The sequence below is a fragment of the Homarus americanus genome, unplaced genomic scaffold (assembly GCF_018991925.1).
Source record: "Homarus americanus isolate GMGI-L3 unplaced genomic scaffold, GMGI_Hamer_2.0 scaffold6317, whole genome shotgun sequence".
Taxonomy (NCBI): domain Eukaryota; kingdom Metazoa; phylum Arthropoda; class Malacostraca; order Decapoda; family Nephropidae; genus Homarus; species Homarus americanus.
Window position 1 is genome coordinate 18,723,019 of NW_024730668.1, and position 60,842 is coordinate 18,783,860.

Consider the following 60,842-nt stretch of genomic DNA (forward strand, 5'->3'; position numbering starts at 1 on the left):
AGATGTGATAGAAGTATTTAAGTGGGTGAAAGGAATCAATGACGGAGATATAGATAAAGTTCTTATAATATCCGCGCAGGATAGGACTCGTAGCAACGGATTTAAGTTGGGTATGTTTAGGTTTAGGTGGGAGATAGGAAGAAACTGGTTCACAAATAGGGTGGTGGACGAGTGGAACAAGCTTTGCAACATTGTAGTTAGTGCAGGAAGGCTGGAAATTTTTAAAAGGAGGCTAGATAGATTCATGGATGATAGTGGTAGTAACTCTCGACAGGAGCGGCACAGGCCAACCGGCCTATTGCAGACTCTTTATTTTCTAACGTTCTTATCCGCGTGACTGAAGCCGGGTGTTATGTCTCACGCCAAGCGCTATAACCTATGAACAACCTCTACCCTCTACAGTACAGGTCATTTAATAATGAATGTTAATAATTATATATCCATGGTTATAAGTTTTTAATTACTTACTCTAAATTATACAGTATGTAAATTATACTGGTTACAGTGACGTAAGGAATAATAACAGGTGGAGGAAGTAAAGCTACTATATCCATATTGGTGAACAACGGATTGGTTAGTAACGGATAATAATGAACTTATGAGAGGCTGTGAAAAGACATGTGAACAGAAAGAATAATAATTATAATAATAAAAATAAATGAGCATAATAATAATAAATGATGATGATGGTTACGTTAAGTATTATACTAAATCACGTTTTCATTTTATTCATATATTATTACAGAAAATGTAATAATTTTTATCAACGGCGGGAATGAAAATTACCTGGTTTCAGGATTTTCCTACAGCAATCAACACAGCGATGATGCTGCCATCTGGGCCCCCTGGGTTTTTTCCAGGAATAGGTGTTGTACCCTTCGTCGTATCGTCTTATACGGAAGGTTTTCCTGAATCTTCCAAGCTCCCACCATTGTGTGGAGATACAAGAGTGTTTGCACACTTGGCGCTCTGCATAATCAACATCAAAACGCATTTGTGTTGGAACCTTTTCGTCGGGGTTGTAGTCGGGCCCACCAGGTTACCGGAGGTATTCAACTTTCAGGTACCGACGAGAATTTTTATAAAGTCCGCTTTCACCGACTGGGTCTCCATCGAGGTTGAGGGCTTCTTCTCTGTAAATTTTGTTCCAGTACCTAGCGATGGCTGTACCACGGTGTAGACCTGGTGGTCACGGGGCATGTAGAAATGAACCAGACCTCCGTAAGTACCAAAGAGAGATCGCATCTTCTGGTCGGTCACCTCTGGGGGAATATTTTTTTTATAAAATGACCATATTTGTCAAATTTGTGATAATCGTCCTGCTCTGTGGAGGGGAGGGGTTTTACTGTGCTGTAAGGGGTGGACTGGTTGTTGAAGGATTCACGCTCACTACACCCTGGAGAGTGTGTATCACAGACTGGATAAGTGACGGGAGTCCTGTTTTTCGTTTCCTCTGGCTGTGGCTTCACACCGTACTCGATCTGGATATTCTTAATATCGGCAAATTCCTGATTGGAAATTATTTTCAAAATTATATATGACTATCCAACACGTACAAGTGTTCTAGTGAAATTGTGGGAGTGAACATGTGGTAGAGAACATCTAGTAATGTTATAGTGAACATGTGGTATTGTTATAGTGAGCATGCAGGAGTGTTATAGTGAACATGTGGTGGTGTAATAGTGAACATAGTGTTATATTGAAATTGTTCTAGTGTTATAGTGAACATGAGGTAGTGTTAAAGTGAACATGTTGTACTGATATAGTGAACATGCAGCAGTGTTAAGGTGAACATGTGGTAGTGTTATAGTGAAATTGTACTAGTGTTAGAGTGAACATGAGGTAGTGTTATAAAGAACACGAGGTAGTGTTATAGTAAACATGTGGTAGTGTTATACTGAACATGTACTAGTATTATAGAGAACATGTACTAGTGATATAGTGAACATATGGTAGTGTTATAGTGAACATGTGGTAGTGTTATATTGAACTTATACAAGTGTTATAGTGAACATATACTAGTGTTATAGAGAACATGTACTAGTGATATGGTGAACATGTGGTAGAGTTGTAGTGAACATGTGGTAGAGTTATAGTGAACTTATACAAGTGTTATAGTGAACATATACTAGTGTTATAGAGAACATGTACTAGTGATATAGTGAACATATACTAGTGTCATAGAGAACATGTACTAGTGATATAGTGAACATGTGGTAGTGTTGTAGTGGACATGTGGTAGAGTTATAGTGAACATGTACTAGTGTTATAGAGAACATATACTTGTGTTATAGTGAACATGTGGGATCAGCAGTTTTACTGGGATCAGCAGTGACATAAGCACGTTTGCGGATGACACCAAACTAGTGCGGCAAATTAATTCAGGGCAGGATGCAAATGCATTACAGGAGGATCTAAATAAACTGCAGGGGTAGTCTGAAAAATGGCAAATGAAATTCAACACCAGCAAGTGCAGCGTACTTAATATTGGAAGAACAAATATTTATAATGTATACAGCCTTCACAACATCAACCTAGAGAAGTCGACTTGTGAAAGAGACCTAGGGGTACTTGTAAGCCCAGACCTACGGCCTAGAAAACAGTGCTTTAATGTTCGAAATAAGGCAAACAGAGTCCTGGGTTTTATATCTAGAAGTGTTAGTAACAAGAGTGCAGAGGTCTTATTGCAACTATATCTTGCACTAGTCAGGCCACACCTCGATTATGCGGTTCAGTTCTGGTGCCCCTATTATAGAATGGATATAAATTCACTAGAGTTGGTGCAGCGAAGAATGGCAAAAATGATTCCGGGACTTAGAAACCTTCCATATCAGGATAGGCTAAAGAAACTTAACTTGCATTCCCTAGAAAGACGAAGAGTGCGGGGAAATATGATAGAAGTATTTAAGTGGGTGAAAGGAATCAATAAAGGGTATATAGATAAAGTTCTTATAATATCCGAGCAGGATAGGACTCTGAGCAACGGATTCAAGTTGGATAAGTTTAGGTTTAGGAGGGAGATAGGAAGAAACTGGTTCACAAATAGGGTGGTGGACGAGTGGAACAAGCTTAGCAACTTTGTAGTAAGTGCGGGAACTCTGGAAAGTTTCAAAAGGAGGCTAGATAGATTCATGGATGATAGAGAGTGGTAGTAACTCTCGACAGGAGCTGCCATGCACAGGCCAACCGGCCTATTGCAGACTCCTTATTTTCTTATGTTCTTATGTGTTAAAATGAACGTGTGGTAGTGTTATAATGAACAATTGGTTGTGTTAAAGCGAGCATATACAAGTATTATAGTGAACATGTACTACTTGTACTAGTGTTATAGAGAACATGTGGTAGTGTTATAATGAACATTTGGTTGTGTTAAAGCGAGCATATACAAGTGTTATAGTGAACATGTACTCGTGTTATAGAGAACATGTGGTAGTGTTATAGTGAACATACGGTAGTGTTATAGTGAACATGTACTAGTGTTATAGAGAACATGTGGTAGTGTTATAGAGAACATGTGGTAGTGTTATAGTGAACATGTGGTAGTGTTATAGAGAACATGTGGTAGTGTTATAGTGAACATGTGGCAGTGTTAGAGTGAACATGTAAGAACATAAGGATGGAGGAAACTGCAACGGGCCTATTGGCCCATACCGGGCAGTCCCATTTACACCCAACCCCTATTGCTCATATAGCCATTCAACCTATATTTGAAACTATCCAGCGTGTTCAAGTTAATGATGATGTTTGGTAACTTGTTCCATTCATCAACTACTCTATTTCCAAACCAGTGTTTACCGATTTCGCGCCTAAATCTAAATTTGTCTAATTTAAAACCATTGTTATGAGTTCGCTCCTGGTCGGATAGTTGAGTACCTTTGTAATGTCCCCTTTGTTTACCCCTAACCTCCATTTAAACACCTCAATTATATCGCCTCTCACTCTATGTTTCTCAAGGGAGTGCAAATTAAGATGCTTTAACCTGTCTCTGTACTCAAGGTTCCTAATGCCCGGGATTAGTCTTGTCATTCTCCTCCGAATTCTTTCTAGGGATTCTATATCCATTCTGTAATACAGTGACCAGAATATTGAACTGCGTAATCCAAGTGAGATCTCACAAGCCCAAGATATAGTTCTAGGATGACCTCGCTAGTCTTGTTACTAACACTCCTTTGTATGAACCCAAGTACTTTATTAGCTTTTTTTCGAGCAAATACACATTGTTTACTTGACTTAAGATTCCTACTTATCACTACTCCTAAATCTTTCTCGCAGTCTGATTTATCTATAACATCGTTGTTCATCTGGATCTGGTTTCTCTGTTTACATCTCCTAGACTAAGTACTTTCCAATTGTCCACATTGAATTTCATCTGCCATTTTTCAGACCAGTCTATTTTTTTTTTTTAGATCTTCCTATAGTTTTGCGGAGTCCTCGTCAGATTTGATTACACGCCCTATTTTAGTGGCATCAGCAAATTTGATTATGTTGCTGTCTACGCCGATATCTATGTCGTTTATGTATATAATAAATAATAATGGTCCATAATAAATAATAATGGTCCAAGTACTGAGCCTTGGGGTACTCCACTAGTGACGTTACTCCAATCATCCGTTAGTGCGCACTCTCTGTTTTCTGTCCTGTAACCACGCCGTAATCCATTTTAGAATATCTCCTCCAATGCCATTAGCCTCCACTTTTCGTATTAGTCTTTCGTGGGGGACTCTGTCGAAGGCTTTGCTAAAGTCGAGATATGCCACATCATAATTGTGCCCGTCGTCCACTGACTCGAAAACAACTAAAAAGAATGTTAATACATTAGTTAGACATAAACGCCCGCTTGTGAAGCCACGTTGGGAATCATTGATCAAATTGTGTTTCTTCAGGTGATTTCGAATAGAGTTTGAAATTATTGCTTCCAGTAACTCTCCTACAATTTATGCTAAACTGATTGGACGGTAGTTAGAGATAGTGAGCTATCTCCCTTCTTCATTATCTGTAATACATTCGCTATCCTCCAGGATTTTGGTACGACACCTAAATTTAAGGACATGTTAACCCTTTCACCACGTGTCACGCACTTGCCATTTTATTCCGGCTACCGCCAGACGATCTTATTCAGCCTAGGGCAACCTCCCTCCGTGATGAATCGGCTGCTTGTGCAATTAACCAGTCCGTTCACATATTTATATTTGGGTTTTAAGTAACGAAACCCAAACGGTAGTTCCTTTGTTTTATTATAAAAGGTTGTATATATATTTCCTGAGTGTAGATCAACCGTAAGTCTCACTGTCTAGGAGTGAATGAGAAGGGGACGGCGTTTATGTATTATAAACGTTAGGTCACGTCCTTACGATATGAGTTGAGGTGAGATACTGACTGTGAGGACCTCGCAGTGCGGGTTTACAGAAATGCTGAGCTATGGGTCTCGCCCTCTTGGGAGAGTTGCCCGCTCACGTGTCCAACTCATGTCTTACTCATAGACAGTGGAAAGTTACAGGGTGGTGAATCTGAGTATAATATCAGATGTATTGACCCATTTAAATAATATGTTCTGTTGATGAGACAGGGGCCTATTACAGTGAAAGGGTTAAACAACTTTGCCAACGGCATGCCAAGCTCTTCCATTCATGCCATTTTCTTCCGGCTACCGCCAGACGACCTTATTCAGCCTAGGGTAGCCTCCCACCATGAAAGCGTTAAACAACTTTGCCAGCGGCATACCAAGCCAATTTATTCTGGCTACCGCCAGACGATTTTAGTCAGCCTAGGGTAGCCTCCTGCCGTGAAAGGGTTAAACAACTTTGCCAGCGGCATACCAAGCCATTTTATTCTGGCTACCGCCAGATGATTTTACTCAGCCTAGGGTAGACGCCCGCCGTGAAAGGGTTAAACAACTTTGCTAGCGGCATGTATCAGTTATTTTATTTGCCAATGCCGCCAGATGATTTACTCAGCCCAGGGGGTAGCCTCCCTGCCGTGAAAGCGGGTTAACAACTTTTGCCAGCGGCACAAATTATTTTATTTCGGCCACGCCAGATGATTTTACTCAGCCTAGGGTAGCCTCCTGCCGTGAAAGGTTAAACAACTTTGCCAGCGGCATACTGGGTTATTTTATTCTGGCTACCGCCAGATATCTACCTGCCTTAGCAGCCTCCCTGCCGTGAAAGGGTTAAACAACTTTGCCAGCGGCATACCAAACCATTTTATTCTGGCTACCGCCAGATGATTTTATCAGCCTAGGGTAGCCTCCCTGCCGTGAAAGGGTTAAACAACTTTGCCAGCGGCATACTGCCATTTTATTCTGGCTACCGCCAGATGATTTTACTCAGCCTAGGTAGCCTCCTGCCGCAGAAAGGTTAAACAACTTTGCCAGCGGCATACCAAGCCATTTTCTTCCGGCTACCGCCAGACGACCTTATTCAGCCTAGGGTAGCCTCCCACCATGAAAGCGTTAAACAACTTTGCCAGCGGCATACCAAGCCAATTTATTCTGGCTACCGCCAGACGATTTTAGTCAGCCTAGGGTAGCCTCCTGCCGTGAAAGGGTTAAACAACTTTGCCAGCGGCATACCAAGCCATTTTATTCTGGCTACCGCCAGATGATTTTACTCAGCCTAGGGTAGACGCCCGCCGTGAAAGGGTTAAACAACTTTGCTAGCTAAATCGAGTATATTAATACCCCGGGTGGGTTCGGTTATATGTTGACTTAGGAAACAGTCCTGGATTGTTTCAAGAAAATCCTCTGATTCTGAGTTATCCATAAGGTCGATCCAATCTATTTGGATAAAGTTAAAGTCGCCAGACTTTGCAATGTATGGAAGCCTTGTGCATTTCATCCCAAATAAGTCGCTCATTAACTCTATCAAGATAAGGAGGTTTTTTTATTACTCTTTTGATTATTTTTTCCCTACCATCGGTTAAGTCTATCCAAATTGGTCTGTATTCACTTCATTTTTTATTTTTATTTCAGATTATCCCTGACATAGATTGCTACTCCGCCTCCTTTCCTAAACTGCCTATCGGTATGGAATTATTTGTAACATGCAATTTGGTATTCGACAAGTAACTCACGTGAGTAAGTTTTCCATGTTTCGGTGAATGCTACTATATCGATTTGTTCGGTACATACCAACACCCTGATTTCATCCATTTTGTTTTTCATACTCCTACTGTTTGCGTAGTAGACATTTAAATTCGTCGTGTTCTGAGTCCTCTCTTTGACGCGTTTAGGTTTTAACTCCCTGCTTAATTTTGTTTTGTCATCATTCCTAGCACTATTTCTCTGTAACCTTTCACTTTGTTTACCCGCTCCCACTGCAGTCTCCTCCACCCCTGCGCTCATATGTTCCCCTCACAGTTTAAAGACTTAAGAACATAAGAACATAAGAATGGAGGAAACTGCAGCGGGCCTATTGGCCCATACTGGGCAGTCCCGTTTACACCCAACCCCTATTGCTCATATAAGCATCCAACCTATGTTTGAAGCTATTCAGCGTATTCGAGTTAATGATGATACTTGGTAACTTGTTCCATTCATCCACTACTCTGTTTCCAAACCAGTGTTTACCTATTTCGCGCCTAAATCTAAATTTGTCTAACTTAAAACCATTGCTACGAGTTCACTCCTGGTTGGATAGGTTGAGTACCTTTGTAATGCCCCCTTTGTTTAGCCCTGACTTCCATTTATACACGTCTATCAGGTCGCCCCTCGCTCTACGTCTCTCGAGGGAGTGCAAATTAAGATGTTTTAACCTGTCTCTATACTCAAGGTTCCTAATGCCCGGGATTAGTCTTGTCATTCTCCTCTGAATTCTTTCCAAGGATTCTGTATCCATTCTGTAATTCGGTGACCAGAACTGAACTGCGTAATCCAGGTGTGGTCTCACAAGCGCAAGATACAGTTTTAGGATGACCTCGCTAGTCTTGTAACTAACACTCCTTTGTATGAACCCAAGTACTTTATTAGCCTTGTTACGAGCAAAAACACATTGTTTACTTGGCTTAAGGTTCCTACTTATCATTACTCCTAAATCTCTCTCTCAGTCTGATTTCTCTATGGCATCGTTGTTCATGTGGTATCTGGTTTCCCTGTTTACATCTCCTATACTGAGTACTTTACATTTGTCCACGTTGAATTTCATCTGCCATTTTTCAGACCATTCGAAATTTTTTTTTAGATCTTCCTGTAGTTTTGCGGAGTCCTCGTCAGATTTAATAACACGTCCTATTTTAGTGTCATCAGCAAATTTACTTATGTTGCTGTCTATGCCGATATCTATATCGTTTATGTATATAATAAATAATAATGGTCCAAGTAATAAGCCTTGGGGAACTCCACTAGTGACGTTGCTCCGAAAAATTCAAAAATCCGAAATGTCTCTGGCCCCAAGGATTTCGGATAAGGGATTGCCAACTTCGACAGCTTTTGAACTGCCCTCTCGAGAAAGCCATCCAAGGTTGCCATCCCAGTCCTAAACAGAAGTACCCTATCCCTAGCATAAAGGTCCCTTCTGTCGTAAAAGTTGTCCCAGTTGTCAACGAATGGGACTGGTATTAACTTGAAATAAATGTCAAGATGGCCGTTGACACCAACTGCCCTTGACAACCATTCATTGCCAACTCTCCTTCTAGGCAGGACACCACATATGATAGGGAAGCCTCCCTTCATCAGAATACGTTTTATAGCTGTCTTGAACTTGTCAAGGAGCTCCTCACTCCTACACCGGCCAATATCATTGCCTCCTGCACTGAGGCAGATAATAAGTTTGTTCCCAATACCACACAAGATGTTGTCCACCCTGTCAACTATATCCCCCACCCCAGCTCCTGGCAAACAAACCCTCATGCTATTTTTATTTTTACCACAAAAAGCTCTATCCAGGTACCGTACCTGGGAATCGCCAGCAATTAAGGTTTTCGTACCTTCCTTGTCAGCCTTGTCCCTGACTATGCTAACGTCCATTTCGTCTATCAAATGACTGAGAGGGTTGGTACACTTAGCTGTTGTTGTCGTATCCTTGGTGTGTTTTTCACTACCAGTTTGGTCGTCCCTCTCCTCACAATCTTCCATTCGCCTGAGTTTTCGTCAGACATGGACTTTCCTTGTCTCGTTTCTTCCTTCATCCGCGCTATCACTTCAAATTTTCTTCTTTGGCCTTCTCTAACTCGGCCAGAAGCTCGGCCCTCAGAAGGGCACAGCCCTGTTCACAAGTAGCACTAGCCATTACTGACAATTAATCCCCGGGAGCTAAACCTGCCCTGACCTTTCCTCTAGTGAGGTCAGATGGTGGTGTTATACTGAACATGCAACAGTGTTAAGGTGAACATGTGGTAGTTTTATAGTGAACATATACAAGTGTTATTGTGAAATTGTGCTAGTGTTATAATGAACATGTACTAGTGTTACAGTGAACATGAGGTAGTGTTACAGTTTACATATGGTAATGTTATAGTGAACATGTGGTAGTGTTATAGTGAACATATACAAGTGTTATTGTGAACATATACAGGTGTCAGTAAACATGTACTAGTGTTATACTGAACATGTGGTAGTTATAGTGAACATATACAAGTGTTATAGTGAACATGTGGTAGTGTCATAGTGAAAATGTACAAGTGTAATAGTGAACATGTGGTAGTGATATAGTGAACATATACAAGTGTTTTAGTGAACATTTACTAGTGTTATAGTGAACATGTACTAGTGTAATAGTGAACAAGTGGTAGTGTTATAGTGAACATATACAAGTGTTATAGTAAACACGTGATATTGTTATAGTGAACATGTGGTAGTGCTATAGTGAATATGTGGGATTGTTATAGTGAAGATATGGTAGTGTTATAGTGAAGACGTGGGATTGTTATAGTGAAGATGTGGTAGTGTTATAGTGAATATATGGGATTGTTATAGTAAACATCTAGAAGTGTTATACTGAACATGTAATAGTGTTATAGTGAATATGTACTTGTGTTACAGTGAACATGTGGTGGTGCTATACTGAACATGTACTTGTATTATACTGAACATGTACTTGTATTATACTGAACATGTACTTGCGTTATAGTGAACATGTGGGAGTGTTATAATGAGCATGTAGTAGTGTTATATTGAAAGTGTAGCAGTGTAATAGTGAACATGTGGTTATGTAATGGTGAATATGTGGTAGTGTTAGTGTGAACAATGTGGTACTATTATACTGAACATGTGGTAGAGTTATAATGAACATGTGGTAGTGTTGTAAGAACATAAGAACATAAGAAAATAAGGAGTCTGCAATAGGCCGGTTGGCCTGTGCATGGCAACTCCTGTCGAGAGCTACCTACCGCTCTCTATCGTCCATGAATCTATCTAGCATTCGTTTAAAATTTTCCAGCGTTCCAGCACTTACGTCAAAGTTGCTAAGCTTGTTTCACTCATCTACCACCCTATTTGTGAACCAGTTTCTTCCTATCTCCCTCCTAAACCTAAACTTATCCAACTTAAATCCGTTGCTACGAGTCCTATCCTGCTCGGATATTATAAGAACTTTATCTATATCTCTTTTATTGATTCCTTTCACCTACTTAAATACTTCTATCATACCTCCCCGCACTCTTCATCTTTCAAGGGAATGCAAGTTTAGTTTATTTAATCGATCGGGATAGGGAAGGTTTCTAAGTCCCGGAATCATTTTCGTCATTCTTCGCTGCACCGACTCTAGTGAATTGATATCAATTCTATAATAAGGGCACCAGAACTGAACAGCAAGTTATAATTGTAATATGACCTCCGCAATCTTATTACTTAAACTTGTGGATAGAAAACCTAATACTCTGTTTGCCTTATTTCGAACATTAACGCACAAGTCGATTTCTCAAGTTTGATGTTGTTAAGGCTGTATGCATTGACAGTATTTGTTCTTCCAATATTAATTACGCTGCACTTGCTGGTGTTGAATTTCATTTGCCATTTTCCTGACCACTCCTGCAGTTTATTTAAATCCTCCTGTAATGCATTTGCATCCTGCCCTGCATTAATCTTCCGCCCTATATTGGTGTCATCAGCAAACTTGCTTATGTCACTGCTAATCCCAGTATCCAGCTCGTTTATGTACATTATGAACAAGAGTGGGCCCAGTACTGACCCCTGGGGAACCCCACTGGTTACACAGCCCTACTCAGATTTAATACCATCTTCTCTGACCCTCTGTGTTCTATCGGTGAACCATGATTTTATCCAATTTAAAACTTTCCCCTCGATACCATGAGCCTTAACTTTTCTCAGAAGCCTCTGATACGGTACTGTCAAATGCTTTGCGAAAGTCTGAGTAGATAACATCGTAATTTTCGTCATTATCTACTACCTCATAGAATTTCCTAAAAAAACGTCAGCATATTTGTTAGACAAGATTTTCCATTTGTAAATCCAAGTTGAGAGACGTAGATTAATTTGTTTTTCTATAATTGCGATCGGATGCTATTCAAGAAATTTCCTCACTACCGACGTCAAACTAATCAGCAGGTAATTTGACGCTGATGCTCTATCACCTTTTTTGAATATAGGTTCTACATTTGCCTGTCTCCACAAGTCTGGCACAACTCCCGTGTGGTAGTGTTATGGTGAACACGTGGTAGTGTTATAGTGAATATGTGGTAGTGTTATAGTGAACACGTGGTAGTGTTATAGTGAACATGTGGTAGTGATATAGTGAACATGTGGTAGTGTTATAGTGAATATGTGGTAGTGTTATAGTGAACATGTGGTTGTGTTATTGTGAACATGATCTAGTGTTATAGTGACCATGTGGTAGTGTTATAGTGAACATGTGGTAGTGTTATAATGAACATGTGGTAGTGTTATAGTGAATATGTGGTAGTGTTATAGTGAACATGTGGTAGTGTTAAAGTGAACATGATCTAGTGTTATAGTGACCATGTGGTAGTGTTATAGTGAACATGTGGTAGTGTTATAGTGAACATGTGGTAGTGTTACAGTGAACATGTGGTGCTGTTATACTGAACATGTAATTGTGTTACAGTGAACATATACAAGTGTGATAATGAACATGTGCTAGTATTATAATGGACATTTGGTATTGTTATAGAGAACATATACAAGTGTTATAGTGAACATGTACTAGTGTTATAGTGAACATGTACTAGTGTTATAGTAAAAATATAGTAGTGTTATAATGAACATGTGGGAGTGTTAACTGCACACACACACACACACACACACACACTACAACTACTACTACTACTACTTTGCTGTCTCTCGGAATCGAATATGACGATCATTCGGCTATGATACAATGATATGAGTTAATACGGATGTCACCTTCGTTGGTGAGTTTTGAGGTGACTAAAGTGGCCGATACGGGACCGGCAGAGTTCCTCACTGATGTTGCGCATGTGGAGGGCTACATCAAGTGCGGGAGGGGCGATGGCAGGGTCTTTCCAGCATTGGCGCTTGTCTGCCTCAGTTTGCAATCGGGATAACTCGAAAGTATTGACACCTTCTCGTGTCGTGCTCCTCCAAGCGTTACGATGTGGAGTGATTGACTCCCAAGTGAGGAAGTCGATTTGGCACTTTATCAGGTTTGTCTTGATACTATCCTTATAACTTTTCAATTGTCTGTCGGCGTTACGTTTACTAATCATTAGGCGACTGTAAAGTAGCTGCTGTGGCGGTCTACTCTCGTCCATACGGGTAACATGGCCAGTCCAGCGTAATTGTTCGTGGATAATGGTAGCCTCGATGCTTCTCCAGTTGGTGTCAGCAAAGATACTGGCATTTGTTCTCTTGTCTCCATCGAACTCGGAGGATGGAACGTAGACTACGTTGGTGAAAGTTTTCAAGTGCCTTGAGGTGCCTCCTGTATATAACCTATGTCTCGCTGCCATATAGCAGGGTGGGGAGGACCACTGCTCGATATACGTGTAACTTTGTAGATAATTTCAGCTTCCTACAGCTGAAGACACGGTTTCGGAGTCTGCCAAAAGCTTGAGATGCACATCTAACCCAATGTTGAATTCTTCATCGATGTCCGCGATGTTGGGCAGGTGGGAGATGACATACCGAAAATGGGTAACAGTAACATTAGAGAGGGTAGTACCGTTAAGAAGGATGGTGTGACTGAACCAGGGGCAGGCTGAAAGAGAATCTGAGTCTTACGTACATTCACCTGAAGGCCGAAGTGTGCATACGCGTCTGCGTAGGTGTTCAGGATCTCATGTAGGTCGCGTTCAGTGTGAGCAACAAACTGAAGTTCAGTAATGGAAGCTGCCGACACCTTTGTTCTGTCTGGAGTCGTATTTTGTTGAAAAAAAAACCTTCACCCGGTACTCGATGTTCACCCCGCTGGCTAAATTGGCACACACACACACACACACACACACACACACACACACATATATATATATATATATATATATATATATATATATATATATATATATATATATATATATATATATATATATATATATATATATATATATATATATTATTCTCACTTCACCTGCGCCATTAGAGGTAAGAAAGGTGTACACTATAGTATTGATGGACGTAGGGTACAGGACCGTTGATACCTCACACCTCCCTCCCATCCCTCTCTCTCCTTACCTTCCCTCCTCCCACCTCCATACCTCAGGATTTAGGTCACTACTTATCCCTCCCTTCCCTCCTCTGAATTCCCCCAACCACCTCCGCTGCCTCCCTCCTTCAATAGTTCTTCTTTCCCTTGCTCTCCCCTCCTTCCCCCACCCTATCATCCTCCTCTCCCTACCACCCTCACCTCCTTCCCAAGTTCCCTCCCATCCCCTCCTCTCCTCTCCCCCAACCACCCTTCTACAATAGCCCTTCCTTTTCCCTTCCTCCCCCTTCACCATCTCCAGCTCCCCCTATGGTAAAGTGTCTTCCTATTTATTGACTCACCTTCATGTTACCTTTGGAATTATATTACCTATGGACGAGGTTTATTCTACACATAGTGAAGAATTCTATTACCCTTAGACCCGACTTGTTACCTATGAGTCAATTTTATGTTACATATCTAACGACCTTCCTGTGGCTACCTGGAGACCAATCTAACGACCCCTTCGTGTCCACTCAAACGACCACACTCAACAAGCCACACACCCACTCAACAAGCCACACACCCACTCAACAAGCCACACACCCACTCAACAAGCCACACACCCACTCAACAAGCCACGCACCCACGCAACAAGCCACACACCCACAAGCCACACACCCACTCAACAAGCCACGCACCCACTCAACAAGCCACACCCACTCAACAAGCCACACACCCACTCAACAAGCCACACACCCAAATCCACAAGCCACACACCCAACCACAAGCCACACACCCACTCAACAAGCCACACACCCACTCAACAACACACAAACCACAACCACACACCAAGCCACACACCCACTCAACAAGCCACACACCCACTCAACAAGCCACACACCCACTCAACAAGCTACACACCCACTCAACAAGCTACACACCCACTAACAACACACACCACTCAACAAGCCACACACCCACTCAACAAGCACACCCACCAACAACACACACCCACTCAACAAACACCCAGCCACAAGCCACACACCCACTCAACAAGCCACACACCACTCAACAAGCCACACACCCACCAACAAGCCACACACCCACTCAACAAGCCACACACCCACCAACAAGCCACGCACCCACTCAACAAGCCACACACCCACTCAACAAGCACACACACCCACCAACAATCACAACCACACACCCAAATCCACAAGCCACACACCCACTCAACAAGCCACACACCCACTCAACAAGCCACACACCCAATCCACAAGCCACACACACCCAAACCACAAGCCACACACCCACCAACAAGCCACACACCCACTCAACAAGCAACACACACCCACTCAACAAGCCACACACCCACTCAACAAGCTACACACCACTCAACAAGCCACACACCCACTCAACAACAAGCCACACACCCACTCAACAAGCCACACACCCACCAACAAGCCACACACCCACTCAAATCCACAAGCCACACACCCACTCAACAAGCCACACACCCACCAACAAGCCACACACCCACTCAACAAGCCACACACCCACTCAACAAGCCACACACCCACTCAACAAGCCACGCACCCACGCAACAAGCCACACACCCACTCAACAAGCCACACACCCACTCAACAAGCCACGCACCCACTCAACAAGCCACACACCCACTCAACAAGCCACACACCCACTCAACAAGCCACACACCCACTCACCAAGACTCTGTGTGTGTGTGTGCGGGCGCACACACACACACACACACACACACACACACACACACTCCACAGGGTGGTGAAATGCATATAGTCTGGCAGCATTATGTTAGTGTTAAGGTGCAAGCACTGCTTGCTCCCTCTCGCTTTCAACTGCCGCCGCTGGCTTGCCCTCGTGGAGAACAGGGAACCAACTTACATAAGTCTTCCCCGGCCAGTACACAGCCTCCTCACCATCAAGCCTACTGCTGTGCTTCCTTGTGGCAACACACGGTAACTGGGTGCCTCGTGGGCCCAAGCTAGATCAGCAGGGGATCTCGGAGTAGCAGTGGGCCCCAGAGGGATGGCGCATAGGCTCACTGGCATGTGGACACGTACTGGCGCCTACCAACCACCGTCCCACTGCCTTGCGGATTAACCTTGGCAGGTATAAGGCTACGGGAGTAAACCCCAAACGAAAAATCTGCTGTGGAGCCCCGCATCAAGCAGACATGCTTACAGAGCTCCAACAAGACCCCAACGGCGGTGTAGGCGGAATAGGTGACCACCATGGAAACCCAACGACTACACCGGCGGACGAAGGCAATACCTGATGGACAAGCTAACAAGGCGAAACCCAACGTACTGGGCTATCGGAAGTCCATTACAACTCTCCCTCTCCCCAGTCGTTGCAACACTTGCACCACTGGATCAGGAAAAGGAAGAGCCAAGATGTGTGGTTGCAGCCTGCGCTCCTGCCTCACCACATAAATCAATTCATGCGCAGCCATACCTCTCATCATCAAAACCCCCCAAAAGTCCTATGGCGACGGATGAGTGGCGACGGGGACAGGCAGAGATGACTGCCGGGAGTCTCTAGTCACAACTCTGCACATGGGCGGCACAGATAAGATGGTCGTTTATGCACTGGGATCTAGGCAACAGTGCAATCCGTTCTTGTCTGTGTGACTGAGTAGCCCTTACGAAGAGCCACTCTGCTCACCCCACACGGGGAGGGGGCTAGAAAAGGTGCCCTAAACATAGTCTGCCTAAAACCTAACCTGACTGGGCAAATGCACCTAGTAAGGCCATCCTTATGCGGTCGAAAACACAATCAAAATCACAGACCTAAACTAAAAAAAACCATACAACCTCTTATGGTCGCTGCATGGAATGGCAGGACCCTTCTGGATACTGGCACAAATACACGTCCTGAAAGAAGAACTGCCCTTGTGGCAAAAGAGCTGGCTAGGTATAACATCGACATAGCAGCCATCAGTGAGTCCCGGCTCCCAGATGAGGGCCAACTCACAGAATGGGGGTCTGGCTCCACCTTCTGGAAGGGTAAGCCTGCTGCGAAAAGAAACCGCATTTATAGAGTTGGCTTTGCCACCCACCAATGCATCCTACACAGGCTAACTGAAATGCCTATTGGGATCAACGAGCGCCTCATGACGCTTCGAGTCCCACTGAATCACTCACGTCATGCCTTTTTCATCAGTGCATACGCCCCAACATTGGATGCAGAGGATGACATCAAGGAGGCCTTTTGTGCCGACCTTGACAGAGTGCTAACCTCTATCCCCAGAGAGGACAAGGTTGTGCTCCTTGGCGACTTCACTGCCAGAGTTGGCAGAGATGTTAAATTTGGCAGGGAACCATAGGGAGAAATGGACTAGGCAAGTGTAATCGCAACGGCCTACTCCTTCTCAGCAAGTGTGCTGCTCATAACGTCACTATCACCGATACCTTGTTTAGGCAGGCCGACAAATTCAAGGGATCGTGGCAACACCCACGACCCAAACACTGGCATCTCATTGACTACATCATTGTCAAAGAAAGAAATCGCCGATATGTCCTCATCACTCGTGCCATGTTGTGGCTCGGACCACTGTGACACTGATCATCGACTTGTCAGATCCAAGCTCTCGCTTCACGTTACCCCAAAACAGCAAAGGCAGCAAGCCTCCAGAAGAGGTTTTAATACTAACCGCCTGGAGGATCCAGCGGGAGCACATGCTCACAGAGAGCAGCTCGAACATGGGCTTATAAACAACCCAACAGTAAACAACGTGAATCCCAGTGCCGAATGGAATACTCTTAATACTGTTATGACAAAGACCTGCAGAGAACCCTCGGCCAGACCAAAAGAATACCTCAGCAATCAGCAATCAAAGTACTCATCGATGATAAACGTGCTGCTTTTACTGGCTGGCAGAACAACCCTCAGTCTCGGACCAAAGTTGATACCTTCCGCAAGAAGAAAGCGGCAGCCCAACGGGAACTTTGCAATCTAAAGAACGACTGGCTTAAAAATAAAGCATGTGAAGCACAAAATCTTGCATATCAGCACAAGATGTGCGAATTTTCCATTTCCACTAAAACATTTTTTTGGCCAGTCACTCATGGACTCATGGTGCAGCCCACCTTCTCTCATCTGATGGTAACCACATAATTAAAGACGACGAAGGCCTCCTTCAGCGCTGGAAAGAGCACTACCATTCATTGCTCAACGAAACACCGATGTGGATGTCCTGACTACCCAGCAGGTCCATCAGCATCCAGAGCTGTCCCACCTCAGCTATCCTCCATCCCTGGATGAGGTAGCTACTGCCATCAAACAGATGAAAAATAACAAAGCCTCAGGGCCTGATGGAATCCCAGCCGAGGTGTATAAAGCAGGAGGACCTCTGCTTGCCAGCCGTCTCCACTCTCTCCTGGAGAATATATGGGAAAAAGAGGAAATCCCCCAAGCTCTTAAAGACGCCTCCATTGTCATATTTATAAGAACAAGGGAGACCGGTCAGACTGTGGCAACTATCGCGGGATCTCGCTGCTGTCCGTAGCTGGCAAGATTCCTCCTTCGACTCGGTCAACAGGGAAGCCCTCTGGTGGACCCTCAGCCGTTTTGGCTGCCCACCCAAATTCATCGCCATTGTGAGGCAACTCCACGATGGCACGAACGGCATTGTCCTGCACAACGGCACCCAGTCAGCGTTCTTCCCCATCCAAACAGGGGTTAAACAAGGGTATGTACTGGCACCAACTCTCTTTTCCATTTTCTTGGCTGCCTTCCTAACTCGTGCCAGTGCCAATTTAGCCAGCGGGGTGAACATCGAGTACCGGGTGAAGGGGGGTCTTTACAACATAAGACGACTCCAGGCAGGAACAAAGGTGTCGGCAGCTTTCATTACTGAGCTCCAGTATGCAGACGACCTCACCCTTGCTGCTCACACTGAACACGACTTACAGGAGATCCTGAACACCTTTGCAGACGCGTATGCACACTTCGGCCTTGAGGTGAATGTACGTAAGACTCAGATTCTCTTTCAACCTGCCCCTGATTCAGACACACCTCCACCATCCATCCAGTTTAACGGTACTACCCTCTCTAATGTTACCCACTTTCAGTATCTCGCCTCCCACCTGCCCACTACCGCAAACATCGATGAAGAGATTCATCATCGAATCAGATGTGCATCTCAAGCCTTGGGCGGACTCCGAAATCGTGTCTTCAGCTGTAGGGAGCTGAAATTTTCCACAAAGCTGCACGTATATCGAGCAGTGGTCCTGCCCACCCTACTATATGGCAGTGAGACATGGGTCACATACAGGAGGCACCTCAAGGCACTTTCACCAACGTCGTCTACGTTCCATCCTTCGAGTTCGCTGGGAAGACAAGAGAATAACTGCCAGTCTTCTTGCTGACACCAACTTCAAACTGAGGCAGACAAGCACCAAAGTCAGAAAGACGCTGCCACCGCCGCTCCCACAGTAGAAGGAGCCCTCCACATGTGCAACGAATGTAGACGACGCTGTGGGTCCCGTATCGGCCTCTGTAGTCACCTCAAAACTGTCTAATCTAGATGACATCCCTAATAACTCATGTCATTGTATTATAGCTGGATGATCGTCATACTCTGTTTCGACTGACAGCAAAGTAGTAGCAGTGTGTGTGTATGTGTGTGTGTGTGTGTGTGTGTGTGTGTGTGTGTGTGTGTGTGTGTGTGTGTGTGTGTCCAAGAATACTTCCTAACGAAAAAGTGGTCAACACACACACACAGACACATACATACATACATAAATACACACACATACACATATATGCACATACACACACACACACACACACTTACATACATAAATAAATACACACACATATGCACACATACATATATATGCACACACACACACACACATGGATTTGTTGCTGTTTTAATTATTTATTCTTTTACAGCAATTAACGGATATCTGTAAAAGTTAATGGATTAACTATTTGCGTTTAATTACATAACCTAACCTAACCTAACCTAACCTAAGCACATCGTTCACAATAACTTCGGTCAACATCATAACAGCAGGGAGTTTGTTATTTATTGAACGTATTTCCTACACTTGATTTCGATATTATTCAACTTTTTCACATCGATTTTTTTTGTGAATTAAAATAAAAGAAAAGGTTAGGTCAGGTCAGGTCAGTTCAGGTCAGGTCAGGTCAGGTTAGGTCAGGTCAGGTCAGGTCAGGTTAGGTCGGGTCGAGTCGGGTCGGGCTTAGTCATATGTAGTAATATAGCCCCGTGTCAGGCTCTAGTTGTTCAGAGTGACTCGGCGGCTTCTCCCACATCCTCCATTCATTTATTGATCGGGATGGTAGTTCTCCAGTCTTTGGTGTGTGAGAGAGAGAGAGAGAGAGAGAGAGAGAGAGAGAGAGAGAGATTCCTTTATCTCTTTTATTGCAAGGACTGAACACCCTCCACCAATCACCTCATCAAGCGTAAAAAAATCTCTTAATCTGTATGCAAATTATGGAATAACATCCAAATATTGCCTTACTCGTTAAAGGGTTAAATCATCGCTATCAAAGGGTTAAACCATATTCGTCAAAAGAGCGAGATATTAACTTAACCTGATATGAACTAACCTAACCTAACGTGATACAGTAACATTATTCAAGTGATCAATTCCAGCATAAAATTAATTGAACCTAACCTAACCCGCCCAAACACTAACCCAACCTAACCCGCTCTAACACTAACCTAACCTAACCCGCTCTAACACTAACCCAACCTAACCCGCTCTAACACTAACCTAACCCGCTCTAACACTAACCTAACCTAACCTGCCCAAACACTAACCCAACCTAACCCGCTCTAATACTAACTAACCCGCCCAAACACTAACCCAACCTAACCCGCTCTAACACTAACCTAACTAACCTAACACTAACCTAACCTAACCTGCTCTAACACTCAACCAACCTAACCACTAACACTAACAACCTAACCCGCTCTAACACTAACCTAACAACCTAACCCGCTCTAACACTAACCTAACCTACCCCGCTCAAACACTAACCTAACTTAACCTAACCCAAATAGTATTAGGATGGCTAATCTTAAAGTGACATAAGCTAAGGTGGAGATTCCTTCACATCAAACGAATTAAAAATTTTCCGTAAATATTTTCTGCTTTCTTCTGGGGACGAGAGAGTGGAAGACTAGTCGGTTAAAACTTTCTTAATTCATATTTTAATTTTCTTATTTGTATCGTTTAACCAATACCAGGTGACACACACACATACACACACACACACACACACACACACACACACACACACACACACACACACACACACACACACACACAGACTCCCACCATAACACTATGTCATAATAAAGGCCAGGGTCTTCCCGGAACACGAGGGGTAGGAGGAGGGGAGGAGGGGGAGGGTAGTGGAAAGAGAAGGCAGGTGATGGAAATGAATGTGGTGGTGGGGAGGTGGTGATGGGGAGTGGTGGTGGATGGGGAGTGGTGGTGGGGAGTGGTGGTGGTGGGGGAGTGGTGGTGGAGAGTGGTGGTGGAGTGGTGGTGGGGATGGTGGTGGGGTGGTGGTGGGGGGGTGGTGGGAGGATGGGGTGGTGAGGGTGGTGGTGATGGGAGTGGTGGTGGGGAGTGGTGGTGGGGGTGGTGGTGGTGGTGGTGGTGGATGGGGGAGTGGTGAGTGGTGGTGTGGGGTGGGTGGTGATGGGGAGGTGGGGTGGGGAGTGGGGAGTGGTGGTGGGAGTGGTGGGAAGGGTGGTGATGGGAGGGGTGGGGGGTGGTGGTGGTGGGGTGGTGGTGGGGTGGTGGGGAGTGGTGGTGGTGGGAGGGAGGTGGTGGGGATGGGGGTGGTGGTGGTGGGGAGTGGTGGGGGGGGGAGGGGAGTGGGGAGTGGTGGTGGTGGGAAGTGGTGGTGGTGGGGAGGTGGTGATGGGGGTGGAATGGTGGTGGTGGTGGGGGGGGTGGTGGGGTGGTGGGATGGGGGATGGGGTGGTGATGGGGAGTGGTGGTGGGGGAGGTGGGGGGGTGGTGATGGGGTGGTGGTGATGGGGGAGTGGTGGTGGGGGGTGGGGGTGGATGGTGGAGTGGTGGTGGATGGTGGTGGTGGTGGGAGTGGTGGGATGGGGGGAGGTGGTGGAGGGGTGGTGATGGGGAGTGGGATGGGGAGGGATGGGGAAGGGTGGTTGGAAGTGGTGGTGGTGGGGAGTGGTGGTGATTGGGAGTGGTGGTGATGGGGAGTGGTTGTGGTGGGGAGTGCTGGTGGTGGGGAGTGCTGGTGATGGGGAGTGGTGTTGGTGGGGAGTGCTGGTGATGGAGAATGATGGTGGTGCCCATTAATGTGGTCACTAATCCTAAGGGGTGAACTTAACTTACTACTTAACCTAAGGTCGCTGCCACCAGACCACATGGACAGTGAGTTCGTGTTTTTCATTCATCAAGTTGAGAGTGGAACGAAGGGTGAAGCACCAACCACGACTTAACTAATTTATTTCCGAATAAAAACAATATTGCATTCAGTCACAATGCAAAAATACCCGACCTTCTCCAAATAATTAATGAGGTCACTGCACCACACACAAAATACCCGACCTTCTCCAAATAATTAATTAAGGTATTCTCTCTTCATACCAAATCATTGACCTCCTTACCTAGGTCATTCTTTCCTACAATATCACCTAAAAATACTCAATAGCACCAACACATAATATATAGCACCAAATACACTCCACACACACAGGTACTGAGTTCCTTCGTAGCTCCAAGGTACACATGAGAGGTACCCATTTCACACACAATGTTCCTGTGTGGTAAATGAGATCCTTTCCAGGCATTCATACCAGGACTGTTTCTGCGTCCGGTATCATGAGGGCGCTTTAGTGGCGACCGCGAAGCACCTCAAATATCACAATCATTTTCTCCTATCCTAGGTGTTGATATGTAGGATGCCCAGGGTTCATAGGGGAGGTTGCATAGTGGTGGTGGGGGGGAGGGGGAGGGGTGTTGGAGATTGATAGTGGTGGCAGTGGCATTGGTGGTGCGAGAGTGTGGGTGTTTGGGTCACGATGAGGTTAGGTTAGGTTAGGTTAGGTTAGGTTAGGTTAGGTTAGGTTTGGTTTGGTTTGGTTAGGTCCTACCCACCCTGTCCCAAACCAAGCGTCCGCTCACCAAACACACACACACACACACACACGCGCGCGCGCGCGCGCACACACACACACACACACACACACACACACAGCAATATTGGTGATGACGGTGGTGACTCCCCACCCTTACGTCTCTATATTGTCCAGGAAACAGATTTGTGGATGTGAGGGAGTGGGTTAAGTGGGGGCGTGGGTTAGCGAGGGAGTGGGTTAAGTGAGGAAGTGGGTTAGTAAGGGAGGTGGTGTATGAGACATCGTTCGTCAACAAGGGGGGAGAGTTATTGGGTGGTCTGGGTGCTGGGACGGTGTCTGTCTCTCTCTCTGTCTGTGTTGCATAGTATTTGTTCCAGTGTTGTTATTTTCACGATAGTAATTCTCACTTTCTTTTTTCCAGACTACACTTTCTTTGACGAAGCTTTCGGGAAAGGCTCTCAGCCCCTGCGCCGCCCTTCACCACAGTCTGGGCGACCCCCTGAAGACGCTCCGTCCTCAGGACCTCTCAGCCACCAAGAAGAAACCTTAACTGGTGGATCAAAACAACAAAAGGGGCGTACTGGGGGGGCAGAGACCCCCGGTGTGGGCGTCAATCATCGTCCAGGCCGCACGAGACTACCCGCTAGCAGAACTACTCAAGTGTTAAAGAAAATAAATTCTTCTTATACGAGTGACGACAGTGTTAGACCTGAACCTGATAGTGAGAGTGTAGACGGCAGTAGTGAACCTCCCCAGCAGAGTATTGGTCCCGTAGGTCCTGGAGTACACAACACACCTCAGGCTCCCCAGGGTGAGGGTAACTTATCTCTGCCTCACACAGACTTCACCAATGGCCCGGTAAAATCTAGCCACAATAGTTCCCAACTGCAGAACATTCTTTTCGGCAGCCCGGATGACCCGCCACGCCCCCACGGCCCGCGACAACAACAGCAGCAGCAGCATCAACAGCAGGAACAGCCTCACAGCACCGGCGGGAGTGTAGCGGGAGACAAGATGGCCGCCACGCGACATCTCTCTTTGTTAGAACGGAAGAAAAAGCAATGGGAGGAGGAGAGAGGTAAGAGATGTCTTCTGTTGATGTACACACAGCGCCAGGGGGGATAGACCCTTACTCCCGGCACTCTGTGTGGTGGATAAAACACATGACAGGTTAGGTTAGGTTAGGTTAGGTCAGGTTAGGCAGCCGTCACATAGTCTAGTAACAAGAGATATAATACTTGTCTATTACACGTAAATGTATCAAGGGTTGGTGTAATTGTTGAGTAAGACGAGTATAATTATGTTAGCGGGATAACTTAGCTCCGGGGGAAGGTTCATGTGACGTGGCCCCTTGTTGTCCATTACCTGCAGAAGATGGTCGTGAAGGTCGTCTCTCTCTTCCTTATTCTTCTCCTCTTCCTCTTCCTTTCTCCTCTTCTTCCTCCCTTCTCTTCCCGTCCTTCCGTTCTTCTTCTTCTTCTTCTTCTTCTTCCCTCTCCTCCTCTTCGTCTTAAGCCTCCACTACCTTCTCCCTCCTTCCACACCTGTTTTCCACCCTTCCTCCTCTTCCTCCTTTTCTTCACCTTCCTCTTCTTTACTCCCCTTTTCCTCCTCTTTCTCTTTTCTTCACCTTCCTCCTATTTCTCTTCCTCTTTTTCTTCCTCTTCCCTCCTCCACCTCCTCTTCCTCTGCAATACTTCCAGACCAATGGACGACGCTCTTGCAATGTGTACCAAGCCAGTTAATCCCGTGACCATATTTCAAGTATCACAGGGAGAGTAGGTGGGGTGAAGGAGGGTGTGGTTGTAGGGAGGGGGAAGAGGGTGTGGTTGTAGGGAGGGGGAAAAGGGTGTGGTTGTAGGGAGGGGGAAGAGGGTGTGGTTGTAGGGAGGGGGAGGGAGGAGGATGTGGTTGGAGGGGAGGGGGAGGGTGGTTGGAGGGAGGGAAGAGGGTGTGGTTGTAGGGAGGAAGAGGGCGTGTGGTTGTAGGGAGAAAAGGGGTGTGGTTGTAGGGAGGGGAAGGGCGTGTGGTTGGAGGAAGGGGGAAGAGGGTGTGTGGTTGTAGGGAGGGGGAAGAGGGTGTGGTTGGAGGGAGAGGGAAGAGTGTGGTTGTAGGGAGGGGAAGAGGGTGTGGTTGGAGGGAGGGGAAGAGGGTGTGGTTGTAGAGAGGAGGAAGAGGATGTGGTTGGAGGGAGGGGGAAGAGGTGTGGTTGTAGGGAGGGGAAGGGTGTGGTTGTAGGGAGGAAGAGTGTGGTTGTAGGGAGAAGAGGTGTGGTTGTAGGGAGGGGAAGAGGGTGTGGTTGTAGAGGGGGAAAGAGGGTGTGGTTGTAGGGAGGAGGAAGAGGATGTAGTTGGAGGGAGGGGAAGAGGGTGTGGTTGTAGAGAGGGAGTGTGGTTGTAGGTGGGTTGTAGGGAGGGGAAGAGGGTGTGGTTGTAGGGAGGGAAGAGAGTGTGGTTGTAGGGAGGGAAGGGGTGTGGTTGTAGGGAGGGGAAGAGGGTGTGGTTGTAGAGAGGGGAAGAGGGTGTGGTTGTAGGGAGGAGGAAGAGGATGTAGTTGGAGGGAGGGGAAGAGGGTGTGGTTGTAGAGAGGGAAAGAGGTGTGGTTGTAGGGAGGAGGGGATGTGGTTGGAGGAGGGAAGAGGGTGTGGTTGTAGGGAGGGGGAAGAGGGTGTGGTTGGAGGGAGGGGGAGAGGGTGTGGTTGTAGGGAGGGAAAGAGGGTGTGGTTGGAGGGAGGGGAAGAGGTGTGGTTGGAGGGAGGGATAGTTGAGGAAGAGAGGTGAACAGGACAAACTTACCACCTGTAACACACCTATATCACACCTGTACCACACCTGTAACACACCTATAACACACCTGTAACACCTGTGCCACACCTGCAACAGTCCTCTAACACACCTGTAACACACCTATAACACACCTGTAACACCTGTGCCACACCTGCAACAGTCCTCTAACACACCTATAACACACCTATAACACACCTGTAACACACCTGTGCCACATCTGTAAGAGTCCTTTAACACACCTGTAACACACCTATAACACACCTGTAACACCTGTGCCACACCTGCAACAGTCCTCTAACACACCTGTCTTCAACCCACTTACTGACACGACCTTCAATTACCCAAACACGCTTTTAAGACACACACACACACACACACACACACACACACACACACACACACATACAGTACACACACACATACACACACACACACACACACACACACACACACACACACACATTCACACACACACACACACACACACCACACACACACACACATTCACACACACACACACACATACACACACACATACATACACATACACACACACACACATACACACACACACACCCCCTTTCCCCATTATCCAATACGTAAGCTTTTTCCCTTCTAAACAAAGCTAACAAGTACTGCTGGAGTTCAGGTAGTGAGAATGATGAATAAATCAGGTGTTTGTGTTCTGTCCGTTCACGTCCTGCTCGACCTACTTTCTGATGACGTGTGTGCACATACATACATACACCCTCTTCCCCCTCCCTCCAACCTATGATGTAATGCTCGCCTCGCAAGTAGCGGACCCGAGTTCGATCCTCGGGCAGGGTGAAACTATGGGCAAGTTTCTTTACGCCATTTGCCTTTATCTACCCAGCAGTAATTGGGGACCTGGATGTTAATCAATTTGCGGATCTTAATCCTGGGAAATGGTTAGCCAGTGCAGTTGGCGAGTTGTCCGGTCTTCTCGGACTATTCCTTGACACTGGGTAATAAGAACATAAGAACATAAGAAAATAAGGAGTCTGCAATAGGCCGGTTGGCCTATGCATGGCAGCTCCTGTCGAGAGTTACTACCACTCTCTATCATCCATGAATCTATCTAGCCTCCTTTTGAAACTTTCCAGAGTTCCCGCACTTACTACAAAGTTGCTAAGCTTGTTCCACTCGTCCACCACCCTATTTGTGAACCAGTTTCTTCGTATCTCCCTCCTAAACCTAAACTTATCCAACTTGAATCCGTTGCTACAAGTCCTATCCTGCTCGGATATTATAAGAACTTTATCTATATCCCCTTTATTGATTCCTTTCACCCACTTAAATACTTCTATCATATCTCCCCGCACTCTTCGTCTTTCTAGGGAATGCAAGTTAAGTTTCTTTAGCCTATCCTGACATGGAAGGTTTCTAAGTCCCGGAATCATTTTTGTCATTCTTCGCTGCACCGACTCTAGTGAATTTATATCCATTCTATAATAGGGGCACCAGAACTGAACAGCAACTCGTTAACTCAGGGTGTGGTTGTTATGCTGGCGACAGCTTCTACACCTTAAACAAATTCACGCCTAGGTGGCCCTAGGGCCGGACATCCTCGATTTTGAGGGGCTTCCATTATACATACATACTATACTGTACATACATACAATCATACATACATAATGGTTACCCCTCGTGTAACGAGGATGGCCGGCCAGTGTCAAGGAATAGTCCGAGAAGACCGGACAACTCGCCAACTGCACTGGCTAACCATACCCCGGAACACGATCCGCATCGAGTAACACCCAGATTCCCAATTACTGCTAGGCGGATAGAGGCAACCTGTGGTGTGGTGGTAAGTATGCTTGCCACGCAAGCGAATGGACCCGGGTTCGATTCCCGGGCAGAATGAAGCAATGGGCAAGTTTCTTTACGCCTTTTGTCCCTGTCTGTCTACAGACATACATAGTTAGTTAGTAGTTTATTGAAAAAAGTATAGATACATGGTAAATATATACAATAGAATTCAAAATATTTTAATTCAAAACGTAACCTGTAAGGGGCAATTCTAAACTTAGATATAGATTCCTCGTACCTCATGTACATAATTACATAATTCAGGCACATTTATATTTTCATTTAAGAGTTCACTGATACTGGAGAAAGTCAGCATATGATACCTTTCACGACAATGTGCAGAAAGGGGACAATCAATCAGCACATGTCGTTCACTTTATACATGACTGTCGTCGCATGAACTGACATTCTCTCAACTCTGCCGGTGTGCGACTCCACCTGCCTGTCTCTATTTTGAGGTTGTGTGACATTAGTCTCAGCCTGGTGAACGACTCGCGCTGAAAATCCGGAATAAATTTCTTACTTAAGTATACCTCATGCACTGTCATAAGAGGGTTCAGATCGGATATGTATGTAGCAAATTTTGTAGCGCCAGCTGACCTCTCCATTACCAGGTTCGCCACTCTGTCTAAGGGGTTTGTGTTACAGTCTAAGGTAATTGCTCTCGCCATGAATCTAAATCCTGGTCTATTTACTATTCTACATAAAGCATATACAAAATGAAGAGGCTGTTCCATGTCCATTATCTCATGTTTTGATTCCATAAACTTGCATCTCCTCTTTGCTATAATGTCTTGCACTGGGGGAATACCTGACTCGATCATGCACAGATTCATACTCGTGTTTTTCCTCACGCCTAACAAGCACTTCACCAATTTATTATATTGTCTTTCCAATCCTTTCTAGCTATTGGTCAGCCACGACCCAGAACCGTACAATAATGTTGACGTTACTGTAGTATCAAATACTTTTTTCTTGTATACAAATGGCATTTGATGTGTTGGCTGCACAAAAAATGGAAAACTTATTGACCGTGGCCTCACTTGCTGTCTGGTGCAAAGACAGTACACGACAGGTATCCATTTTCCCGAGTCGGTGAACCAAGCCCCGAGGTACAAGTACCTGGGTGTATAGCCCACATTAAGTCCCTCTATCGTCAGACAAGGTTTATCTCATTCTTGGCAGTTAACTAAAAAAATTAGTTTTCTTTTCATTTATCACCATTTCATAGTCTTTACAATATTGTGATACAATGCTGAGTTTCTTTTTACACATCTCCCTATTTGTTGACAGTATTACAGCATCATCCATCAATAGTATACCATGTAAGTTACCCAAGAAACCGTCTGTATCAGTTGCTCTCTCTATCATTTTTATCATATGATCAATATATATAATTAACAATAAAGAGCTCGTCGGACCTCCCTGCCGGACCCCGATACACGCATCAACTATACTCGGACTTTATCGCTTTTAACATTATTTCTCCACATCCCAAACTCTTAAGGTGGTCTATCAGCTTCCTACGAGGGACTCTCAAGAGCTTTACTAAAATCTATAAATAACACAAATAACATAACTTTTTTATAAACAGCATAATAACATAATAACCTTAAAGCAATAATCTGTTCAACACATCGTCTACTTTTTGTGCACCGGCTTGACATTTATCTATATATTACACCATAATCGAAGTCTGTTTAATATTAACGTGTCATATATTTTCTCTAGAGTATCCATTATGCTAATTCCTCTATAGTTGTTACACATCATTCTGTTTCCAGATTTAAACAAGATAACAATATTAATGATACAGGTAGTTTACTAATTATACCTGGGCATATTCCACTGCAACTCTTGTTTTTTTTCTGGTTTTAACACATACATACAGTACATACATACATACATACATTAAACATTAAACAAATAAACAAATAAACAGTAACATTAAACTCACAATCCTTAGTTTAGTTCATATTGTTGGAAAAGTTTTTGAAGACAAGATAAACACCAGACTCTGACTCGACCTAGACTGGTGACGAGACACGATAATCAATATAACAGTTACCTTCCTCCTCCACCGTGCTGGACAGACAGACAGGCAGACAGACAGATAGACAGAGCTACAGACAGACAGAGAGACCTAGAGAGAGAGACAGACACAGACAGACAGACAGACCTAGTGAGAGAGAGAGAGAGAGAGAGAGAGAGAGAGAGAGAGAGAGAGAGAGAGAGAGAGACCTAAAGACAGACAGACCTAAAGACAGACAGACAGACAGACAGACAGAAAAGTAAACTAGCACTACCTAACCAACAAGCGCCTATGTGTGTGGAATGGTCAGCATGCTCGCCTCCCAAGCGAGAGGACCGGGTTCGATCCCCGGGCAAGTTTCTTTACTCCATTTGCCTCTGTCTACCCAGAAGTGATTGGAAACCTGGATGTTAATCGATTTGCGGATCGTGTTCCGAGGTAATGGTTAGCCAGTACAGTCGGCGAGTTGTCCGATCTTCTCGGACTATTCCTTGACACTGGGTCATGCAACTCGTTAACTCAGGGTGTAGTTGTTGTGTTGGGGACAGCTTCCACACCATAAACAAATTCACGCCTAGGTGGCCATCCTCATTACCCGAGGGGCAACCATTATTATTAAATGGCTAAAGGAATAAAAATACTTGTAAGGGTTCTTATGGTTCTCAAGCCTCCAGAAGACCTTTGGAGGTCATTTTAGGGTCGTCAATGGTCGTTTAAAAAGTCGTTGTTTAAGGGGTCGATAACGATCGTTTAAATTGTCGTTCATGGTCGTTTAAGTGTGAGGTTTAGAGATGAAGAGTGAGGTCAGGTCAGGTCAGGTCAGGTCACATCACAAGAAAAGCTGTGGGGGAAATTGAAGTCCTGTAGACTCTTAAAAACTTGGATCATTATACCCGATATTGTTGAGAGGTCGTCCCAGTGGTCGTCCCAGTGGTCTTTCCTCACCATGTTGGTAATGAGGATAAGTCTCAAGTCTTTGGAAATAGATAATATATTTTATACTTTGTCATGACGTGAAGGACTTCTCTCTCTCTCTCTCTCTCTCTCTCTCTCTCTCTCTCTCTCTCTCTCTCTCTCTCTCCACACAATTATATACAATTATATATGTTTACAGAAAAGTTGTGTGTGTGTGTGTATGTTGTTTGACTATAATTGTGTGTGTGTGTGTGTGTGTGTAATCTGGTATTTATATCCCAGGGAGTCACACGAGACACCAGCCCAACACTGCCCACTCCTCCACCTGCTCGTGCTACCAGACGCCTTTGTGTTAACTGCCTAAGTTATACTCTGGGTAGTCGTAGCGTCGTGCAGGTTACGTTGTGTTAAATAAGAATTGTTGGCGTTTCGTGTTTAGAGGAATGTTTTGCCGTGTAACAATAATAATAACAGTATTAGTAGTAATAGTAATGATGATGATAATAATAATAATAATAATGATAATGATGATAATGATAACTGTAACAATAATAATAATGATAATTATAATAATAATAACTAACAATAAAAATAATAATAATAATAACTAACAATACAAATAATAATAACTAAAAATAATAATAATAATAATAATAACTAATAATAATAATAATAATAATAATAATAATAATAACTAATAATAATAATAACAGTAATAACATGATCATAACACGACCTTGGGCAGTGATAACATTAACATAATTTCATAATTTACCCAAACACGCAAACATAACATAACACAACACATATTCACACATACACAAAACCTTCAATACGGGTTACATAATCAGATTCTCTGAGAATAAGCTTCGCATGATGTTAAAGAATGATGACTATACCGTGACCCGTAATTATTATAGATCGTGTTATGTACCGCATGAGGCATAATTTCAGGTTACTATACGGATTTTTTCAGTGAGTTAAATACTATTAAAGTTGGTCTTCCACGCTTGGCATTGTGGCAGGTTAGGTAAATAAAAGACACTGCAGATTATGGTAAAAAAAATTTATTTTAATTTTCGGAGATTGACTGTTGTGTGACCTTGAAATATACAGTAGAGTCATAATAAAGATTTAAAACTTTATATATATATATATGCAAGTAAATCACTGTAGGTGCGCGTGATCTAGGTATATGCTGATAACCACAAGGAAAGAAGAAAACACGAAGTTCCCAAGCTCTTTCGTGTTTTCTTCTTTCCTTGTGGTTATCAGCATATATATATATATATATATATATATATATATATATATATATATATATATATATATATATATATATATATATATATATATATATATATATATATATATATATATTTTCTGTCTACATCTGTATTTGTTTATACTTAAAGAATCATAGAGGATTCATTTAAAGAAGGTAACTACAGTGACACCCTCCATATAATGGATTTTCTCTCTCCATTTAATCCGTTAAATGGAAGTTTCACATCTAATACGCCCTCGATATAACGGATTTTTTCTCTCCATATAGCTCATTAGATAGAGGCTTCACATCTAACGGACCCTCGATATAACGGATTTTCCTCTCTATACAGTCCGTTAAATAAAGGCTTCACCTTAAGACATTAATTACCTCCTCCTGTTTCTATCTTTCTTCCCTCCACTCCTTCCCCTTCCCTACCTCTCCCCCTTCCCTACCTCTCCCTCTCTTCCATCTCACCTCACCATCAATCCTGTAGGAGGCAACAACTTGGGCAAGAAATTAAGTATTCAACCTCGGTAATGGACGTGAGGCGAGGCAGACCGTCTGTATGTCAAGGGTTTAAAGATGATGGAACGTGGCCCACGTCTCCCCCCTCTCTCTCTCTCTCTCTCTCTCTCTCTCTCTCTCTCTCTCTCTCTCTCTCCTCTCTCTCTCTCTTTGTTTATTATGATGATGATGATAATAATTGGTAATTTAAATATAGATAAATTATCTTAATTATTGTGTATGTTTATTGACTTAACAGTTAAACCCCATAAGTAAAAAACAGTTTTAATTAATTAAAACTAGAAGCCACTATGGCTGTATGATGCAACTATTATTAACTAGACACAACTAGTTACACCAAAAGATGCTGAGGAAAACCCGAAATCCGAGACTAGAATATTATTAAAAGAAGTTTTATCTAAACATTGAAGTTGAAACTAATTTCAACAACAGTATTGTGTGAGAAGACTTGTTCTTTCTGGAGTTACCAAGTAGCTCTGGTGAGAACTAGGTGCTAGAACAGTTCTGTGTGGCGCTAACTAGTGGCGCAGAGGTGAAGTGCTAGTTACCTAATCCAACGTAACCCAACCTAAGCTAAACTCAACCTCACTTAACCTAACCTAACCTAACCTAACCTAACCTAACCTAACTTAACCTAACCTAACCTAACCTAACCTAACAATTACCAACATCACAATTTAGACTTTCTCAACATAAATATTAGGCTTTATGATGATATTTTGTGTTTAATAATCAATAGAACTCTTATGGGGGAGGGGGGGTTATAAAGTGTTATTAGCCACAAGTTGAAAGATTAATATCAAATCCCCAATTTTAAAATCTCTGTTCAAAGATACGAATTACACATGGTACTTGTTCTCTCTATCTCTTTCTCTCTCTCTCCTCTCTCTCTCTCTCTCTCTCTCTCTCTCTCTCTCTCTCTCTCTCTCTCTCTCTCCTCTCTCTGTGGCTTGATTACACACACACACACACACACACACACACACACACACACACACACACACACACACACACACACACACACACACACACAAAGATTTACAAATAATTATAATATTTTTTTCGATGTTTCTGCGTTGTTTCAGTCTCATCATTAACTTCTGAACGAGTAACACCAGACGGAGGTATATCGGCCATGTCATGTTGCCTCATAACTACAACTGTCTCGCCTTCACATACATTACAACGAGCATAATATCGAAGTCTTATTAATTCTTTGAGTTCTAGAAAGTTAAACCATCGTTTTCAAATGGTTAAGCTAGTCCTTAAAGAGTTAAACTAGTCCTCAAAGGGTTACATCATCGTTCTCAAAGGGTTAAACTAGTCATCAAAGGGTTACATCATCGTCCTCAAAGGGTTAAACTAGTCATCAAAGGGTTAAACTAGTCCTCAGAGGGTTACATCATCGTCCTCAAAGGGTTAAACTAGTCCTCAAAGGGTTACATCATCGTTTTCAAAGGGTTAAGCTATTCCTTAAAGAGTTAAACTAGTCCTCAAAGGGTTACATCATCGTCCTCAAAGGGTTAAACTAGTCATCAAAGGGTTAAACTAGTCCTCAAAGGGTTAAATTAGTCCTCAGAGGGTTAAACCATCGTCCTCAAAGGGTTAAACTAGTCCTCAAAGGGTTACATCATCGTTTTCAAAGGGTTAAGCTACTCCTTAAAGAGTTAAACTAGTCCTCAAAGGGTTACATCATCGTCCTCAAAGGGTTAAACTAGTCATCAAAGGGTTAAACTAGTCCTCAAAGGGTTAAACCATCGTCCTCAAAGGGTTAAACTAGTCCTCAAAGGGTTACATCATCATCCTCAAAGGGTTAAACTAGTCATCAAAGGGTTAAACTAGTCATAAAAGGGTTAAACTAGTCCTCAAAGGATTAAATAGTCGTCCTCAAAGGGTTAAACTAGTTTTCAATGCGGTTAAACTAGTCCTTAAAGGGTTAACTAGTCCTTAAAGGGTTAAATTAGTCCTCAAAGAGTTAATTTATCGTCCTCAAAGGATTAAACTAGTCCCCAAAGAGTTAAACTAGTCCTCAAAGGATTAAATCATCTTCCTTAAAGGGCTAAACTGTTGTCCTCAAGGGATTAAATTATCTTCCTCAAAGGGTTAAACGAGCGTCCTCAAAGAGTTAAATCATCGTCCTCAAAGATTTAAATCATCGTCCTCAAAGGGTTAAATCATCGTCCTCAAGGGGTTAAATTATCGTCCTCAAAGGGTTAAACTAGTCCTCAAAGGGTTAAACTCGTCCTCAAAGGGTTAAACTAGTCCTCAAAGGGTTAAACTAGTCCTCAAAGGGTTAAACTCGTCCTCAAAGGGTTAAACTAGTCCTCAAAGGGTTAAATCATCGTCCTCAAACGGTTAAATTATCGTCCTCAAAGGTTTAAACTAGTCCTCAAAGGTTTAAACTAGTCCTCAAAGGGTCAAATCATCGTCCTCAAAGGGCTAAACTGTTGTCCTCAAAGGGTTAAACCATAGTCCTTAAGTTGTTGAATTATCGTCCTCAAAGGATTAAACTAGTCCTCAAAGGGTTAAGTCATCGTCCTCAAATGGTTAAATCATCGTCCTCAAAGGGTTAAATCATCGTCCTCAAAGGGTTAAACCCGAAATAGGCAGCAACTGAGGGAGGAGCAACAGAAGGGACCTACTTATCAAAGACTCATTTGGGTCATCGATCCTGAGTGTGTTTACCACCACCCCAAGTACTGACTCACACTGACTGACTCAAAATAACTCACACTGACCGACACACACACACTAACTCACACTAACTCGCACTCCTCCTCACTACTCCTCCACACTGACTCACACTAATTCACACTGACTCACACTGACTCACACTAACTCGCACTCCTCCTCCACACTGACTCACACTAACTCACACTCCTCACACTGACTCACACACCTCCTCACAGACTCACACACCTTCTCACACTGACTCACACACCTCCTCACACTCCTCCACACTCCTCACACCCCAGCTCACACACCTCTCTACAGACTCCCACACCTCCTCACAGACTCACACACCTCCTCCTGGGCCTCCACACACCTCCCTGCTGGCCTCACACACACCTCCTCCTTTCCTCCACCCCAGCTCACCTCCCTCCCTTCAGCTCCCCACCTCCCCTCCACTGGCTTCCCCACACTCCTCCACACTCCTCACACTGTCTCCCTCCCCCTCCCTCCCACCCCAGCCCCTCCTCCTCACACACTGACTCCTCCACACTCCTCATTCTGACTCACACTCCTCCACACTCCTCACGCTGACTCACACACCTCCTCACACTGATTCACACACCTCCTCACACTGACTCACACACCTCCTCACACTGATTCACACACCTCCTCACACTGACTCACACTCCTCCACACGGACTCACACTCCTCCACACTGACTCACACTCCTCCACACTGACTCACACTCCTTGCGAATTCCAGACTTCATGCTGAACATCGCTCATTTAGTTTACATTAATGCCAGTGTGTGTGTTGAATGGGAGTTACAATTGTCTTCCTTATGGTCAAGTGCTAAATGACGCAGTAAAGAATTTTTTGATTACTAAGCATAAAGAAACTGTTCGCGTATTTCTGTAAAAACAAAATCAATAACCTAACTTAACTTAACCAACCTATAACCTAAGTTAGCCTAACCTAACCTAACCTAACCTAACCTAACCTAACCTCTATTTAATGGACTATTTGAAGAGAAAAGTCCATTATATAGAGTGTCCGTTAGATATGAAACCCTCCATCTAACGGATTATTTGAACTATACGTCCATGTAGAGTTCACTGACACCATTGATGAAGGCAAGAGTCTTAACATTCCACAACACACACACACACACACACACACACACACACACACACACACATTATAATATTATCTCTTAAGGAAAAAATAAACCTTTTATTATTCAACAACTTTATTTAATATATGAAAAAAAATTAATTCCTCAATTTATTATGATAATATTTATAACATTTCACAATTATTTCTCTCCAAGATTTTAAAAAAATTGTAATTTCAAGGTTTGTGTTGTCCTCTGAGCCCTTGTGTTATGGTATCACTGCTCTTCAATAATAAAGGTCTTTGAGAACGTGATAAGGATAATAACTACAGTATTTTAACATTGTCGTCAACACTCGAAACAAGATAAAGTAATATTAATAATAAAATCATATGAAGAGAAGCGAACACTCAGGTTAATATTCCTAGTTGATATAGAGGATGTTTTATCGATGTAGATCCTTTATGACAAGTGAAATGGACCCCAGTCATTATATTAAGCCCCACTTATATGGTCAAATGGGCCCCAGTCACATTAAATTACGTCAAATTAGAGCTTAGTTGCATGGAGGTAGAATACTTAGTTGGGCCCAATGTATCAGTCCCCGTTATCTGTGTTAGTGTTTATAGTGAAGGGGTAGCTGACGTATAACAAACACCCGCTAAAAAAATATTCTGCATTCTGGACAGCTCACTTCCACATATTGAATTAAGAGGTTATGCAAATATTTTAATCCGTCACGTTGTTCTGAATAAATTATGAAATCAACTAGAATGCTTTAAGAAAAAAAAAGTGTATATTATCACTATCAACAAACTGTATTTCTCATGAATAAATAAATAGTTTATCTATAAGGCAAACGCTACGCGGCGGCGCATTTTTGCAACAGAAATCAATACATTTTTAGCATTCCATAAAATACATTATTAACGCCCCTTCTATCACTTAAAATGTTTGAATCACTAAAGAGAACTACTATATTTTTTCTTCATCTGAATCTCTATGTACGTCTTCCATTTCTCTCTCTACCTTGTTTAATTATATTTGTGTATGTTTCTATCCTTCTGCTTCATCACCCCACACTATTGTCTCGTCTTCATTTATATTCCTTTCCTCTGTAACATCATATACAGGGTGTCCAGGTGTTGTCTTTATAACTCAGAATCACCGTGAAAGACGAATAAAAACTCCTATGTGAATAAGATTTGTTTTTATTGAAGAGAATGTAGCCTAATGTATATGTTCACGTCCTGTCATCATTATTTCCCTTGGTTATGACTTCCCCCCCCCACCCCCCCTCCGTCAACCGTGGACTCTGAAGGCGGTGATACTCTTATACTTTCAAGGTTTACTCGAGCATCCTTACGTCTACCGTTGCTCACCATCAGTAACCTTCTGCTGCGTGATCCAAATTTTTTGTGTTGCGTAACAATGTGCCAAAAATCCGAGTTAAATTGTTAGAATTGCAATCGGAAGTTGTATAGCACACCTCAACCGGTAGCACCTCTCAGCAGGTAGTCCCCCTCCTCCAGGCAAGTAGCACCCCTCAGCAAGGCCCCCCTCCTCCAGGCAAGTAGCATCCCTCAGCAGGTACGCCCCCCTCCTCCAGGCAAGTAGCACCACCCCTCAGCAGACATCACCCAATATGCCCCGGGAGAGTTGAGTGACCCCGACCTTACTCCTGGTACCGACATTCCATCACTCAGCATTGATTATCATCCCCAACACCCGCAGGAGCTGTGAGGCTCTACTTGGTGAAGTGACCACTGGTTATAGGCTGATTACCTGATCCCTTTACCTAACCTAACCTTAACCTATACCTTAACCTTAACCTAAACCTTAACCTTAACCTATACCTCTACTTTAACCTATACCTTAACCTTAACCTATACCTTAACCTTAACCTATACCTTAACCTAACCTCCAACCTATACCTAACCTATACCTAACCTTAACCTATACCTTACCTTACCTTACCTAATGCCTAACTTAACCTGCCTTAACTTTAACACCCACAAAAACTACCCACACATCCAGGCATACCCAAAACCCACGCACCCACACAAACCACCTAAACATCCACACACACCATAACTTCCTCCACCACTCACTGTCTTGTCAGCTTTCTCGATTACATATACCGCCATCTCGAGAAACGAAAAACGTCTGTAGCTGTCGCCTTCATTGATTTCACTAAAGCGTTCGACCTAGTCGACCACAATATAATCATCAACAAAGCTATTGACCTCGGGCTTCGGAGAAGTCTTATACCATAGCTTACAGACTTCCTCAGTGACCGACGCCAAGCTGTACGCTTCCGAGGGGTTGTCTCACCTTTCAGTCACTCACCTGTGGCGTCCCCAAGGCACCAAGATGGGACCACTCTGCTTCATATGCTCATCAATGATGCCCTAAGAGAAACCCTGCTCGCTGGAAATATGTCGACGACTCCACCATTGGGATCAGCGTCAACAATTCTGCTCCCAACTATACCGCCCTTCAGGATTTATTGAACAGTCTCCAAAACTGGGCACCAACAACCATGTCACCATCAACCATACCAAGACCATGGTTATGCACATCAACCTCTCCTCCGACATTGTCCCACCTCCTTCCATTACTCTAGGTCCGAACACACTCCAGGTTGTAGATTCACAGAAGCTCCTCGCGTCACCATAGACAACAAACTAAATTGGAAACCACACGTCAGTGAAGTTGTCAAATCCTCCAGTTTCCGTCTCCACCTCCTCCGCCGACTCAAGTCCTCAGGTTCCTGCACACGAGCTCCTCAGTGTTTACACAACATTCATACTTCCCAAGCTCACCTATGCCTCCCCCACCTGGTCTTCCTCCTAAATGCCACAACGTAAACACCTAGAAAAAGTGCAAAAGAGGGCATGCAAGATTATTCTCTCCTTCCTACTCCACATATCAGAAGCGCTCAACACACATGACCCTTTCGACTCTCACTGACCATCACCACGACCTCATCTGCAAATTTGGTAAGAAGCTTCTACCATCCCCGGCACCGCTCCTACTACCACCTGAGATCCTTGTCCGAGAATTGCTGTTCGACACCACAACCGCATCCAGCCCATACGTGCGAACTGAGTCGCTATAAGAACAGCCCAGTCCCAACCATTGTAAAAATTATCAATAACGTAATAAATCAGTGTATTCACTCCCAGTAAACACTGCTCCTTACACTGTCACTATGTTGAAATGAACTGTAGTTTGAGCTTTTCCCCATCAGTTATTATATGTCTTATTGTGTCACTTATGTTAGCTGTATATTATTTGTAATTCGTAACCCATTCCCCAAATATGTAACTGTATATTTTCAGCCTTCTGGCTGCCAAGCTCTTTCAATAAACCGTTAATTATTATTATTATTATTATTAAACATCCACACAAACACACCCCACAAACACCACCCACACACACCCACACACACCACCCACACACACCCACACACACACCTCACACACACACACACCTCACAAACACCACCCCACATGGAGTCTCGCCCCTGACCTTCTATACAACCAGGTTAAAAAACGCACAACACGCCACCCAGAGAGTCTTATACATTACGATGAGCCTACACTTCCTCGTGGGTCTGGGTCACGATAAGACTCTCCATAAAACCATATCTTTAGTCTTGCGTTTATCATCTTCTTCCTATCATCAAATATAATGTAGCTGCGTCACGAGTATTTTACGCCGTTATGTTTCCAAGCGATCTGTAACCTGGCCTTGGAAACATACATACTATTTAGCTTGGTCCTGGATCATGTGAGAATTATCTGTTGAAGCCACAAGGTAGTGGATCATGTGAGAAATAGCGTGTGGCAACGAACTCGAAGGTTATGACGTCAATGGGAGGTGGTTTTGCTTTACGCCAGTTACACCCCTCCCTTCCCCATCCCAGCCCTCGGCCCCTCCCCACCACCCAGCCACCTCCTCACCACCCAGCCACATCCTCACCACCCAGCCCCTCCCCACCACAGAGCCACCTCCTCAACACAGAGCCACCTCCTCACCACCAGCCCCTCCCACCACCCAGCCCCCTCCTCCACCCAGCCCCTCCCCCCACCCAGCCCCTCCCAGCCCCTCCCACCCACCCAGCCACCTCCTCACCACCCAGCGACATCCTCACCACCCAGCCCCTCCCCCCACAGAGCCACCTCCTCACCACAGAGCCACCTCCTCACCACCCAGCCCCTCCTCACCACCCAGCCCCTCCCTCCACCCAGCCCCTCCCCTCCACCCAGCTCCTCCCACCCAGCCCCTCTCCACCTAGCCCTTCCTCACCCCCCAGCCTTCCTCACCACCCAGCCCCAACTCACCACCCAGTCCTCCCTCACCACCCCTGCCTCCTCCACACCCAGTCACGCCTCACCACCCAGCCCTTCCTCACCACCCAGCCCCTACTCACCACCCAGTCCTCCTCACCACCATGCCTCCTTCACCCAGTCGCCTCACCACCCAGCCCTTCCTCACCACCCAGTCCTCCCTCCACCCCAGCACCTCCTCCCCACCCAGTCATGCCTCACCACCCAGCCCCTCCTCACCACCCAGCCTTCCTCACACCCAGTCACTCCTCTCCACCCAGCACCTCCTCCCCACCCAGTCATGCCTCCACCATCCAGTCCTCCTCACCACCCAGCCCTTCCTCACCACCCAGCCCCAACTCACCACCCAGTCCTCCTCCCACCCATGCACCTCCTCCACACCCAGCCCTTCCTCACCACCCAGTCCACTCCTCTCCACAGCACCTCCTCCCACCCAGTCATGCCTCACCACCAGCCCCTCCTCACCACCCAGCCCTTCCTCACCACCCAGTCTCCTCTCCCACCCAGCACCTCCTCCCACCCAGTCATGCCTCACCATCAGTCACTCATCACCACCAGTCCTTCCCCTCACCACCAGCCCCAACTCCCACCACCCAGTCCTCCTCACACCCAGCCCCTCCTCACCACCCAGCCCCCAACTCCACCCAGTCCTCCTCCCACCCACCCTGCACCTCCTCCACACCCAGTCCTCCTCACCACCCAGTCCTCCTCCTCCACCCAGCCTCCTCCCCACCAGTCACGCCTCCACCACCCAGTCTCCTCACCACCCAGCCTTCCTCACCACCCCAGCCCCAACTCACCCAGTCCTCCTCACCACCCAGCCCTTCCTCACCACCCAGCCCCTACTCACCACCCAGCCCTTCCTCACCACCCAGTCATTCTTCACCACCCAGCCCCTCCTCACCACCCAGCCCCCTCCCCACCATCCAGCCTCCCACCTCCTCACCACCCAGCCCCTCCCACACCCAGCCCAGCCCTCCCCTCCACCACCCACCCCCACTTCCTCACCACCAGACCTCCCCACCACCCAGACCCCACACCACCCAGCCCCTCACCTCCTCACCACCCAGCACCTCCCACCACCCAGCCCCCTCCCCCACCCACCACTTCCCCACCAATCTAACCCCCATCATCACCTCAGCACCCTCCCCACTCCCACCCAGCCCCTCTCACTACCCAACCCCTCCTCACCCACCCAGCCCTCTTTCACCACCCAGCCCTCTCCTTCCCTGACCCAGCACCTCCTCACCACCCAGCACCTCCTCACCATCTAGCACCTCCACCACCCAGCACCTCCTCACCCACCCAGCCCCCTCCCCACCCACCACTTCCCCACCACCCAACCCCTCATCACCACCCAGCACCTCCCACCACCCAGCCCTTCACTACCCAACCCTCCCCACCACCCAGCCCTTGCTCACCACCCAGCCCTTCCTCCCGACCCAGCACCTCCTCACCACCCAGCACCTCCTCATCATCTAGCACCTCCTCACCACCCAGCAACTCCCCAGCACCCGCTCCAACCCACCCTCCTTCACCAAGCTCCCAGAGGTCACTGCCCTCAGGTAAACATATATACGTCAGCACTGTCCACTCCATGTGTGTGAGAACTGTTTTCATGAAACTTTTCTCACACGAGACTCAAATCACATAAGTTTTAGAACGAATTAAATATCAGAATATTCTTGACACACCTGTAATATAATGACACACACCTGTAATATAATGACTCACACATCTGTAATATAATGACACACACCTGTAATATAATGACACACATCTGTAATATAATGACACATCTGTAATATAATGACACATCTGTAATTAATGATACATCTGTAATAAAATGACACATCTGTAATAAAATTACACACACCTGTAATATAATGACACACACTTGTAATATAATGACACACACCTGTAATATAATGATACACACACCTGTAACATAATGACACACACACACACACCTGTAACATAATGACACACCTGTAATATGATGACACACACCTGTAATATAATATCACACACCTGCAATATAATGACACACCTGTCTTATAATGACACACACCTGTAATATAATGACACACACCTGTGATATAATGACACACCTGCAATATAATGACACACATGTAATATAATGACACACACACACACTTGTAATATAATGACCCTTACCTCCTGCAATATAATGACAAACACACCTGCAATTGATGACATACACACCTGTAATATAATGACTCACACATCTGTAATATAATGACACACACACCTGCAATATAATGACACACACACCTGCAATATAATGACACACACACCTGTAATATAATGACTCACACATCTGTAATATAATGACACACACCTGTAATATAATGACACACACCTGTAAACTACGCCATTGTCTTAAGATAATGACACAATGGCGCAACACTTTACCTAAATGAAAATAATTACAGGTGTGTAACTAATTAGCAAGTCTGGTCATTTGTTTCTGTTCTTTCTTATATTTTTTTTCATCTTTCACTTTATTCATTTCTATATTGTATTTATTTTATTTATTTTGAATTTGTTTTTATTTTTATTCTTAACATTAATACAAGAACAAAGGAAATACCATAAGACAAAGAGACTGTAGGATGATGAGGCGATTGGGGAACATTTTACCAGTTTAAAGAGTGGAACTGTGATAGTAGTTGAAGACCACAGGGGACCGCATGGGACCACGGGGGACCACAGGGGACCGCATGGGACCACGGGGGACCACAGGAACTACAGACAGCCATGAAAAGGACCCGCTGTTTGATAATTATTCTAATGACACTTTCGCTGTCATTATTACGGAGAAAAATGTGTGCGTTATTGTAGCTAGTATGTACTGTAATTATGTATTGTATGTACAGTATGTATGTATGTATGTATGTATGTATGTACTGTATGTACTGTTTGTATGTATGTATGTATGTATTTTTAGGTTGAGGATCGATCCTCCTCCTCCTTCCTTCCTCCTCCTCCTCCCTCCTTTCTTCCTCCTCCTCCTCCTTTCATTCTCCCTCCTCCTCTTCTCTTTCCTCCAGTTCCTCCTTCCCTTTTCTTTTCCTTCCTTTAACCGCCTCCCACCTCCTTCGCCCCCACCCCCTCTCTCTCTCTCTCCTCTCTCTCCCTCTCTCTCTCTCTCCCCACCCTCGCTCTCTCCCCCCTTTCTTTCCTTTCCTATTCTTCCCTCCACCCCCAATCTTTCTCTCACCTCCTACATTCCCCCCCCCAGTACTATTACCTCCCTCTTCCTCTTTCACGTCTTACTAACATTTTCTCAACATATTTATTTATTCTTTTATCTGTTATTATTTTTTCCACGTATTTATCAATTTTCTTTAATTTCCCTTTCTTCCTTTTCCTCCGTTTTTCTCTTTTATTCTGTCTAGTCTTCATTCCCTTTCTATTCATCTTCCTTTCTTTCTTCTTCTTCTTTCGACTATTTCTTTCGTTGTTTTCTATTTATTTTTTTCCTTCCTTCCTCCTTCCTTTCTTCATTTAATCTCGTCTCGTATTTTTTTCTTTTATCATTTTTTCTTATTGTCTTTGTCTTGTTCGGCCATTCTCCTCTGTTATTAACCTTTCCTTGTTTATCTTGTTCCTTTGACCCTCTCTTCTTTTCTTCAACTATTCTTCATTCTCTCTCTTCTATTCATATCTTCCTCCTCATCTTCTTTTCTTTTCTCTCTCTCTCTCTCTCTCTCTCTCTCTCTCTCTCTCTCTCTCTCTCTCTCTCTCTCCTTCGTTTATCCCACGTGTATGTCTCTGTAGGCTTTTAACACCACCACCATCACTACCATCATCACTATCCCCACTACTACCACCAACACCATCATCAATCACTACAATGACTACTACGATCATCATCACACCTCACTACCATCAACACCAACACCACTACCATCACCAACACCACCACTACCATCTCCAACACCACCACCACCACCACCCCTACCATCACCAACACCACCACCACCACCCCCTCTACTACCACTACTACCACCACTACCAGCTCCCATCCAGTGTACAGATTAAAACAGTATGTCACACAGCCTCGTATGCCGTTTTCCCCTCTGTAGTGCTGTGAGAACACGACTGCCTCACAATAGCCACGATGTAGTGAGGGCGACGACATGAATATCTACAAAATATGAGACTCGATCGTAGGATTCATTTTCGTGTTCTAAATCTGGGGAGGAGAAAAAGTAGGAAGGTTTTAAGCAGCGACTTGAGGATGAGCAGACGTTTGGGCCATGGTTAGGTTAGGTCCTAACCACCTTGGCCCAAACCAAACGTCCGTGGTCCAAATGTCCTAAATGCGACGCAAGAGATCCATTACTGACCTCCAGGGAACTACTTTGTTTACATTGTTTCCGCTGTGTATTCATCCGCGTTCTGATGACAGCCGCCTGGGACTCCCACCCCTCTGTGTTTTGTTATGTTTGTACAGTAGGGAGAGGGAGAGAAACTTATTTACACACACACACACACACACACACACACACACACACACACACATTCTAATGTTGGTATACTGACCAAGATTCTCAAAAGTTGTATTTTTTATGTAATAATAAGACAACTCATCAGCTCAGGAGAAAAGTTACAATGTTACAGACTTTCTCAGTCTGGAAGTGAGCCAATTAAATTCGTTCTTACTTCCGGATATGGAGAGATATAACGGATGAACTTTTGAGTTTAAACATACACTCATTGTATACCCTTAATACACCTATACCACCTAGGAGTGTACTGTGTATATTTAATGTATGGATCAATAGGTCGACGGCTGCACTGAAAGACACACAATGATTGCAGGTTAAAAGGGATTCAGTCTCGATTAACTCTAACCTAGATCAACTTAACTATTAGAACTGAGGCCCATTATAGTTAAGGGCCATTATGACTTGATCTCATTACGGCCAAGAATTCATTAGAGTGAATCACAATCGTAATATTTAGATGAGTTGACGACTGGAGGCTCAACCCTTCGATGAAAGTATTCTGTACTTTACACAAGTTTCAGATACGAGTGATGTGTAAATCCTTGCCACGTCTGCTGTGTTGTGGCTGACTGGTGCTCCAATGGGCCCCCCTCCAACCTATACTAACATTGTAGTAGGCTTGGTAGGCTTGGCAGAGTGTCCAGTTTTCTCCAATACTGTTTACACACTTTTTGGGGCGTCCACGTACCTTCCTTCCTCTTAATGACCTGGTGACAGCATAGTGACCTCATAGTCAAATAGGTGTTGCAGCATCAGTGGCACTAATCTTTTTTATAGTGCTGCTGATGCTAGTTGTGTGATGCAGAGCAGCACACACACACACACACACACACACACACACACACACACACACACACGCGCGCGCCACAAAACTGCACCTTACATGATAGATCAGGACTCCTTAAATAACTTTAATCCCACCAAGACGAACTAACACAACTTTTACTTGAATTTTAACCCAACTGATTTTGTTTTAAGTTCAACTCTGAAAAGTTTAATAGAGTCTCGAGTGTGTGTGTGTGTGTGTGTGTGTGTGTGTGTTACAGCTTACGATATACACAGAACACCAGGTTAGATGTAATTTTATCTTAACTATCATAACAACGTTGACCTTGAAGTCCTTGAACTCATTTTGTTGTTTCTGAATAAATGAATCCACCTTAAGACAACTTTGATCATCAACTGATTAGTGTTGTTTCAATGTGAGATTTCGTGACCCTGAGTTATGATGAGCTGGTCTGGCATCGGTGTTGAGATGTTTCCGCCTGTTTCCACTTTGAACCATGGTGTGCTCAGGCGGGTGCTAGAGTGCTCAGGCAGGCGCTACAGTGTTTATGCAATTTTTGGAGTGCTCTGTCAGACGCTAGAGTGCTCAGGCAAGCGCTACAGTACTCAGGCAGGCGCTACAGTGCTCAGGCAGGCGCTGGAGTGCTCAGGTATGTGTTGGAGTGTTCATGCGGTTTCTAGAGTGCTCAGGCAGGCGGTGGAATGCTCAGTCAGACATTGAGACAAACGAAATTGCTGTGGACGTCCTCTCCTTATCATCGACTTCTATCTCTGTAAGTCTAATATTTTACTTCAAGATCTTCTTTCTGTTTTCTGCGTCGGGGGATCTTGTATACAGACCAGTAGAGTATAGCTATCTGTCCATAGTCCTCACTGCTGTACTATCGTGGACAATAGTTCGCTCCCTCCAAAACTGAAGCAGTATCGACCCCAAATGAAACAAAACAGCAAGCACACCCGCACACAGTCAGGGTAAGTCAGTTCCAAGACTCATTCCTGTGACTCAGTTCCACCACAGGGAGCGAACTTTTGTCCACGATAGTACCTGGTGGGGGACTACTAGTTACATTTTGCATTCATATTGGTGCTTCGATTCTTTAATTATATGTTTAATGCATTTGAATCACAAAACTAAATTAATAATCTTAGTATTTTTCGTGAATTAAGTATATATATATGATACTCGTACAGTACTAGCAAGAAAACAACAAGGAACTTTCTGGACCGAGTGATAAAAACAGTTTCATATCAGACAGAAGGTCGTTGTTGGGTAAAATATATGTCATTTGTTAGAGGCCAGATGGGTGGTGTTATGGTGAGTGTGTGACATTTATAGTGATGCGCACCACAACATTGGCTGTCAAGAAAGCACTCCTTTCTCTCCTCCTCCTCGTGTTTGCACAAAAGCCACAACCATCAGCTGCCAAGGAAACATTTCTTTTTCTCCTTACTTATGTACACACACTGAGGCCAACGACTGTCGTGGTGTAGGAAGAACTGTAAAGAAACACACACACACACAAATGCAGGCAGTCGGCATTATGCAAGACAAGACTGCATTGAGAAGATACTGCTACAAGCTGTTGAGAGAATTGAATTCCTGATGTAAGTAAAGATTCAGACCTGGATATAAGTGAAGATTAATTACAGTATTCAAGCACAGTGACTTATCGAGTACCCCCCCCCCACCAAAAAAAAAATTATATATATATATATATAATTAGTTTGCTCCAAAGCTTAAACAAACCCTTCAAATCTTAAACACACAAACCAAAGCTTCAATTCACACTTAAAACTTTAAACACACATTTTAAAGCTTGAATAAAGACAGCCAAAGCTTGAACAAAAACACCATCCACTGATATAAGCTTAAGTTATCCAAGACATAAAGGAAGTCTTAACCCAGGCATACAGTAAATCGAAACATTACTCCGAGACTTTTTCAAAGGTTCAGTCTTCAATGTTCATCCATGAGGCAGAAACTACTTCACCCTCCAGCACCCTGGCGCGTACAGTCCATTCGCGTCTCCCTCCTGAACCACTAAACCCCAAGATTCAGACTCGTGAATCCGAAGCATTTATGGACACAAAAATGATCAGTCTACTGCTTCGGGTTTTGATTCTAACTCCGATCGGGGTTTGTGGTTCAGGAGGAGAGGCGAATGGACTTCAGTAGTTGACTGTACACACGATGCTTGTCAGTTGAGCCTTCATCGTCTATCTCCGTTTTTTCTGTATTTTTGTTTCTTATTTAATCAGGATGTTTTCTCTCTGTCTAAACAAGGGTTACAGTAGTATTTCCAACCTTCGCCTGCTTATTTTTTCTGCTATAGGAATCCCCCAAACCTAACAGCTACCACTAATATTACTAAGCCTTCTAGCTTCGTGTGGTAGAACTAAAATTACCGAGAAGGAAACTATAATCCGATTATTCCCGATTAGGAGGTAAATCTATCCGTCCCAAGGTAACTTTCTCCGTAGGGTATCCTTACAGAGGGTCCAATGAATATCAAAATGAGCATTGTGACTCCTGTTGTCTTGATAGGGTTGTTAAAATTCTTCGTCCGTTGTGTCATATTGTTTTAACACAAAATCGTAAAAATATTGTTTTTTTCTTTTGGGGCGTGTTTTTACGTACAGTCAATCATTTTTTTTTTTTCACAAAATTGTGTTAAGAAAATATGACGCAACGGACGAAGGATTTTGACAACCCTACCGAGACAACAGGAGTCACAGTGTTTATTTTGGAATTCATCGATTACCCCAAGTACAGATATTTTTTTTGGGGGGGGGGGAGCGAGTGACTTTACATTATATATTACCAGAGTACTTTAGATTCACTCTCTCTGGCCTCTGAAATACACTTTCATTCATACACATATTTTCTGAGGAGTGAAGTTACTTAACACACCAATAACTCTTCTTAGTTACCCTGTAGGGAAAGTACTGCGGGTATTCAACACATCTACAATAATAATAATAATAATAATAATAATAATAATAATAATAATAATAAACACTAAACCGCACTTGAACTTTCCCTTTACATATCCTAATTCACCCCCCCCCACTTCCCTCCCCCGCCTCTACAAATTTCCTCTCTACTTCTCTCCTCGGCGTTGGATAAAAGTGTAGGTGAGTGAGACAGCTACTAGAGAAGAGTGAGGCGGTAATTTATAAAAGAGCAGAAGAAATTGACTTTTCACCCTCACACTATCCCCTTTACGCTGACTCTGCCACACCTCAGTCGGCCGCTCGGGGAGTGATCTTTCCTATTGAGGGAGTGTGTGTGTACGTGATACAGTTAGGTGTCAGTATTATTATGTTTATTCTGTATAAATATAACGAATATAACTTCTTCACGGATTTGTTTTCATTTACAAACGATTTATTCTTGTGTTCTTTTATCTTCTATATATTAAAGTGATATTAATTATTTCTATTGATATGTATTAAGAAAATTATTGTGTTAATGATTATTGATTTTGTGGATGTTAAACACTCTCTCTCTCTCTCTCTCTCTCTCTCTCTCTCTCTCTCTCTCTCTCTCCTCTCTCTCCCACACACCTTGCTTTCATTATCTTTCTTTCACCATTTTTTCTTTGTTTGTCTCTTTTATCAGGTATTTTTCCTCTTCCTACTATTTTCTCTATTTTCTCTATTTCACATTATTGATACTTTGACCCTAATTATATTGACCCTAACTTAATTATATTGACCCTAATAGGATTATAGTTGTTTTCCTATGACCAGGTTACCTGCCCTTACCTAACTGTACAATAACTTACCTCGTCTTCTCTCCCCAGCTTACCTCAATGGTGGGTGTGGCTTTTGGGGAAGAGCTCAACCTCCCGAGACCCAGCGAGCCATACCTCCTACAGATAAACCTCCTGACCTCCAGCAGCCACACCAACAACAACAACAAGCATATCAGCAACAACCACCACCACCACAACAACAACAACAGCAGCATATACAACAAGCATATCAACAACCTCCACCGCCACAATTACAACAAACATATCATCATGAAGTACAACCACAAGCAACATATCAGGAACACTCTTACCCACAACCCACTCCTCCACAACAACAACAGCAACAACAACCATATCAACAACAGCTGGGAGCCCATTCCCCTCAACAGCAGGTATGACGTGTGAGACTTGTACAGTAAATAATAATAATAATAATAATAATAATAATAATAATAATAATAATAATAATAATAATAGTAATAATAATAATAATAATAATAATAATAATAATAATAATAATAATAATAATAATAATAATAAATTTCTTTTGTGATAAAATAAAATCCAACTCCATTTAACGGATATCACTCTAATGGGTATAGTGACAGTCCGTTATATGGAAGGTTTCGCATCTAACGGAATTCTATTTAACGGACTGTACTCATCCATACAGTCCGTTATATGGAAGGTTTCGCATCTAATGGAACTCTATTTAACGGACTGTACTCATCCATACAGTCCGTTATATGGAAGGTTTCGCATCTAACGGAACTCTATTTAACGGACTGTACTCATCCATACAGTCCGTTATATGGAAGGTTTCGCATCTAACGGATCTCTATATAACGGACTACAGTATCACCAGATAATCCGCTAAATAGAGGTGTCACTGTAGATGTTTACGGGCATGATTAACGGTTCACTTAATGTAAACAGTAAACACGAAGGTTATATAAAACTACCCTTGAATCACCTCAGTCAGCCTGCTCCCTCCTCTGTCAGCCTGCTCCCTCCTCCACCAGCCTGCTCCCTCCTCCGCCAGCCTGCTCCCTCCTCCGCCAGGCCTGCTCCCTCCTCCGTCAGCCTGCTCCCTCCTCCACCAGCCCTGCCCCTCCTCCGCCAGCCTCCCTCCTCCTCCACCAGCCTGCTCCCTCCTCCCGCCAGCCTGCTCCCTCTTCCGCCAGCCTGCTCCTCACTCCACCAGCATGCTCCCTCCTCCTCCAGCCTGCTTCCTCCTCCGCCAACCTGCTCGCTCCTCCGCCAGCCTGCTCCCTCCTCCACCAGCCTGCTCCTTGCCTCCGCCAGCCTGCTCCCTCCTCCGCCAGCCTGCCCCGACTCCCCCAGCCTGCTCCTCCCCCCTCCAGCCTGCTCCCTCCTCCGCCAGCCTGCTCCCTTCTCCGCCAGCCTGCTCCCTCCTCCCACCAACCTACTCCCTCTCCACACCAGCCTCTACTACCTCCCCCAGCCTCCGCCCCTCCTCCGCCAGCCTGCTCCCAGACTCCCCCAACCTGCACCCTCCCCTCCAGCCTGCTCCTCTCCCTCCAGCCTGCTCCCTCCTCCCAGCCTGCCAGCCTCCTCCGCCAGCCTCCCTCCCTCCTCCACCAGCCTGCTCCTCCTCCGCCAGCCTGCTCCCTCTTCCGCCAGCCTGCTCCCTCCTCCACCAGCATGCTCCCTCCTCCCCTCCAGCCTGCTTCCTCCTCCGCCAACCTGCTCGCTCCTCCACCAGCCTGCCCTCCTCCACCAGCCTGCTCTCGCACTTAACCTCCACCAGCCTGCTCCCTCCTCCGCCAGCCTGCTCCAACTCCCCAGCCTGCTCCTCCTCCGCCAGCCTGCTCCCTCCTCCTCCGCCAGCCTGCTCTCTCCTCCGCCAGCCTGCCCTCCTCCACCCCCAACCTGCTTCCCTCCTCCCGCCAGCCTGCTTCCTCCTGCTTCCTCCTCCTGCCAGCCTGCTCCCTCCTCCGCCAGCCTGCTTCCTCCTCCGCCAGCCTGCTTCTTCCTCCTCCGCCAACCTCCTCCCCTCCTCCGCCAGCCTGCTCCCCCTCCTCCGCCAGCCTGCTCCCTCCTCCCACACCTGCTCCCCCCACCCCCCACTGCTCTTCCCTCCCCCACACTGCTCTTCACTCCCCCACACTGCTCCCCTCCCCCACTCCTCCCCTCCCCCACCTCCTCCCCCCCCCACATTCCCCCCTCCCACAAACTGCTCCCTCTCCCACACACTGCTCCTCCTCCCCACACTCCTCCTCCCCCACACTCCTCCCTCCCCCACACTGCTCCCCTCCCCCACACACGCCCCCACCCCCACATGCCCCCTCCTCCACACCCTCCCCCCTTCCACCCTCCCCCTCCAAGCTGCTACCCCTTGCCCCCACACTCCTCTCCCGCCCCCACCCCTCCCCCCCCTCCCCTCCCCACACCCTCCCTCCCCCACACTCCTCCCACACACCCTCCCCTCCCACACACTGCTCCCTCCCCACACACTGCTCCTCCTCCCCCACACTCCCCCTCCCCCTCTCCCCACCTGCTACCCCTTCCCCCACCTCCTCATCCTCCCCCTCCCCCACCCCTCCCCCACCCCTCCCCCTCCCCCTCCCCCCCACACTTCTCCCCCTCCCCCCTCCCCACCTTACTCCCCCCTCCCCCTCCCCCCCCACACTTCTCCCCTCCCCACTCCCTTCTCCCCCTCCCCCCCCTCCCCACTTCTCCCCCCTCCCCCACCTTCTCCCCCCCTCCCACCAAACTACCCCTTCCCCCACACTCCTCCCGTCCCCCCACACTCCTCCTTCTCCCTCACACTCCTCCTCCCCCCCCACACTGTCCCCCCTCCCTCATGCTGCTGCTCCTCCTCCCTCCCCTCACACTCCTCCCCCCTCCCCACACCTCCCCCTACCCCCACACACCCCCCCCCTCCCCCCCACACACCTCCCCTCCCCCACACCTCCCCTGCCCCCACACTCCCTCTCCCTCCCCTCCTCCTCTCTCCCCCCCCTCCCACTCACACTCCCTCCCCCCTCTCACACCTCCCCTCCTCCCACACTCCTCCCCTTCCTCCAACTCCTCCCCCCTCCCTACACTCCCCCCCACTCCTCTACTTCCCCCCCACACTCCTCTACCTCCCACACTCCTCCCCCCTCCCCCACACACTCCTCTCCCTACTCACACTCCCTCTCCCTACTCACACACTCCTCCCCTCCCCCACCCTCCCCCTCCCCTCCCCACACTCCCTCTCCCTCCCCACACTCCTCTCCCTCCCATCACCTCCCTCTCACCTCCTCCCTCCCATCACACTCCTTCTCCTCCTCCCCACCTCCTCCCTCCCCTACACTCCTCCTCCCACACTCACCTCCTCCCCCTCCTCCCCCACTCCTCCTCCCCTCCCCCTCATCCCCACACTCCTCTCCCCCTCCCTCCTCCCCTCACCTCTCCTCCCCTCACACTCCTCCTCCCCCTTCCTCCCACACCCTCTCCTTCCCCTCCCACCTCCTCCCCTTCCTCCAACACTCCTCCCCCCCCCTTACACTCCTCCCACACCCTCTACCCCCCACCCCCACACCCTCCCCACCTCCTCCCCCACTTTTTGCCCTCCCTCACACTCCTCCCTACCCCCACACACACCTCCTCCTCCCCCACACTCCTCCCCCTCCCCCACCTCCTCCCCTCCCCCACACTCCCCTCTCTACCCCCACACTCCTCCCCCCCCCACACTCCCTCCTTCTCCCCACACTGTCCCCCTCCCTCAGATTGCTCCTCCTCCCTCCCCCCACACTCCTCCCCTCCCCTCCCCACACCCTCCCCCCCTCCCCTTACCTCCTCCCACACTCCTCTACTTCCCCCCACACTCCCTCCTCCCCCCACCTGTCCCTCCCTTGCTGCTCCTCCTCCTCCCTCCCCCTCACCTCCCCTCCCCTCCCCTCCTCCCCCTACCCCCCACACACCTCCCCCCCCCCCCCCCACCCTGCCCCCCTGCCCCCACCTCCTCTCCCTCCCTCCCACCTCCTCTCACCTCCTCCCCTCCCATCACCTCCCTCTCCCACACCTCCCTCTTCCCTCCCACCTCCTCCCCTCCAACACTCCCTCCCCCTCCCCCACACTCCCCCCCACACTCCCTACTTCCCCCACACCCTCTCCTCCTCCCACTCCTCCCCCTCCCCTACACCCTCCCTACTCACACACCTCCTCCCCTCCCCCACACTCCCCCTCCCCACACCCTCTCCCTCCCCCACCCCTCCTCTCCCCCCTCTTGCTGTTCCCCCCTCCCTCCCCCCCTCCTCCCCTCCCCCACCCTCCTCCCCCCCCCCTCCCCTGCCCCCCACACCCTCCCCTCCCCACACTCCTCCCTGCCCCCCACCCCTCTCCTCTCCCCCCCTCACCCCTCACCTCCTCCCCCTCCCCCTCACACTCCTCTCCCCCCTCCCTCCCCTTCCCCCACCTCCTCCCCTCCAACACTCCTCCCCTCCCTACACTCCCCCACACTCCTCTACTCCCCCACACTCCTTCTCCCTCCCACCTCCCCCCCCTCCCCTACACTCCCTCTCCCCTCACACACTCCTCCCCCTCCCCCCCTCCCCCCCCCCTTACACCTCCCTCTCCTCCCTCACCTCCCTCCCTTCCCCCACCTCCTCCCACCTCCTCCACCACACTCCCCTCCCACCTCCCCTCCCCACACCTCCCCTTAACTCCCAACCCCTACACTCTTACCTCCCCCACACTTACCCCTCCCCACACTCTTACCCCCACCCTTACACCACACCTCACACACCTCCCCTCCCCCCTCCCCACACACCTCCCCCCTCTTATCCTTCCCCCACCTCCTCCCCCTCCCCCACACTCTATCCCTTCCCCACACACCTCCCCCCTCCCCACACTCCTCCCCCCCTTCCCCACTCCTACCCCTCACCCCACCCCCTCCCCCTCCCCTCCCCCACACCTCCCCCTCCCCCACACACCTTCCCTCCCCCACCTCTTGTCCACCCCACCCCCCTCCCCCACACTCTTATCCCTTCCCCCACTCTTACACCTCCCTCACACACACACCTCCCCCACACCCCTCCCCCCCCTCACACTCTCCCTTCCCCACACACCTCCCCTACCACACCACACACTCCCACACACTTCCCCCCCACACCTCCCCTCCCCTTACCCCTCCCCTTACCACTCCCTCTCCCCTCCCCCCACCTCCCCTCCCCCACCTCCTCCCCCCCCCCACACTTATCCCTTCCCCCACACACCTCCCCTCCCCCTCCCCTCCCCACTCCTCCCCCTCCCCCACTCACCCCCCACCTCCCCCCCCACCTCCCCCTCCCCCCACCTTCCCCCCTCCCACTCCCTCCCCCCCCCTCCTCCCTTCCCCCCACCCCCCCTCCCCACACTCCCCTCCCTTCCCCACACACCTCCCCCTCCCCCCACCTCCCCCTCCCCCTCCTCCCTCCCCTCCCCACACTCTCCCCCCCCCCCTCCCCTCCCCCCTCCCCTCCCCCCCACCTCCCCTCCCCCACACTCCTCCCCTCCTCACTCCCCCCCTCCCCCACACTCCTCCCTCCCTCCCCTTCCCCCTCCTCCCCTCCCCACACACCTCCCCACACCCCCTCCCCTCCTTCCCCCCACTCCTCCCTCCCCACTCCTCCCCTCCCCACCTCCCTCCCACTCCCCCACCTCCTCCCCTCCCCACACTCTTCCCCTCCCACCTCCTCCCCTCCCCACCTCCTCCCCCTCCCCCCACACTCCTCCCCTTCCCCCACCTCCTCCCCTCCCCCCACACACCTCCCCCTCCCCCACACTCCTTCCCCACACTTAACGTTAGAGGAAAATAAGTTGACCTAATATTGACCCCCTTTAACATCGACCCCTTTATAATGCACCCTTAACATTAACCCCCCCTTATGTTAACCCCTTTATATAGAACCTCTTAATATTGACCTCTCAACATTGACCTTTGAACTTTAACCTCACACCTTCCTCATGTTATTACTCATATCTACATGTAATTATTATTTTTCCCCGCCTTATGTGCTTATGACTGGCTGTAATGATCATGTTTATTGTCGTATTAATGGTAGGTAATTCATGTATTGCATAATTAACAGTCCTGATTGACCTGTTATATGTTCAGTGTTGTTCAGTGTTGTTCAGTGTTGTTCAGTGTTATGTTCAGTGTTATGTTCAGTGTTGTTCAGTGTTATGTACGGTGTATCATGTGCACGACTAAAAGTGTTTATTGTCTCTCTGTCTCCTTCCTCCTAGCTACTGTGTCCACCAGGCCTCTCATCCTCCTCCTCTTTTCCTCCTCTCCTCCTCCTCCTCTTTCCCTCCTCCTCCTCCTCTCCTCCTCCTGCTCTCACTCCTCCTCCTCCTCCCCTCCTCCTCCTCCTCCTCCTCCGTCCATGCTCGTAGGCACATGAGGAGTAACTGTCCTCCTCGTTCCTCCTCTCCAGGCTGTGGTGGCCCGCACCCCTGGGGTCGGCGCCCCCCTCACCTCGCATGCCAACACTACCTCACTCCCCTCCACCTCACTCCCCTCCCCATTCTTCTTGCCCATACAGGTAAGTCTCCTCGCCACCAGGAAGGTATTGTCACGTGTTTAATAAAGGACTACTAGTGAAACCTCCAAATAACGGACTTCTCTCCCCCACATAGTCCGTTAGTTAGGGTAGTGATTCATATCTAACGGACCTTTGATATCTAACGGATTTTACTCTCTATTACAGTTCGTTATATAGAGGTTTCACATCTGATATACCCTAGATATAACGGATTTTCCTTTCCCTGTAGTCCGGTAAATAGAGGATTCGTTGTATATTTTAGAGGATTATGGCCCGAGAGACTATATTATAGAGTGATGTAGTCCTTGTGGCCATAGTGGAGAGTAATATAGCCTATACGACTATAATGGACACTCACACACTCAACACTCAGTCACTCACACACTCAACACTCAGTCACTCACACACTCAATACTCAGTCACTCACACACTCACACACTCAACACTCAGTCATTCACACACTCAACACTCAGTCACTCACACACTTAACACTCAGTCACTCACACACTCAACACTCAGTCACTCACACACTCAATACTCAGTCACTCACATAGCACAGAAGTCGCTCACACACACTCAGCACTCAGTCCTCACACACTCCAATACTCAGTCACTCCACACACTCCACATAGCACTCAGTCATTCACACACTCAACTTGCAGTCACTCACACACTCAACACCCCAGTCCTTTCCACCTCAACACTCAGTCACTCACACCTCAACACTCCAATCCTCCCACACACTCACACACCTCAACACTCAATCACTCACACACACTTAACACTCCCAGCCACTCACACACTTAACACTCAGTCACTCACACACTTAACACTCCACTCCACACACACCCAACACTCAGTCACTCACACGCTCCAACACTCACTCACACACTCCAAGTAACTCAGAGATGCTAACCCGAAACATTCAACAGACACACAGCAAAAATCTCTCTCTCTCTCTCTCTCTCTCTCTCTCTCTCTCTCTCTCTCTCTCTCTCTCTCTCTCTCTCTCTCTCTCTCTCTAAAACACTCTTAATCATACCACAATATCACAGGTGTGTAAACTGCATAAACCAAACCTACATAATTAACACCTGTACCGGCCTTTGTAAGAGTACCTGTATCAATAACCTGTAGCTCTGTAGTCTTTTCTGAACCCGAGTGATTGAAATAAATGACGAATGACGAAAAATAGAGGAAATATTTCGAGTAATATCGTGATCAATACTCAAGATGGCCGCCACACTCGTCTCAGGTCACGCCTTCCTCGAGTAGGACTTGTGTAGGGGAGAGAGGAGGGAGGGGGGCCTGGGAGGGAGGGAGGTAGAGAGAGAGAGAGAGAAGAGGCTGAAATGTATGTGAGGAGGAAGAGAGAGAAGCTGAGAGAATGTTTGTGAGGGAAGGAGAGAGAGAGGCTGAGAGATGTATGTGAGGGAGGAAGGAAGAGGAAGAGAGGAATGTAATGAGGAGAAGAGAGGCTGAGAGAATGTTTGTGAGGGAGGAAGGAGAGAGAGAGAGGGAGGCTGAGAGATGTATGTAGGAGGAAGGGAGAGAGAGAGAGGCTGAGAGAATATATGAGGGAAGGAGAGAGAGAGAGAGAGAGGCTGAGAGGAATGTATGTGAGGGAGGAAGGAAGAGAGAGAGAGAGGCTGAGAATGTTTGGGGAGGAGGGAGAGAGAGAGGCTGAGAGAATGGATTGTGTGAGGGGAGGAAGGGGAGAGAGAGAAGAGCTGAGAATGTGTGTGAGAGAGGAAGGAGGAGAGAGAGAGGCTGAGAGAATGTGTGTGAGGAGGAAGGAGAGAGAGGAATGTATGTGGGGAGGAGAGAGATGAGAGGAGATGTGTGTGTGAGGGAGGAAGGGGAGAAGAGAGGCTGAGAGAATGTTTGTGAGGGAGGGGAAGGAGGAGAGAGAAGAGAGGCTGAGAGAAATGTTGAGGGAGGAAGGAGAGAAGAGGCTGAGAGAGAATGTGAGGAGAGAGGAAGGAGGAGAGAGAGAGAGGCTGAGAGAATATGTGAGGAGGAGAAAGGGAGAGAGAGAGAGAGGCTGAGAGGAATGTTTGTGAGGGAGGAAGGAAGAAGAGAGAGAGAGAGGCTGAGAGAAGTGATGTGAGGGAGGAAGGAAGAAGAGAGAGAGAGGCTGAGAAATGTTTGTGAGGGAGGAAGGAGAAGAGAGAGAGAGGCTGAGAGAATGTATGTGAGGGAGGAAGGAGAGAGAGAGAGAGCTGAGAGAATGTGTGGGGAGAAAGGGAGAAGAGAGAGAGAGAGGCTGAGAGAATGTATGTGAGGGAGGAAGGAAGAGAAGAGAGAAGGCTGAGAGAATGTATGTGAGGAGGAAGGAAAGAGAGAGAGGCTGAGAGAATGTTTGTGAGGAGGAAGGAGGAGAGAAGAAGGCTGAGAGAATGTATGTGAGGGGAGGAAGTGAAAGAGAGGCTGAGAGAATGTATGTGGGGAGGAAGGAAGAAGAGAGAGAGAGGCTGAGGAATGTATGTGGAGGAGGAAGGAAGAGAGAGAGAGAGAGGCTGAGAGAATGTTTGTGAGGGAGGAAAGAAGAGGAGCTGAGAGAATGTATGTGAGGGAGGAAGGAAGAGGAGAGAGAAGGCTGAGAGAATGTTATGTGGGGAGGAAGAGAAGAGAGAGAGGCTGAGAGAATGTATGTGAGGGAGGAAGTGAGAGGCTGAGAGAATGTATGTGAGGGAGGGAAGGAAGAGAGAGAGAAGGCTGAGAGAATGTATGTGAGGGAGGAAGGAAGAGAGAGAGGCTGAGAGAATGTTTGTGAGGGAGAGGGGAAGAGAGAGAAGGCTGAGAGAATGTTTGTGAGGGAGGGAAGGAAGGAGGAGAGAGAGGGCTGAGAGAATGTATGTGAGGGAGGAGGAAGGAAGAGGCTGAGAGAATGCTTGTGAGGAGGAAGGAGAGAGAGAGGCTGAGAATGTTTGTGAGGGAGGAAAGAAGAGAGGCTGAGAGAATGTATGTGAGGGAGGGAAGAGAGAGAGAGGCTGAGAGAGTGTATGTGAGGAGGAGGAAGAGAGGGCTGAGAGAATGTGTGGGGAGGAAGAGAGAGAGAGAGAGAGAGAGGCTGAGAGAATGTATGTGAGGGAGGGAGAGAGAGAGAGAGAGGCAGGAAGAAGTGATGTGAGGAAGGAAGAGAGAGAGAGGCTGAGAGAATGTGTGTGAGGGAAGAGAGAGAGGCTGAAGAATGTGTGAGGGAGGAAGTGAGAAGAGAGGCTGAGAGAGAATGTATGTGAGGGAGGAAGGGAGAGAAGAGAGAGGCTGAGAGAATGTATGTGAGGGAGGAAGGAGAGAGAGAGAGAGAGGCTGAGAGAATGTTTGTGGAGGGAGGAAGGGAGAGGAGAGAGAGCTGAGGAAGAATGTATGTGAGGAGAAGGAAGGAGAGAGGCTGAGAGAATGTATGTGAGGGAGGAGAGAGAGAGAGAGAGAGGCTGAGAAGAATGTAGTGAGGGAGGAAGAGAGAGAGAGAGAGAGGCTGAGAGAATGTATGTGAGGGAGGAAGAGAAGAGAGAGGCTGAGAGAGAATGTGTGAGAGTGAAGGCTGAGAGAATATGTGGGGAGGAAGAAGAAGAGAGAGGCTGAGAGAATGTATGTGAGGAGGAAGGGGAAGGAGAGAGAGAGAGAGAGAGGCTGAGAGAATGTTTGTGAGAGGAGGAAGGGAAGAGAGAGGCTGAGAGAAGGTATGTGAGGGAGGAAGGAAGGAGAGAGAGAGAGAGAGGCTGAGAGAATGTATGTGAGGGAGGAAGGAAGAGAGAGAGAGGGCTGAGAGAATGTATGTGGGGAGGAAGGAAGAGAGAGAGAGGAGGCTGAGGAGAATGTGTGTGGGGAGGAAGGAAAGAGAGAGGCTGAGAGAATGTATGTGAGGAGAGAGAGAAAGGAGGGAGAGAGAGGCTGAGAATGTTTGTGAGGAGAAAGGAGGAGAGAGAGAGAGAGAGGCTGAGAGAATGTTTGTGAGGGAGGAAGGAGAGAGAGAGAGTGAGAGAATGTATGTGAGAGAGAAAGGAGGAGAGAGAGGCTGAGAGAATGTTTGTGAGGGGAGGAAGGGAGAGAGAGGCTGAGAGAATGTTTGTGAGGAGGAAGGAAGAGAGAGAGAGGGGTTGAGGAAGAAATGTGAGGGAGGGAAGGAAGAGAGAGAGAGAGAGGCTGAGAGAATGTATGTGAGGAGGAAGGAAGAGAGAGAGAGGCTGAGGAGAAATGTATGTGTGAGGGAGGAAGGAAGAGAGAGAGAGAGAGGAGGCTGAGAGAATGTATGTGAGGGAGGAAGGAAGGGAGAGAGAGAGAGAGGCTGAGAGAATGTGTGAGGGAGGGAAGGAGAGAGAGAGAGGCTGAGAGAATGTTTGTGGAGGGAGGAAGGGAGAGAGAGGCTGAGAGAATGTATGTAGGGAGGAAGAGAGGCTGAGAGAATGTTTGTGAGGGAGGAAAGAGAGAGAGAGGCTGAGAGAATGTTTGTAGGGAGAAGGGAGAGAGAGAGAGGCTGAGAGAGAATGTATGTGAGGGAGGAATGGAAGGACAGAGAGAGGCTAGAGAATGTTTGTGAGAGAGGAGAGAGAGAGAGAGAGAGGCTGAGAGAATGTATGTGAGGGAGGAATGGAAGGGACAGAGAGAGGCTGAGAATGTTTGTGAGGAGGAAGAAAGAGAGAGCTGAGAGAATGTTTGTGAGGGAGGAAGGAGAGAGAGAGAGAGAGAGGCTGAGAGAATGTTTGTGAGGAGGGAAGGAGAGAGGCTGAGAGAATGTTTGTGAGGAGGAAGAAAGAGAGAGGCTGAGGGAATGTTTGTAAGGGAGGAAGGGGAGAGAGAGAGGCTGAGAGAATGTTTGTGAGGGAGGAAGAAAGAGAGAGAGAGGCTGAGAGAATGTTTGTGAGGGAGGAAGGGAGAGAGAGAGAGAGAGGCTGAGAGAATGTATGTGAGGGAGGAAGGAGGAGAGAGAGGCTGAGAGAATGTATGTAGGGAGATGGAAAGGACAGAGAGGCTGAGAATGTTTGTGAGGGAGGAAGGGAGAGCTGAGAGAATGTTTGTAAGGGAG

At 46.6% G+C, this 60,842-nt stretch overlaps 1 protein-coding gene across 1 annotated transcript; it reads left to right on the plus strand.

The window, feature by feature from the left end:
• The first annotated feature begins 22,968 nt into the window (after positions 1–22,968).
• Positions 22,969–56,160, plus strand: LOC121867112 (putative uncharacterized protein DDB_G0271606). Its single transcript, XM_042366868.1, has 3 exons — positions 22,969–23,773; positions 49,326–49,669; positions 55,706–56,160. The coding sequence occupies exons 1-3, from the start codon at positions 22,969–22,971 to the stop codon at positions 55,853–55,855; spliced, it is 1,299 nt and encodes a 432-aa protein (XP_042222802.1). The 3' UTR covers positions 55,856–56,160.
• Positions 56,161–60,842: the final 4,682 nt, after the last annotated feature.

Excerpts from the sequence above, each read along its gene's own strand:
- LOC121867112 (XM_042366868.1), top strand. The coding sequence starts at position 22,969 with ATGAGACATCGTTCGTCAACAAGGGGGGAGAGTTATTGGGTGGTCTGG. Across the intron at positions 23,774-49,325 it reads GCAATGGGAGGAGGAGAGAG|CTTACCTCAATGGTGGGTGT; the intron begins GTAAGAGATGTC and ends TTCTCTCCCCAG. Across the intron at positions 49,670-55,705 it reads CCCATTCCCCTCAACAGCAG|GCTGTGGTGGCCCGCACCCC; the intron begins GTATGACGTGTG and ends CCTCCTCTCCAG.